This window comes from Pseudoliparis swirei, chromosome 22, assembly GCF_029220125.1.
Source record: "Pseudoliparis swirei isolate HS2019 ecotype Mariana Trench chromosome 22, NWPU_hadal_v1, whole genome shotgun sequence".
Lineage (NCBI taxonomy): Eukaryota > Metazoa > Chordata > Actinopteri > Perciformes > Liparidae > Pseudoliparis > Pseudoliparis swirei.
In genome coordinates this window covers 5,012,165-5,084,253 of record NC_079409.1, presented here as the reverse complement: position 1 = coordinate 5,084,253, position 72,089 = coordinate 5,012,165, and the positions used below count along the sequence as shown (strand labels likewise).

General features: G+C 43.0%; 3 protein-coding genes across 4 annotated transcripts in view; 2 read left to right on the top strand and 1 right to left on the bottom strand.

Moving 5' to 3' along the window:
* Positions 1–9,443, bottom strand: part of LOC130213217 (raftlin-like) — an 86,892-nt gene extending 77,449 nt beyond the window's left edge. Inside the window, exon 1 of the mRNA XM_056444694.1 lies at positions 9,145–9,443. The gene's annotated coding sequence lies outside the window, so the exon portion shown is untranslated. The remainder of the gene's footprint in view (positions 1–9,144) is intronic.
* Positions 9,444–17,081: 7,638 nt separating this feature from the next.
* On the top strand, positions 17,082–22,617 carry LOC130213216 (cysteine-rich venom protein latisemin). The gene is made up of 8 exons (XM_056444692.1): positions 17,082–17,141; positions 17,994–18,000; positions 18,886–18,986; positions 20,179–20,269; positions 20,592–20,734; positions 21,501–21,589; positions 22,020–22,102; positions 22,204–22,617. Exons 1-8 carry the CDS (start codon positions 17,082–17,084, stop codon positions 22,338–22,340), a joined length of 711 nt encoding a protein of 236 aa, XP_056300667.1. The 3' UTR covers positions 22,341–22,617.
* A 3,323-nt stretch (positions 22,618–25,940) lies between these two features.
* LOC130212905 (inactive phospholipase C-like protein 2) lies at positions 25,941–63,598 on the top strand. Of its 2 annotated transcripts, XM_056444195.1 has the most exons (7): positions 26,196–26,245; positions 45,466–45,667; positions 46,336–48,819; positions 49,944–50,147; positions 54,654–54,729; positions 59,408–59,517; positions 61,019–63,598. In XM_056444195.1, the coding sequence occupies exons 2-7, from the start codon at positions 45,659–45,661 to the stop codon at positions 61,229–61,231; spliced, it is 3,096 nt and encodes a 1,031-aa protein (XP_056300170.1). In that variant the 5' UTR covers positions 26,196–26,245; positions 45,466–45,658; the 3' UTR covers positions 61,232–63,598. The 2 variants fall into 2 exon arrangements, with proteins under 2 accessions (XP_056300169.1, XP_056300170.1); XM_056444194.1 differs by lacking the exon at positions 45,466–45,667 and having other exon boundaries at positions 25,941–26,245.
* Positions 63,599–72,089: the final 8,491 nt, after the last annotated feature.

Sequence of the window (72,089 nt, the reverse complement as noted above, 5' to 3'; positions counted from 1 at the left end):
ATTGTTTTGTGTTGGCGGCGCAGGGGAACATCAGGGGGCGGGTCCGCCTCTCACTGCTTTACGTCCGTCGGTCAGGTAACGATTTGTACGCTTTTCACGGTTTCGCTTCGGCTTCCGCGCCACGGCGTCGATCATCCGGGTCGCCTGGTGCTCTCTGGCACGTTATTAAAAGCGGAAGTCAAATATTGTTTTGACCATTTTAGGGCAGAAATGGTACACGACCGTTCAAAAAGTTTGGGGTCACCCAGAAAATGTGGTGTTCTACATGAAAACTCACTTTTATTCATCAAATTAATTGCTTCTTGTGGCTCAAAGGAAGGCCAGTTTTATAGCTTCTCTCACCAGCATGACTGTTTTCAGCTGCGCTCACATAAAAAGGGTTTAAAGTGTTCTCTACCCCTCTGCTAGTCTTCTAAGGCGATAACACAATGTACCATTAGAACACTGGAGATGGGCCTCTACACACCTCTGTAGAGACTTCATTAAACACCAGAGAATAGTCATCTACACATTAACTATGTAGAGAGAGGATTTATGATTAATTTAATGTTATCTTCAATGAAAACAGTGTTTTACTTCGATGAATAAGGACATTTCTATGTGACCCTAAACTTTTGAACGGTAGTGTATCCATGGAGCGACGTTAGCAATCAATCAGACGTGTTGTCTGGGTTATCTAACTAAAGTAAGTCCAACATCAACATCAGCCAATCAACCTCCGTCTGAATTCACGAGGTTCGACATCGGAGGAGAGTCTTATCATTGAGGTTTTTAAAAAAGAAACAAAAATCAAGAAGAAAAACATTTGGGAAGCAATCCGGCTGATTTGTGAATAGCTAACGCTAGTTTCTAGGCTAACTAGCGTTAGCTCATATAGCCCTATGACAACTGTCCCGTCACCCATTTATGATCAATTATCAATGAATAATTGATTGCCAACGTTAGTCTTCATCAGTGTGGATGCTCTCAGCATCATGAAGTTATTGTTCTGGTTTACAACACAAATAATGAGCTTTAAAAAGATGCTAAAAAGACGCTAAAAAGATGCTAAAAAGACGCTAAAAAGACGCTAAAAAGCCCTGCAGAGCTGCAGGTTTGGGCCTTAATTCCATGTTGCTACAAACAATCTAGGAGTTCACATTATGCATGAGTTTGATCTGAACTCCTTGGAAATGCAGTTTCAAATTATTACATAGAGGAACCGGGAACTGTAGTTTTGATTTTGACCGATCGCACGCGACGCAGCAGCAGCTGAGATCCCCCGCAGAGCGAGGCCCGCGGCGCTTTGATGGCAGCGTGGCTGAGATCAAACCCGGCAGCATGGGAAGCTTCAGGGTGGATTATTATGAGGAGGACATGAATAAGGACGCCGTGTTCTTGTGTTCTCCTCCATGTCGTCTCTCTTCCTCTCTCTCTCTCTCTCGCCACCTCGTTGCCTTTTTTCTGACTTTTGATCTTTTTGAAGCTAATAAAGGAAGCGTGTGGCGTCTGTTTTTAGGATCATTTGTAGTTTGGACGCCAGGAGGAGAGTCCGAGGCGGCGGAGAGACCGTCACGTATAAAACTGACCAAGTAGTAGAAATGCTTCTCAGTGCAGTTTGTTTTCCTTCCTTTTTAAAAAAATTGGCATTCGTCAAAAAAAAATTTCTTCCAAGAAAATATAGATTTTTTTTTTTCTTGGAAGAAATTTATATATATATAGTATATATGTATATATATAAATTTCTTCCAAGAAAAAAATAATTATATATATATATATGAATATATATGTACTGTATGTATATACTATATATATATATATATATATAGTATATACATACAGTACATTTTTAGTTTTTTCTTGGAAGAAATTTATATTACAAAGTGATGGCTATATATGTATATATATATATATATATATATATATACTGTATATATGTCTTTTAGAAATAAATAAAGAACTTCTAGGTAACTATTTCACTGGAGATTGTTGGTGACTGCTCTTCGGCTTCATCTTCATACTCTTATGGATTCAGACTCAGAACCTCATCTCATGAAGTAATTGATCATAATTCTTTATTAGTCAAGATTGTAACCGAACCTCAAATATCAAAGTGTTTATAAATAGTGACAAAGGCAGCTTTTCATTCATTCCACCAGACACACCACACACATCTTCACGTATTTCTACTTTTTGGCATCGCGGGGAAAACCCCTGCACTGATGTGAGCCGGGGTTACCGTGGTTACCAAATGACCTTGCATAAACACGGGCTCTACCAGATGGATTCAACTGTTTAGGGAATTGGTGGTAAGATCACACATTAAAAAAAACCTCTTATATTTCGGGATTCTGCTTTTGATGGATTGACAGCTGAAGATAAAACGAGAAGCACAAGATTTTGATTTCACTGAACCAGCGACGTTTGAAAGCGCCAGTCGCCTGAATTTAATTGGTTCCCAAACTAAGGGAGGGTGGAGTGAAAAGTATAAATGATGCATGATTCTGTGAGAGGGGGAGGGGGGGGTGACAATATTTTATCTGCTGGAGGCGGGCCCTGCAGAACATGAAACCACTTCTGGCGAAGCAGGAAATGCCTCGTGTGGGTTTGTTTTTCCGGAACAAGCACTTAGAGCAACCTGTCCGACCAAAGGTCACAGGACCCTCAGCCGACAGGCGACGTCCGGTCCGACTGTCCTTCAGAAAACCCTCCGAGCTTCACTCTCCGTCTCTCTCGGCTTCGGGTGACGCCGTCCGTTTGGAAATGTGAACGCACGCTCCCTTTGGAAATCCCCCACCCACTCTTCCCTCTTCCTTCCTTCCTTTAGTCCGTACCACCTTGAATCCTCACCCAAGTGGGAGAGAGAGGACGGAGAAGAGAATAAAAGGGACTCAAATGAAACAATAGGCCAGGTTAAAGGGACAGTACACACTGTAGGCCCCTCTCTTAAAGGGACAGTACAGGTTAAAGCATTAACATACGGACAATTGTACTGTCCCTCTTCCTTCCTTTAGTCCTTACCACCTAGAATCCTCACCCAAGTGGGAGAGAGGGGACGGAGAAGAGAAAAAAAGGGACTCAAATGAAACAATAGGCCAGGTTAAAGGGACAGTACACATTGTAGGCCTCTCTCTTAAAGGGACAGTACAGGTTAAAGCATTAACATACGGACAATTGTACTGTCCCTCTTCCTTCCTTTAGTCCTTACCACCTAGAATCCTCACCCAAGTGGAAGAGAGAGGACGGAGAAGAGAAAAAAAGGGACTCAAATGAAACAATAAGCCAGGTTAAAGGGACAGTACACACTGTAGGCCCCTCTCTTAAAGGGACAGTACAGGTTGTTAATGCTTTAACCTGTACTGTCCCTTTAAGAGAGGGACCTACTGTGTGTGGCTAAATATACTGAACATGAACTTTTTATCTAAACTGTTTAAATACTGTTTAAATACAATAGAGCCTGCCAGTATGTGTGAGAGGTGGCTCAACACACGGCTACTTTACACACGCTTATATAGCAGACATAAAGCGCTAAGCTAGCCGCAAACAATATATATATTTAGAGAACATTTTGGCATGTTTTAGTGTAAATATGACTTTTCAGACCATGAGCACACAAACAGGAAGTGGCTTTTGCCTCACGAGAGGCTTAAAAAGCTTAAATAAGCGCTTCTACCATCATCCTCACCATGAAACCGCGACGCCGTCAGAATCTACGCGTCATATTGAAATCTTTGAGATTACGTCGCTCCGGTTTGTCAGTTTTAACGCTTCGTTGGCCGAAAAATAACTATTTTTTACTTTTAGAAAACTCTTTTTTTTGCACCTCATGGGGTTCCCTCAAAAAACTACAAATTGTTCTCGTTTCCTATGACGATTAACGAGTCAGCGTAACGTCCTGTGACGTCCAGTTTGAACCAGAAGAGGAGAGGAAGTGTTTTTTTCGGGAGGAAAGGTGTGGAACACGCTTTAGGATTTGCAAACTGGTCACAAATGCAAACATCTTCCGAAAGCTTCGGGTATTGTGAGCGAATGCCTCGAATGTATTAAACATTTATACTTTGAAGATCGCACCAACACGGAGGCCAGAGGTGGAATTGCTTCTTGAATTTATTTTATTTGCTTTGAATGGCCAAGGACGATGCCGAACTGTAATGCAGGAAAATAAAAGAAGAAGATGAGGTTGTGATGAGAGAGACGGAGAGAGAGAGAGTAAACAATCGTGTCTGTCTGAGATGCTCCGCCCCCTTTTTTCGAGGCTCCGGGTGGCTCCGCGTTTTGTTGGCTATGGCCTCGACCCACCTTGTCTCCGTACAGTCTCAAGGCCCCGGTTACAGTCCACACACACACACACACACACACACACACACACACACACACACACACACACACACACACACACACACACACGCATGCATCGAGAGAGCTATTGCCATGGGAACCAACCCCTCTATGACTATTCCCTCCTCAGGAGAATAATAGGCACCACCCTTCATCAACCTCTCTCTCTCTCTCTCTCTCTTTCATTGTCAGTTTCTCTCTTTCATTTTTTTCTCTCTCCTTTTTCTGGTTTGCCGTAAGCCCCTCACACCCAGGGTTGGCTCCCCCCCCCCCCACCACCTCCTCCACCTCCTCCTCCTCCTTTCCACTCCTCCTCCCCTCCTCTCCGCATGTCTCTGACAGTCATGAGTTTGATTTGTTCTAAATAATCTTTCCACGCCAGGACTTGTACAATAACAAAATAAAAATAAAAATGTTTTCGAAAGGAGACGCTGTGAAAGAGGGATTGTTCGTCAATTGGAGAGAGAGAGAGAGAGAGAGAGTAAGAGAGAGAGAGAGAAACTTGGTTAAAAATAGAAAACTCTTCGTTTGCCCTCTTTGTATTTTCTGAGTTTGAGGAGATTCTCTGGGAGTGACTCACTGCTTTCGGTGAATTCGCTCCCGGCAGGTCATTTTTTATTAAGGCCAGCCGAAAGCCAAGTTCCCCGGTCTTCAGACACCTCATCGATATACGTCCGCGGCGGACATTAGCCGATCAATACCGCTGCAGCGTTTCTTGACCGCCCATTACAACAGGAGTCAATTTGCCTTATAGGAATATCAAGGGGGATGTTTTTTTTGTTGTTGATATTTTTTAGTTTCTTTGTCTTCTCCTTTGAGGAAACACGACCGGCTGGATGTCGTGTCTTTTGTCTCGCGTCTCGTCCCGGCTATACTATAAGTCAAACCTTAGGGCGCCACTCGGCATGTTTACTGCCTGGAGTTCACATCACTGCCAACAAAGAGACTCATTTAAACTAATTACACCAACATCCTGGATTCAAAGGTTAGGGAACATCTCTAAGAAATACAGATAACTCCGAGAACTAAATATGTACACCAGCGTTCAAAAAGTTTGGGGTCACCCAGACAATTTGGTGTTTTCCATGTAAACTCACACTTTTATTCATCAAATTAATTGCAACATGAATATAAAATCTAGTCAAGACATTGAGGAGGTTATAAATAATGATTTTTATTGTAAATATTAATGTAGTTCTTCTTGTGGCTCAAAGGAAGGCCAGCTTATAGCTTCTCTCAGCAGCATAACTGTTTTCAGCTGCGCTCACATTAAAAGGGTTTTCAAGGGTTTTCTACCCCTCCGCTAGTCTTCTAAGGCGATAACACAATGTACCACTAGAACACTGGAGATGGGCCTCTACACACCTCTGTAGAGACTTCATTAACACCAGAGAATAGTCATCTACACATTAACTATGTAGAGAGTATTTATGATTAAATTAACGTTATCTTTATTGATAAAAACAGAGCTTTACTTTGAAAAATAAGGACATTTCTATGTGACCCCAAACTTAGATAACATGTTTTGTCATGATTATCCAATTTTTTTACTCGTTTTTTTTATTTCGCAGGAGTAAAAAAAGTCGACCTCGGGAATGAAATCGTCCGTGTGTTTATGTATTTCGTCACGTCTCTGATGTGAGTCCCTGGCATCAAACAGGCGCAGGGTGAAATGAGATTAGAATGAAATTAAAATGGTTTAAAAATAACCTTTCAATTCGACGTGCGTTAAAATGTCCTGGTGTTTGTGTTTGTGCGTCCGTGGGTGTTTGTCTATACTTACGAGGGCACGTTTTTTTGGGGTTCTCACCAGCCAAACGCTTGCCAATTAACCTTAATCAAATTTAACACCTCGCTGGGGGGATTCACTGGGATCAGATAGCAAACATAAATTGATTAAAATACATGTTTACTAAAAGACTGCGACTGAGAAGGAAAATCAACATCGGCTCAAAAACAAACACGCTGCCGGTGGAAGGAAGCGAGTCAGAAAATAAATGTGTAAAACTCTTAAAGAACGACTGTTACTGTACGTTGTTGAATATGCTTCAAAGAGTCGCTCCACCTTAATTACAAAAGTCAATTTTTCATGTTTTTTCGCCGTTAGTTTTGGCTCCAAATTCTAAGAATCCTCCTAAATTCAGTTTAGCCGTCACACGGAGATACGACTCATGCTCTGAGAACAACTGTATACAAACCAAGAGCACAATTAATAGAAACATACGTATCCTCATCTCGATTCTGGCTTCCCACAATTTAATGAAAATAACCGACTGCGATATTGCCGTTTTTTAAAATGCGTGCTCAAGCCGTCGCAGAACAGCCGGCCACCAGGGGGCGATGGAGACGTGTGGGCTTTACTTTTGGGAAGCACGTTGAAATTTTTTTTTCCAGAGTAGAAGATTAATATGCTGTTGACGGGCAGAATAAAAATGCGGGTGAAGAATAACTTTATTTTACAGGTTTAATATAATGAGATGAATTCAGTGTGAAAGTATATTGACTCTTTCAGAGTTATTACAACAATAACATAGAGTAAATATCCCCCAGTGTTGGTGTAAATATTTAGAGTTAAACATGTTCAGTATATTTAGTGTTAAAGTGAATTGACTGTCAGAGTTATTACAACTTGAGTACAACGCCCATGTTGATGACAACGTTCATTGTTACTCTGGAAAGCTCCGCCCCCTGTCAGATTATCACAAACTTCTCGGGATGTGGTAATTTCGAAATAAATTGTTATTTAATAGTCGAGAAAGAACATCGTGATGCATCCTGGGAAGTGTAGGATGCAGTGATTTCGGGGCTTGAACCATACAAGTATAAATATGTTGGCCTCCAACTTAACCCCAAAACATTAGTGAGTCATTTTCAGTTTTATATGGTAATAACTTACGAGCAAAAAAAAGAAGCTTTTACCATAATGCATTAAGTCTACAGCTGTAAAGGTTAATTTAATTTGGTAATAAATGGATTTTTATTCCTGATGCCATGAACGATCCACGAAGAGGGTCCATACGGATGAAATGATGAAGAAAGTAGATGTTATGGCCTTTCGCGATGTATAAAAGCCGTAACGCGAGGGAGTCGGGTGGAGTCCGTCTTAACGAGGCGCGAGTGAGATTCCATCCACGGCCGTCGTGTTGGTCGACCTCAAATGAAATCACATAACTAGGGAGATTGGAGAGAATAAAACGTACGTTTTTTTTTCTTCGTACGATAATGTTCTTTTCACCTTCGGCCCGTTGCTATGACTCCCCACGCGACAACGCAGCGCAGCCCGAACCTCGATAATCACTTCCACATCTCCACCAGCCGAGCTGAGGAGCGGCCAATCGGGTGAAGCGGCCATGCGTGTTTTCCATCGTGTTTTCCTTTTTCTGTGTGTGTTAGTGTGTGTGTGTGTGTGTGTGTGTGTGTGTGTCATGTGTGCTTGTGTTCATTGCATGTCAAACCTATACGCCACACTCACCCTCTGATACACACTTGACAGAGTTCAGCGCAGAGCTTTATTCCCCTCGCGCACAAGTGAGTCCTTGTGTGACGTGTGTGACGTTTGTGATGTGTGTGATGTGTGTGATGTGTGTGATGTGTGCATTTACACTGAACATGTGTTTTCTTTTTTAGTTTGTGGATGTTGTATGCATCATACGTTTATCATCTGATGGTGTCTTTTTTGTTTGGGATGTTTTTGAGGCTACACGTGCGCACGAACATGCGCTCGCGTGTTTGTGTGTGTGTGTGTGTGTGTGTGTGTGTGTGTGTGTGTGTGTGCAGCCTGTATCATGTTTCAGTGTATTTGCGGGGCTGCCCATATGCTGTTTTCCTTTTAAGTGATTTTTTTGTGTCTCTCGATGTGCGTATGTTACCCACGTGTGTGTGTGTGTGTGTGTGAGTGTGTGTGTGTGTGTGTGTGTGTGTGTAGCAGACTGAGACAGAGGCAACTCCTGACCCACCAACACTGTAGAGTGAACACAGCTCCACAGTCACCAGCTGGAACTAATTAACAGCAGTTCAGTCAGACTGAGCTCTCTCTCTCCCTCTCTCCCTCTCTCTCTCTCTCTCTCTCTCTATCACACACGTTGCCCCTCTTCCCCCCGGCTTTTCCTCTCTCTCTCTCGTGCCCTCGTCTTCCTCCTGCCTGATATCACCCCCCCCCCCCCCCGCCCTTCCTTCCTTCACCTCCTGCCATCGCTCAACTTGTTTTCCCCTTTAAACCCCCTCCTCCTCCTCCTCCTCCTCTTCCTCCCAGTACGCACGCGCGCGCGCGCTCGGGGGAACTCGTGTACCGGAGCACACAGTCGAAGCATGTAAACATCCACTTGTACAGACGAGACACGGACAGATAGGCGCATGCTGCACGCACGCACGCACGCACACACACACACACACACACACACACACACACACACACACACACACACACACACACACTAACCTTCATCCGTACAGTACAGTATAGCACCCCCCCCCCGTACCCCCCCTCACTGTGGTCTTGAAACCCGGTACGGGTCTGTGATTGGATCCAGCATGTGACTTCAAAACAACCAGACCTGCTGATGTGCATGACGAGTGGTCAGAGTGTGCGTGTGTGTGTGTGTCTGTGTGTGTGTGGTCGCAGTGGCTGTAGAGCCCGCTGCTGAACGACGCGCCGCTCCCGGAGCCAAACTTGTGGCTTGCGGCATCGCCTCCTAATGATCCTCTGTGGTGAGACCGCTGCCGCCATCCAAGTTCACGGAGGCTGCTGTCCACACACGAACACACACACACACACAGACACGCACACACACACACGTGTTGAGGAAGCTCTCACGCGCACGTACGTACCTGTTTCGCGAATCTCGTTGAAAAGTTCACCGCTCCGACGCGCACGCGGCAGCGGCAGCAGCTGGGGCAGAGCGGCGCATCGTACTGGGGAGGGATGGAGGACTGGGGGGGGGGGGGGTTCAGGTTCAGGTTCAGGTTCAGGTTCAGGTCCTGTCCAGGCGGGCTGCTCTCCGGGCTTCGAGGGGAACACACGTACTCCTCACGCGCGCGCCGAGGAGGAACCGGAGCAGCTCGCGTCTCTCCACCTCGCGGAGCTTCACGCGCACTGGGAGCTCAGCGCGTCTCGGTCATGCTCCAAGTATGTCCGAGGAGCGATGTTCTGCAAGCTCAGGGAAACCACATCCTGTCACATATTTACCTCCCTCCCCTGTCTCTCTCTCTCTCTCTCTCTCTCTCTCTCTCTCTCTCTCTCTCTCTCTCTCTCTCTCTCTCTCTCCCAGTGTCTCTCTCTCCTCCCCCGTGATTGTCTGAAGCAACTGAGCGCTCTGACCCAGCGTATGTTCTCCTCTCTACCTCCTCTCTGCCTCTTTGTCTCTCTGTCTCTTTTTCTCTCTGCCTCTCTCTCTCTCCAGCAGACGCACCAGTTCCACTCGGCTGACTGAAGAAGCCGTCTGAGGAGAGGAGGGGAGGAAGAGGGAGGTGAGGAGGGGGCTTCACTGGGAAATACCAGAGTTGGAGAGAGAGAGAGTTGGGGGGGGGCGGAGGGTGTTGTTTAGGGAGTGAAGGACTGAAGAGAGATGGGAGGGCAGCGTAGAAATCAAGTTTGTTTGATAGAGAGAGAGAGAGAGAGAGAGAGTAGAAAAGAAAGAAGTACTGACGCAGTCTATACACGTGCACACACAGTCACACGTGCACACGCAGTCACACACACAGGCACACGTGCACACGCAGTCACACACACAGTCACACGTGCACACGCAGTCACACACACAGTCACACGTGCACGCCGTGGGAAGTGGTCCTGGGAGCAGGTGATATAAGTTTGACGATACGTGATAAAGGGGTTGTGTGTGTGTGTGTGCGTGTGTGTGTGTGTGTGTGTGTGTGTGTTTGTGTGTGTGACTCCGTATCCATTATTCAAGCCGGTTTGTTAAACTCCAGATGTCGCGTAAGTTCATGAACTCCTGTTGGAGGAGACAGGAAGTAATAATATTCATGATATGCATGACTAATACTAAACTAATATTCATGTTTACATGACTAATACTACACTAATATTCATGTTTACATGACTAACACTACACTAATATTCATGTTTACATGACTAACACTACACTAATATTCATGTTTACATGACTAATACTACACTAATATTCATGTTTACATGACTAATACTAAACTAATATTCATGTTTACATGACTAATACTCCACTAATATTCATGTTTACATGACTAATACTACACTAATATTCATGTTTACATGACTAATACTACATTAATATTCATGTTTACATGACATACTCCACTAATATTCATGATATTTATGTTTACATGACTAATACTACTCTAATAATCATGTTTATGTGACTAATACCACACTAATAATACTAGGTGAATAATACTACAGTCTACAGGGATGTTCGGGCCCTCACAGCTTATGCAGGTCGGAGTGCTAACTGAACGCCACTTCCTGTTTGGGGAGCGTTTTATTGGCTGGGGGCGCTATTGAGCCAAATTATGACAATAAAGGCCAAAAGCCGGATATAAAATATGTATTTCCAAATCCCCTTTGCCATGTGTCAACAAGCCTCAGAGAAACCTTCCTCTCTCTCCATGCGCTCATCCTCACGATAAGGTGCTCGTGACATTGGGCTCTTCTCAAGGTCATTATTTGGCCTGGCGGGGTTTCCCTCGCTCATTTGACAGTTTTTCAAGAATTCAGCCTCATTGTGTCGCTCTGTTGCCATGGCGATCTCCAGGCCGCGTACGAATCACACGTCTCTTTCGAGAGAGTTCCAGTCGGACGGCCGTCGCGTCGGGAGTCACGCGAGACTCCGATCAGAACTCCCCGAGCGGGAAACGGCCCGCACGGCTCCAACCTGGGCGCCGGGCTTCAGCATCAGGACCACCTTCGCCTGGAGAGAGCTCCGGCGACGAGAGGGAAGTCGCTCACGTGGTGGAGAGACGCTCCATAGGTTTTCGTGCCCTTTTAAGAGCAACAAAATCTAAACAGATGCAGACAAAAATGCTGCCGCAGACAAAATTGCTGCCGCAGCCGTCCCGGGGCTGAGGCCAGAATGACGCTAACGATCCCCGACGGTGTGATTGGTGGAGAAGAAAAAAACAAAAACATGCACGTTAGGAAGCTGACATTCACACGATGACGTCGTCACATCCCCCACGTCAATGGTTTTATTGTTATTGTTTAGGTCTGAGACGGACGCAAAGTGTTTTATTATTTATTTTTATAATAATTATTTAGTTTTGCTTTTGTTATTATTTATATTTCTTTCTTTTATTTCTTTCTTTACTTTTGTTTTTTCTGTTTTACTTTTCTGTTTTCTTCTTTTCTATTGTAAACTGACTAATACATACACAAAACATGTAGATACTTGTTCTTTGGTCGCTGTTTGTCATAATGTGCATCATCAAACTAGTATACATATATATATATAATATATATATATATGGAGAGAGAGAGAACGAGAGAGAGAAATACATTTATTTATTTATATATATATATGGAGAGATAGAGAGAAAGAGAGAGAGAAATACATATTTATTTATTATTTATATATACATATATATATATATATGGAGAGAGAGAGAGAGAAAGAAAGAGAAATAAATATGTATTTGTTATATATATATAATATATATATAAATATATTATATATATATATATATACTATATACACACACATACAGGACTGTCTCAGAAAATTAGAATATTGTGATAAAGTTCTTTATTTTCTGTAATGCAATTAAAAAAACAAATGTCATGCATTCTGGATTCATTACAAATCAACTGAAATATTGCAAGCCTTTTATTCTGATTTATTGCTGATTATGGCTTACAGCTTAAGAAAACTCAAATATCCTATCTCTAAATATTAGAATATCATGAAAAAGTATACTAGTAGGGTATTAAACAAATCACTTGAATTGTCTAATTAACTCGAAACACCTGCAAGGGTTTCCTGAGCCTTGACAAACACTCAGCTGTTATAAATCTTTTTTTTTACTTGGTCTGAGGAAATATTAAAATTTTATGAGATAGGATTTTAGAGTTTTCTTAAGCTGTAAGCCATAATCAGCAATATTAAAAGAATAAAAGGCTTGCAATATTTCAGTTGATTTGTAATGAATCCAGAATGCATGACATTTTTGTTTTTTAAATTGCATTACAGAAAACAAAGAACTTTATCACAATATTCTAATTTTCTGAGACAGTCCTGTATATAAATAAAAAGATGGACGGCCCAGCAAAGGGTTTGTGGAACGCAGACAGCTGATTGGCCCATCCCTAATTGATTTCTATATGGGAGGTTTCAGGCCTCACCAGAGATGTGCCAGTGCCCCCTAGTGGCGGCGGTGGGAAGTGAGTGGAGTGGTGGGAACATGTCTGATGCGACGGTGTCTCGTGATTGTGTCTCCTTTGAGTTTGTGTGACACGATTCTATGAGTATCTGAATATGAAAGCATAACGATATGTTGGGCGACTATGGGTGAGTGGGTAGCAGGTCCGTCTTTCAATCAGGGGGTTGGAGGTTCAAACCCCGCCCTAGTCGATGTGTCCTTGAGCAAGACACTTAACCCTGAGTTGCTCCCTGTAGCTGCGTCTACAGTGAATGAATGTAACAGTACTGTAAGTCGCTTTGGATAAAAGCGTCAGCCAAATGACATGTAATGTAATGTAATATGTTCTATTTCAATTAATAAATAAAAATATCATATCTCCTGTAATATCAGGTATAAAAACATGTTACGTTGACTTGCATGTATATTTATTTAAATATTCCATAGCTGTCTTTGTTGAATAATCCAACAATTAAATATTCATTATACATTCTTGATTCTGTTTCTCGAGTGAGATATATATGTGTACAAAATAAGCACAAAATGTGTATCGATATATGTAAATCAGCTGTGTTTGCAATGCTGTAATAGTGATGTGACAGACGGTACAATACGCTTTATTGTGGCCGTAAGGAATTACCTCATCGGATGTGACACTGACAGTAATTTTGTATAAATGCCCGAAAGATGGGGAAAGTGATTTTGGAAAACAGATTTCCAACAAAAGACTTCAACCTTTCTCGTATAATGTGCAGTGTGTCTGCATTATGCCGTCAGCGTTCTTCTATGTCGTCGAATCACGCTCAACAAATGAAAACGAACACAGAGACATCCCATACTGATCCCATATATTACTGGGTGTCCGCCATTCAGGGCCCTCAGGCCCATAATCGCTACTCTTACTTTTTATTCTTACCTCATGAAAGACTTCTTTGTTTCAAGTGAACAACAACTCACACAACGCCGTTGGTACACAACGCCGTTGGTACACAAAGCGCCCATGGAATGAATCATCATGCTGTTGACCGTGGAGCGCAAACAGACTGTGGTTTACATTCAGCCAGTTTACAGTGTAAACTCATGTTCACCGAGGGCCACATCAGCATCATGGCCGCCCTCTTAAAGGGCCGGAAACACTTTATATAAACTCCTCGAACATATTGTTAAATAACTCTCTTTGCATTTGATTATTGTTTATTTGAGCGTAGCAATATTTTACATAAGAAAATGTCTATTACAACATAAATCCATTTAATTTGAAACATTTCAAAATAAAATCACGGGAAATGTTAATTAAATTTCTTGAAGAAAAGGGGATCACGTGTCTTTCAAGCCGTCAGGGGCCACGTAAAATGATGCGGCGGGCCGGATTTGGCCCGCCGGCCTTGTGTTTGACACCTGTGGTTTATATGGAGCTGGGTCAGATATCAGATATCTTATTGTTGTGGTGTCATCTTATATTTTTACTGGATTGCCATACATTTATGTACAGATATATTCATGGCCCCCCATGTCCAACACCAAGTCACTGTTTTTAGCAAAAGAACATTTTGAATGACATTTTTATTGTTTCCCAGAAGATGAATCCTAAATACTTTGGTGATCCCCCTTGACTTTTTATCTTTGGCGCCATGAGGTTCAAGGTGTTTGCTCGTCTAACGGAAGATGAATTCAGACTGTTTTGACAAATCGGCGTCGTTATGTCGTTATTTTCTGCATCTTTTTCATCCTTCTATTGCAAATAAATGGCAGCAACATCTGTTTATTTCGGGGTCGTTCTGTAACAGTTTAGCACCTTCCTTTTATTATTAGTTGTTTTCATCCTGTCTCACTAACTATCACGTCGTTCCAGATCCTGCTTCCCATCTCGTCAGTCCAGCTCCCTTCACCTGCCTCTGATCACTCCCTCGTTAGTCCCTCATTCACTTCACCTGGTCTTAAAGCCCGTCTCACCTGTTGCCCATTCCCTCGTTAGTCCCTCTCTACTCAGGTTCCCTCACTTGTCCTCTGCCAGATTGTCTTGTGTTTTCATGTCAAGTTCTCCAGCGTTATTAGTGTAAATTCCTGACCCGGCCTGCTTGCCCTGACCTCTGATTCTCTGCCCCTTTTTGGACTTGTTTGCTTCTTGCACTGATCTCCCTATATATATATATAGGTATATATATATGTATATATATATATATTTTTGTATATATATATATATAAATATATATATATTTATAGTGAGATTTTTTCAATAGGTTTCTTTGCGGATTGTTTAGTTGCGACATTTTAGGATGTTCTTTCTCATGTGGCTAATTTGTCCGGCGGTCTGGCTTTTATTTGTCATTTTGATTTGTACATTTTCTTTTTCTTTCCTTTTCTTTTTTTACACTGCCAAAACTTGACCCAGCCTGTTTCCAACCAAAGACATTCCTCTTTGTTACTCCTGTCTGACTCGTGCTTTTGGGTCCACTCTAATAGCTCCGTGACACGTTCTGCTGAAGTAAGCTCGATACGGTGAATATGTTTAGTTTCTCCGGAATATGAGGCTTGAGTGTTGTTAGTCTCGTACATTCTTCAGTAGTTTGGCCTTTGACCTCACAAAACTAAAGGCCTTCTCATGCAGTTTGAACTGTAATGTCTGTTCACCACAAGCAAACATCAGCTTGAAAACACGGCAAATCAAAGATGCTCTAAATCTATTCGGGTCATTCATTAATCATCTTTCTGACGTGGCAGCAATGAGACTGTAATTTACAACGGGGAGCATTACAGCAGGTGTGATCATAGTGTCCCCCCCCCACACACACACACACACACACTTTGATTTGGATCATATGTGAGATTCTCCCTCGAACATCGGCGCTCTGCTCTCCCGTATAATCCTGTGATGTCATGTGGTTGTGTATCAGCCGTAGAGGCCACATCCATCACTCAGTGTGTCAACTGACTCGTTTGATTTATTTCAAATATGTCTTTAAAGCGGTGTTGTATGAGCGAAACAAGCCGACATTTGCGAACACGAGCCACAACAACCTTGGATGACGTTGTAGATAAGTATTTACACAGAGACAGCTTCTGGAGCTCAGGCTGATTATAAGAAGTGTACACAGAGACAGTGAAGTCATTGTGGATTACCGCAGAGTTTTTTTTGGGGGGGGGCAAGAGGGTGGAGCTAACTACAACCGACCAGCTAGCCCCACCCTAAAGCTTTCACTCCGTTGTTTGCTCTTGTCTAGACGGGACAACAATGCACAGAGTGAACATGCAGCCGCAGTGAAGGAGAGTTTGTCTCTGTACAAGCAAACAGGAGACAGGCACACGCCCCCAGACTCCTGCACTGGTTCATCAGAACAATACTGTTTTTTTTTTTTTTTTTTTTTTTTAAAGGCTCTTCGGAAAAAGTTTTCAAGTATCCAAAGGTTAGCCACGTGTATCTTTCTTCTTGTTTTTTTAAATTCCTGGTGGTTTTATATTTTGCTGATCGAAATAAATGAACTCATTCATTATAAAAATCAAATTAAAAATTAAAAAAATATATTAAACATGACCTCCATCTGCCTGATGGATCGTGGAGGTCTGCATCGTGGTCCACGCCGACTACCAACTATTCATACACTCTGTTATACTCATTGAATGTGTTTAAACTCTAATGATTCCTTCTGGTCACATGACATCTATTGATCTCTCCATCCTGGAGAGGGATCCTCCTCTGTTGCTCTCCTGAAGGGTTCTTCCCTTTTCCCCCCATAAAACGGTTGTTTGGGAGTTGTTCCTGACCCGATGTGAAAGGTCAAAGGTCAAAGGTCAGGGATGTCTCTATGTACAGATTGTAAAGCCCTCTGAGGCACATTTGTAATTTGTGAGAATGGGGTATACAAAATAAACTGAATTGAATTGAACGTGTTGTGATCCGCTGCACTGGCTAAGTCTTCAGCCAACACGAGCCGCCAGACCGTAATCCATATAATGCAGAACAACACGGATCTCTCTTATACCTTCGACCTTTGTGTTATTGACTTTGGCTTTAGGTCCTTTTCCATTCACCTACATCGGAAAGCCACGTAAACCCTCCCATGTGTGCTCTCCGTCAGCAGCGCTCCATTAAGAGTGCATTAAGTAGGGAAGACGCTACACCCATCTATATAAGGAGGGCGAGCCGAGTGCCGACTCACCTCCACCCAGACGGATCGGGAGCAGGCACGCTTATTTACCGGCTTTCCTCAACGATGTTATTTATTTTTTTGCATTTTCTTGATTATCTGATGATACCATTCGATTGATTATAATACATCATATCTCATTAAATCTTGTTTATCACTAAAATGTCATGAAAATAAGGATGAAATTACTTCGAATAACGTGCGTCGTGTCTTTCTTTAGTGTGTTTTTGTGGTTGTTTTTGTAATCTTCCTCTTTTTTTGGGGTCCAGGAACATGTTTGAAGTGCTGATTTGCATCCTGGCCGTGCAGGGGGCGCACTCCGTCTGCGTGGTGGTGAGTACACGAGTATTTACAGGTATTGACATACGCTTTGATACAATAGACTGTGCATTCAAGTGTCCTTGAGTACAGTTTGGGTTTTAAAGGACTTTAAATTTAGACAACACTACTATTCACAATATTATAAAATAGAAAAAGCCACTGTTTTAAAGAAAGATATCACATACGGCCCCCAGTGTGTGCAACAGGAATAACTTATCTCTTACATTTCGTATTTTATCTTTCTTTTTCTCCAGCGAATGCTTGAACTGTAACGTAAATATAAAATACATTGTGCTGCAAAATCAGAAATAGTAAATAACTCCTCACTCCTGTGACGTCCTGATAAGAACCGCCATGTCCTCCTCTTCTTCCCCGTTCCAAAGGACACGAGGACGACTCAAACTTCCGACTCAATCGCTTTTATTTTCCTTTTGGCTTTGTTAGTCGATCGGTTTGTCGGTGAATTAGGTTGTAAACCTTTAAAGACAGAACATAAATGACCTTTTAAATTAAACATGTTAATTAAACATTTCCACTGAATTTTAAATGGGTTTTAACATTTAATTAATAAACATCTTATACTTTTAATTTTTTCCAAACTCCAAATGAAATATTTTAGCACAAATCCTACAAAATCAATGCATTTAACGCTGCAATGTGTTTCTTCACCAGCCGACACAGCAGCTAAACATATCAAGCAGCATTTTACGATGACAGTAAATAAAGCAGCTGGTTTGCTGCTGCTGGTGCACTCTGGGAAATGTAGTTGTATGAGACTAAGTCCTCAGATTCAGCTCAACAAGAACTCTAACGTACATTTATTCTGCTTCCCACATGTGTCCGTGTGCCATTGTGTGCCCGCAGCCTGCAGGTAAGCTCGATGTGAACGGCATCAGGCCGAGAGAGAGCGTTGTGTTGAGCACCACACACGTCTCCAGATAAGACGATGGGATCTGGTGTCACCCTCTGTGTACATTCTTCTGTTGTGTGGAGCCATTTCAGAGGAGTTAAACACGGATAGGTTTGGGAGTCCCGGCTGAGATCTTAACCCTCCTGTTACCTTTAGGGTCAATTTGACCCCATTCAATGTTTAACGTCGGTGTTCTTTGGAGTCAATTTGACCCCAGGCTGTTTTTCACTGTGTCAAACATATAAGAACTAGAACGGGCACTCGGTAGAGCGCATACCTTCGCATATCACAAGATTGGGCATTGGATTATGAACATGTTGGCATTAGTTGCATGCCAATTGGATAGAAATTGACCGCGCTATGGTAAAAAGAAGATTTTGACCTTGACCATGACCTTTGACCCGATCGATCCCAAAATCTAATCAAATAGTCCCCGGATAATAACCAATCATCCCACCAAATTTCATGCGATTCGGTTTAATACTTTTTTACTTATGCGAATAACACGCATACAAATAAATAAATAAATACACGGCGATCAAAATATAACCTTCCGCATTTTCAATGCGAAGGTAAATAGCAACTTTTAAATATATTTAATGGGCTATTTAGGTAGTCAACAAACAAACATAAAGTACCTCACACTTAAACTTGGGAAACAATATTAATTCTAATAATTTTCTGGAGGTTTTAATTGCTGGGGTCAAATTGACCCCGAGGGTAAAATATGTTAGTAAATGTGAAGGTAACAGGAGGGTTAAATCAGGATTATTAGGCCGTATTATATCTTTAATATGTCTTGTTTACCTGGTGGTTTTAAGTGTGTGTGTGTGTGTGCGTGTGCAGCTATTTGCCCAGAAGACACAGCGGTGCAGGCCCAGATCGTCGGGCGCCACAATGCCTTCCGGAGAGCGGTGCAGCCGACGGCCTCCAACATGCTGCTCATGGTCAGTGCTGCACCGCGAGGCTCCAGGAAAAAGAACAATCGCATTAGAGTGTGTGTCGTGCTTCTGCACGGCGCCTGAAAAACCACAAAGAAGGCTCACAAAGGCTTTTCAAAATAAGGGTTGTGTAGTTTGATGATTAAGAGCCGACTCCACCTTAAAGGGCCAGCGCGTAGCATCTCGAGTTATCCGTTGGCAAGATGAAATATTAGAAACAATAACTTGCAGTCACTATTTTAACTGACAGATCAGGGATTTACGACATGACTTTATGTCCTAATATTACTTTTGAAATGACTTTCTTCAACACACTACTGACTTTTTTTGAGAATTTATTACGACACATAATTTTTTAATGATATTTTTTTATATTTACCAAGATTTTTTTTTTACATGCACTAGTAGGACTTTCAGAACTTTGTTCAACATACAGTACAATGCTAGGGCTTTTCTAAATCCCCTTTTCTAAATACAATACCGACTTTAGGATACAAACTTTTAAAAATATATTCTATATTATCACTTACTTTTAAAAAACATAACTTTTAAGGACTTTTCTACGCACTGTATGTGACCTTTTTGGACACACTGACTATGGCTCTAGAGTCCTCTGTGTTGGACGTACATGTTTCTAGTTCTACGATAAAGTTTCCTGTTTGTCTCAATCTAGATGCCCCAACTCCTAGACGCTGGCCCTTTAAGTGTTCGGTTGCAGGTATCTTCCCCCGGTAGTTATAAAGCAGGTCGCAAAACCAGCATTACACGTGGCATATAACTGCCACGTGTAATGCTTCTGTTAATTACAGGCGAGGAATGTCAACACGGTGCAATCTGTTCAGCGGGGAGCCGGGCCGGCGTCCCTGAAGGCATCGTACACAGATGGAAATCTCTCAGTCCACAGGAGAATAAAAGACTTCTCTTTTCCTTTTTTATAAGATGTTGGGTGTTTTCTGGAAGCTGCACAAAAGAAAGAAGAAGAAAAAAAGATCTTGTGTTTATATTGCAACTTGTGGCTTTGGGCTGTGTGTAAAGCACACCAGCTGATCTCAGAGGGGCCTTTTTCTATTAAAATATATAACAATTTGTATCATAAATGATCTCCCATTTAAAAAAAAAAACCAATATCTTGCGGAGAATATGGGTTTGTTTCTGGTTGTTTAAAAAAAATGAGATGCTTGATGTTATTTTCTTGCAGAGCTACAGTGAGGAGATAGCAGCCAGCGCTCAGGCCTGGGTGGACAAGTGCATCGTGGCCCACGGAGCACCCAGCACCCGCTTGCTCGATGGTACATCTTCTTCATCCTCTTCCTCTTCCCTTTGAACCTCGCTCCACAAATGCCAGCGTCTTCGGATGATACCCCTCAGTGTAAAGGTTTCCCCTGTGAACCGATCGACCTCGTGACTGATCCAGAGTCACGGCGCACATCGTCTTATCTCGCGGTCTTAATGCCTTCTTTTGATCACTAATTACACGGAGTGGGGGGTGTTATCTTAAAAGGAGGTTTGATCATCAACGGGCTTATAAATTAGTTGTTTTATCCATCGATAATAAATGTAATACAAACGTAATCCACTGGAAATAAAAGTGTGTGTCTCTCCAACGAGCAGGGTATGACATGGGGGAGAACATGTTCTATTCATTTGGACCCGACTCGTGGACGAAGGCCGTCGACACGTGGCACAGAGAGGGGTCGCACTTCCTGTACCCCAACGGCTCCAGCAACAGTCAAACCATCGGCCACTACACGCAGGTGACCTTAGCGTGGTGGTGACAGCAAACGGTCATACTGCTGCTGTCCCCATTGGATGGTTGCTTTGAATTCATTCATTATGTATTTTTTTATTTCATTTCTATTTTTTAAAATTATTTTTACAAATTATTATTTGTTTTATTATTATTCATTTCTATATATATATATATATATATTCTAAAATATTTAATTAATTATTATTATTTATTTTTTTCATTTCAAATTGTTTTTATATAACGGATCAAATGTGATCAAATGTGATGTCTGAGTTTTGGGGTCTTTCAGGTTATTGTTTATTTATTTGTTTTTCTCTCACTGATTTCATTGAGCTGTTTTCAGTGAAGAAGCTCAAGGATGATGAAGAGCATTAAACTGCTACAGATCCAGGAGTTAGTGAAGTTAAAATATGGAAACTATTTGCTTCCAAGCAGTTAGACTAATAAATATAGGATTAATAATCCTGAGGTGAGAGACGGTTTCTGTGGATTCTAGCTTTCAAAATGTTCCTAAATATGAATTGTTAAGTATAATTATCTGTACAACACAAGCGTGACAAATACTTATTTCACCTCAAGATTCATATCCTTTAATAAAATAGGGAGATTTTAAAAAGCATTATTGAAAAGATATGTCTTTTCATCTGTTTTCACACTTTTTACTACAAGTAAATCAACAAAATAAAACAAACATGAATTAGTCATGCAATATGCATAACTCTCAAAGTAGAGTAAAGTTTAAAGTTTTGTTTTATTATCTTTGTTGTCAGGTGGTGTGGAACAGCTCCTACAAAATTGGCTGTGGGGTGGCGATGTGCCCCAACAACATCTATTTATACAGTTGCCAATATTTCCGCGCGTAAGTAAAATAAATAACATTAAAAGTGTCTAAATATGTATATATATATATACATATACCTGTATATAAATATATAAATATACATGTATATATATATATATATATATATATATACAGTGGGTACGTAAAGTATTTATCATTGATTTTATTTCTCAATGTTCACTCAGCACCACATCTGGACAGAAAAAAAGGAATGTAGAAATGTTTGCAAATTTATTAAAAAATAAAAACTGAAATATCACATTCTGTACCCACTGTATGTATATAATAATAATTCAAACTTATATAGCGCTTTTCTAAATACACAAATATATCTATAAATATATAGCTATATATATATCATAATAACGATATATATATACAGTATATATATATATATAGCTATATATAGGTAGATTTAGAGGTTATTGTTTTTTAATTTGTTGAACAGAGGAAACTTCAGGGGGTGGATCCCTTACAAGGCCGGGCCCTCGTGCGCTTCCTGTCCCAATCACTGTGAAGACAAACTCTGCAGTAAGTGACAGATGTTGGGTTTCTCTTTTTAATGATGGGAATACATGGATGGTCTCTACCGGGGGGTCACGCCATCTGACCTCTGCGTGGTGTCATTTCAGCCAACCCCTGTCCTTACATCAACAAATACATCAACTGTCCCACCCTGAAAGCCATGACTGGATGCAGCAATGCTCTGGTGTACGCATGGTGTCCTGCTTCCTGCAGATGCACCGATGAAATCATCCCGATCGCCTGAAGAGGAGCCGCCGAGTCTGCAGACTCCTCACATGTGTGTGTGGCGCAAGCGACTGAGCTCATAATCACAGACTCACTAGCAACGAGCACGCGTCTGGGAAGAAATAGGGCTTATATTCTGATTACCTCATGTTTTAGTGGCTGTTATGGGAGTGTTTTTAAATATATACATAATAATATGTATCTCGAATCAAAACGCCCATGGGGCGCTTCATCAGTTGTGTGACCTTGTCCTATCCCACATGATGTTATTAATGGAATAAAGTAAGTAAGGGTTATTATATTGTTTGTATCACAGACAAAGTGTCACAAAGTGCAGTACAGAAGTCAATTAAAACAATTTGGCAAAAACAGGGGTCAAAACATTTCAGAGGTTTAAAGAGGAAAAGTACAATTCACTGTAAAAAGATGGTGCGATCAAATATATTCAAATAAACCAAATGCCAGTGTGAAAATGTATTTTTTGAGAGCGAGAAATATGTTTTTACGACATAATATGAATCAAGAATATAAATTCTACACATCGATTGCTGTCATTTTGTTAAGGTTGATGAGAATTAAACATTTAAAGGCTTTTAGTTTCGTGTCAAATTGATGTTATTCTCCATATAACATGAGTGTGACAACGTCAAGTGGACATTTTTGTATTGTTAGTACATTAACAGACCAATACAAGTGTTTATAAGTTTCTCTTTCATTGTAATAGAAAAGAAAAAATCACGTCACACAATATGGGAGTCTCTTAATTATCTTCAAGTATATTATTTAATAATAATGTAGAATCTACATCATTATTACATACATCTGTGTGGTGGAGCTTGGAGGAAAACTAAAAACAGAATGTTTACTGTGGTTGGAGAGACAACGCTGAACAAATTATCATGTTTTTGTCAGATCGCACCTGACTGTGGCTCGCAGTGCCACCGCCTTCTCACGTCAACACCTAAGAAAATAAACATATTTGCATGCATTTCCATAAAGAAGCAACAAGCTGAATCCACTGTCAACACCATGAGGAGGCAGCATCTTCGTGAAGTTTTAATTATTAAAAAATGTCATATAAATATCAACTTTAATACATCAAAAGAAGATGATATGTATTTGCATTTCATTTATATTTAGACGTACAAGTTTTCTTCTTCTAGAGAATCTTTTCAAACTATTTAAAGCTTATTTTCAAACTATTTTCAGCCTATTTTAAGAGATTTTTTAAAAACTATTTAAAGCCTATTTTAAGCCTTTAAGAACATTTTTTAAATGAAATTTTCAAATACCAGGAGTGATATGCATAGGGAAATGAGGCAGAAAAATGAACTTCCAATTGGCAATGTACGTATCAAATATCCTCTAATAACCCAACACATGTATTAACTCATCTCGACCAGCAGGTGGCGGTGTTGGACAATTTACCAAACCTCCTGCTTCTCAGAGGAGTTTATCTGAATCAGTGGCCTATGAATAAAATGCATTGAACAATGTCGTCTTCCTCTTCACCTATTCTCTCATGTGTGTCTCCATACAAGAGGCTATAAGATAAAGTCTCCATGGTTTGTTGTAATCAACCTCTGGATCATCTCCACAGAAGTTATTATGCAGGTTTCATTCTTTTTCTCTCTCTTCTTCCAGTGGAGGCTGTTACATCACCGGTAAGATTAGTTCATGGTCTCCATACGCTTGTCCGCGGAAAGAGGAAGACCTCAAACACAATGTGACACATCGAAACAGGAAAACAACAAAAAAAGGATGTCATGTGAGCTTTTCTCGTCTGTCCTTGGGCGATGTCAGATGTAGCTTCTGAATAAAGCTGACATCAACAGTGATACTATTCATACAGAAAGGCAGATGTACTACAGCCACACTCATGCTGAACATGGAGAACTATTATAAAGCCTATATTACGATATTACAACGCTGATTTATGTTGCCATTTCAAATATAATAAATGTATATATTATAACAGGATTATTATTAATATTAATTTATATATATTATTATTATTAATAATGAAAATTATATATTTAAAAATTATAGATTTAATATATAGATATATTTATACAAATAATATATTCATAATAATGTAATAATAGGATGTAAGAATGATATATACTATTAATATTAGATATATATTAATATGTATATATAATCAATATTAATATCTAAATTATTATTATTAATTCTTATTTTATATTGCCATTTCAAATGTATTATATATATATAAATAGTATATATATACATATATATTTAAATATACATATATACTTTATAGAAATATACATACATACTTTATATATATATATATAAAAGTTGTTAGGTCCTTTAAAGTCGAACCCAAGGAAAGGCATTAAATACTATATTAAACTGTAAATGATGTAGTATTGCTCCACCCACCCGACGAGTCCCTAGAAACATTCAAAACAATGTTAAACAAATGAAAAAAATTAAATAATAAAAAGTCCTGATCAAAGTCCTTTTTTACGAGTGTACAGGTGTATTGGTTGCGCGTGAATGTAAAAAAGGGGGCGTTTCTAGCCTGTAGGTGAACAAAATATATAATTAGGTTTGATTGACAGCTCGAAGTTACTTTGTTGCTTAGAAACGACTTCCCTGACCGTTGGTCAAGATGTACTTCTGCGCGAGACACTTTCAGGGCATGGTCTTTCTTTTCCTATTATTTTAGTGACTTTAATCCCGCCTTCTTTACGATATTAACTGACGTTGAAAGAAATGCGTTAGCTCTGTTTGCCAACCGGGTTTGTGTTGACACAAAAGAAGAAAAAGAAAAAACTTCACCAAGCGAGCGAGTGGAGGGGGGGGGTTAGCTAGCCCGCTAGCTCGGCTCAGGGCACAGCAGCGCGCGCGGGTTGCCCGTTGCTGCAACAACGAACGACAGCCGGAAGACAGTCCCGGAGACGAGCCCCGTCACAGCGGCGAGCGCGCGACGAGTCTGTCCGTTACCGTGAGCTCGTGAACCGTCGGGTTTTGGGGGCGAGTTGATTGAACTGATAACTAACTAAACACGCTTATAGTAATTCAACTAAACGTCGCCAGACTGCCGTTAAACAGACGCGGGTTCGGGTTAACTACGGTGAAAACAAAAGAGCAAAACACGGTGGAAATGTGTTTTTAAAAAAACGGTCAACTTAAGACATTACACGTTATAGTGACTATATAACGCGAGTAACGTCGCTCACCGCGTCCTTAGTGTTCCCCTACCCCTCTCTCTCTCTCTCTCTCTCACACACACACACACACACACACACACACAGTCGCTACTATCAACGTAAAACGCTGTTACTATTGTCCCGGTGCCTGATTATGCTGATCTCTGTGGTTCTCCTCACACAGAGCACGGTGCACGGAGCGAGCCCCCTCCTCTTCCCTCTCTCTCCCTCCCTCTCTCTCTCTCTTTCTCTCTCCCCCCCCCCTCTCTCTCTCTGACTGTGGGAAGCAGCCCGACATGTGCACGGAGAGATGATATGGCAGAACTGCGTGCACGTTTGACAACGAGGCGATAGGCCGTGGAGGAGAAAAAGGCTTCAAAACACAAGGCTCTCCCTGCCCCCCCCCCCCCCCCTCCAGCACCGTGCGCGTGCGTGTGCGCGTGCTCGGAAGTTGCCCATGGCGGAGTTCGGGGAGGACGGCGGCCGCCTGCCTCCATTGAATCTCGGGGAGGATACGGCCGTGGCCGGCGACGGAGAAGAAGAAGAAGAAGAAGGAGACGCTGGCAAGACGCATCGCGAAGTGTCGGTGTCGGTGTCGAATGGAAGCTGCGGGGTACCGGACAACATGGTCGGCGGCTCGGGAGCCCGCGTCGCACCTGGCGGCCACGCCGGGCCGGATGCCGCCAACACCTCCGCGGGATCGGACGCCACGTCGGAAATACCGCGCAGGAGCAGCATTATCAAGGTAAACACTGGGAGTTATTGTGGTGCCATTCACTCGGGGTTGGGCTGGATCGCCTTGCACACGTCCAACCCGCGCGCAGGGGCTTGGAAGTTGCAAATGAACCCCCCCCCTTTGCTTTTAATTGGATTGCTTTGCATACCTCTTTTCACTTGACTCGCTCATGCATCCTAACATTGTCAGGGAACTCGGTGGTGGTCACACTCCGGGCCGGCGATGGGATCCCCAGAAGCACATCCTGTACTTTTGTCTTCATATCTTTTGCAAGGAATTTGTAAAACAGTGCTTCTTCCTTTTCATGATCTTGATTGTCAGCAATCTAACGACATGTGGGCTGTAGGTAGTAAGCACAGAGCGTGAGATTGGAGGGTATTTACTGCTCAAAAAAAGGGTAACATATATATATTATATGTATCCTTGCAATAGCAGGGAAGTTGACTATAGCCGATAAAGAGGTTTGTCAGAAAACTAGCGTATCCACAAACTCTTGTATGCAATAAAAAAAGCATGAGGTTGAAGGTTGCAACTGTTATGTTTAACACGTGTGAAAATGGATCAATTAAAGCCTCATCACCCCGTTAAACATCGGTCCACTCTCATCCACGTGGGTGAAAGCAGACCGATGTTTAACGGGGTGATGTTTTTTTGCAGAGAGACGGCAAATAACATGCAATTCCATATTGCACTTGAGAGAGCCCGAGAGGGAGTGTCCATGAAGTGAGAAGCAGCAGATGCAGCGGCGAATAATGCAGAATGACAGTAATGGGGATGCAGGGCTCTTGGATATCTCGCATGTTGACCTCACACGCGCACGCCGAGTAATCACGGGGTCCGAGTGCGTCTTCCTGTTGGCGTACAAAGTATGGCATAGAGCAGTGAGCGACGCAGATGATCGGAGGACATCCCCGAGCGAAGACACTCGAGTCTCGACCTGCGCCGGGTGCCGATCCTGGACGCTCTTCCGACTGATGAGATGCATACGTGTACATATGGGGGTTGTGCAAATAACAAACATTCCTTTCAACCTATTCGTATTTGCTCAAGTGCTCGTCTGTAGAGTATAGGGCGTTGGGACTATTGCTTAAGGGTGACCAAAGATGATGACACTTCCTCACATTGCTCGCTGATATTCCACTATAATTACCTTCGCATGGAAAATGCGGAAGGTGATGTTTTGATCGCCGTGTATTTATTTATTTATTTGTATGCGTGTTCCTCGCATAACTCAAAAAGTATTAAACCGAATCGCATGCAATTTGGTGGGATGATTGGTTATTATCCGGGGACCATTTGATTAGATTTTGGGATCGATCGGGTCAAAGGTCAAACGTCAAGGTCATGAAAAGATCAAAATCTTCTTTTTACCATAGCACGGTCAATTTCAAGATTCAAGATTCAAGATTCAAGATGTTTTATTTGTCACATACACACACAGGGTGTGCAGTGAAATGAAAGTGGCAATGCTCAGCAGGAATGTGCAAGGGCAACAAGTACACACTATTTACAAATAAAAAACAACACAATATTTACAGTAAGTGTGTGTGTGTGTGTGTGTGTGTGTGTGTGCCTAAGAGGGGCAGTTGTGTGGGTCTATGTGGGGGTCCTGGTGAGGTCGGAGTTCACAATCCTGATGGCCTGAGGAAAGAAACTCCGTCTCAGTCTCTCTGTTCTTAGCGTGACTCACGGAGGCGCCTGCCTGACCGCAGCAGCTGAAACAGTCTGTTGTTGGGGTGGTGAGGATCCTTCATGATCCTGCCGGCTCTGGTTCTGCACCTCCTGTACAAAGTCCTGCAGGGGTGGAGTGTAGGTTTCATAGTGCGCGCAGCCAACGCACTACTCTCTGCAGAGCCTTCCTGTCCTGAGCGGAGCAGTTGCCAAACCAGGCTGTGATGCTTCCTGTCAGGACGCTCTCTACAGCTCCAGAGTAGAAGGACTGAAGGATCCTCTGGGAAACTTTAAATTTCCTCAGCTGCCTGAGGTGGTAGAGGCGCTGCCTTGCCTTTCTCACCAGAGTGTCTGTGTTTGTTGACCATGTCAGATCCTCGGTGATGTGGACTCCCAGGTATTTATACCCGCTCACCCTCTCCACAGTAGTCCCGTTAATCCCCAGTGGTGAGTACGTCCTCTGTTGTTGTACCTTCCTAAAGTCCACAATCAGCTCCTTAGTTTTTGTGACATTCATGATGAGGCTGTTTCTATCCAATTGGCATGCAACTAATGCCAACATGTTCATAATTCAATGCCCAATCTTGTGAGATGCGAAGGTATGCGCTCTACCGAGGGCCCGTTCTAGTTCCCAAATGTGACACTATTCGGAATTTCTTATGGGTAAAGGGCATTTTCTGTTTTGGGATATTCCGAATTAGGTGTCACTCTGAATGAAGCATTTTCCCAATATGTCAACCCCTCCTTTTTAGGCATTGTGAAAGACTTGGATACCTACATGTTTCTTTGGATGAGCACACTCATGGTGGTTGAAGTAAAGAAAGAAGGAGGCTGTGACCCCACAGGAAGGAGTACGTTCGAGACAGGTGAAGTGTAGTAGTGACACGCTTATTAGTTTAGTTTAGTTTGATCAGCAAAATATACAAAAATCAAAATTCAGCAAAAGAAGGGCTTCTAGAGGTCAGTGAATTCGTAGTCAGACTCGGGTTGTGTTCCCTCGAGCTCCCGCGACATTTAAAATGCGTGACCCGCGTGAGGAATTCGTCGAGCCGCACTTTTCACACGTCAATTCGGTTTGGTCGCTCACCACCGCGGTCGTGATCGATACCATTATTAGGTCTGCGATTTGATGCCGTCGTGATGTTCCTCTGCTTTTGGAACGTCCTCCGGCGGCGGGCGGAGTTCCGCTCTGCGTCCTTTCGCAGGGAACTTTCTTTCTTTTTTACAACACATTCCTGACACGTTGTGGATGTGGAGCTCTGACTCCTCCGCCTGCCGAGTGACGGAGGGTAATATTGACATTTCTGCCCCATCAAGTCCTCGTCGTGGGCCGGTGGAAAGCGATTTGTCTCCGCCTCCATTACCGGCTCTGTCGAAACTCGAGGAAGCGTTTTTGAATAAGAGACACGGCAATTGAGGGTTGACTTTTTTTTTTTTTAGGGGATTCACCTCATAACCTTTTTAAACATATTTTTATTAAAGAAGAGAGTTTAGATGGAACATTTTATACATTTTAAAAGTCAAATACACTTCAAGAGCAGATTTAACCCTCCTGTTACCTTCACATTTACGAACATATTTTACCCTCGGGGTCAATTTGACCCCAGCAATTAAAACCTCCAGAAAATTATTAGAATTAATATTGTTTCCCAAGTTTAAGTGTGAGGTACTTTATGTTTGTTTGTTTGTTGACTACCTAAATAGCCCTTTAAATATATAAAAAAGTTGATATTTCTGATATGTTTGACACAGTGAAAAACAGCCTGGGGTCAAATTGACCCCAAAGAACACCGACATTAAACATTGAATGGGGTCAAATTGACCTGAAAGGTAACAGGAGGCTTAAGGAGGTTAGATCTATGCAGAACTCTGCTCTTGGGCACACATTTGTTTACAAGTGCAGAGATGTTCAAAGTGTTTGAGGTCCAGGGCAGGCTTAGTGAATGGAAATGAAAAGAATGATATAAGTATAGTTTAGCCAACACATCATATTTAGATGAGTTAATTTAGGGCTAGTTTTGGGGAGTTCTAATGTTTTTCGTCAGAAACCGATAAATTCCATAGGAAAAGTGTTTTTAATATATCTGAAGTTATATCAGACAGGAGTATCGGGCATGATCGGGTGTCTCTGGGATCAAATGACATAAATATGATGCAGGAATTGAGCCAGGCACCTTTTTTCCAAGCTTCTTCCGAGGGGAGGCCCAGTCTCCAAGCTTCACAACCCCACAGGGAGAGACACAAGACAAGACGCGTGGCGTCTATCACACAAGACAAAAACACAATGAGACGGAATCATTGTTTAATCGTTTTTCACAATTGCCCGAATCGTAAATAGAAATCGATTCATCGTCCAGCCCGTCCAGAGCAACCCATGCAGACAAGACATTATTCTGAAAGGGTCAAGGACCTTGAAGTCAGTAAGTGGTATATCAAAGTACACAATGAAAGCCTTGATTACACAGGCTTGATAAATATGTAAAATGCACAGCGAGTTAATTTGAAATGGTGTTGGTGTTTTTGCTTAGCAACAATGCACACAGACGGGTCCACATGCAGGGACTCAGCAGGGATGGGAAATGGACTTGACACACACACCTACACACACACACAGACACACATACATACATATACACACACACGTACACAGACGCATATATACACACACTCACAGACACGCATACATACAGATACACATACATATACAAACACACATGCATATATACACACATACATATACACACACACATGCATATATACACACATACATATACACACACAAACACGCATACATACATCCACACACACACATATATGTATATATACCACACACGTACACACACATACATACACACACGTATATATATATATATAGACCACACACACATACATGCATATATACACACATACACACACACACAAATAAACACACACATACATACACACACACACACACAAAACACATACATACACACACATTCTCACACACACACACACCTACACACAGACACACATATATACATTTACACACACGTACACATACATACACACACATATGTATATATACTATACACACATACACACACATACATACACACACATATATGTATATATACCACACACATGCATATACACACACACGTACACACACATACATACACACACATATATATATATATATATACGCCACACATACATATACACACACATACACACACACACACAAATAAACACGCATACATACACACACACACAAAAACACATACATACATACACACACATTCTCATGCGTACACATACATACAGTCACACACACAGACACACACACACACACCGATGGGACAGCATTAGTATTGAGTATTTTGCACATGGACACTTCAACATGTCGAGCAAGAGGAATGGAACCACCGATCTTTGACGAGTAGATGACCCGCTCTGCCTCTTTAAGCTGCCCAAATGGTGATGACGACGACGACGATGATGACGATGATGACGACGATCGCACAGCAGAGCCAACAAACGTTTGAAGACTAAAATAGATGTCCTGTTAAGAGACCGTGGACTGTTTCCACGGTCTGGGTTGAGGCAGGAAGTGCAGTTCTTAATCAAGGTAGAACAAATATCATACGTAATAAAAGTGACGTCATACCAACCGACAGCAAGAGTTACAGCAACACTTCATTCAGATTCTGAGACACAAAAAATCATCAGCATCCTGCGAGCAAACTTTGGATTTTGAGAGAGAAAGTCAGAATATACACGCGTGTGTGTCACACGTCTACATTTTAAACCCGCGTGAATGCGGAAAGCTTCCAATCCGACGGCTGCCAGGGGAATCCAGGATGCAGGAAGCCGAGACCGTGTCTGCATGCTAGTATCTTCTTCAAGGTAGTTGTCTTTGACAGCTGTGTCTGGAGGACTGCTGGTTGTGGAGGGTTACTACAGCGTTGACGACGCAGAGCCTTCTCCTTAAACTGCGTCTGAAGAAAGACGGGAGGACGTGGTCGGGACAACACCGACCGTGTTCTCGTCCTCGGTTGACAAAATGCCACCTTTGCAGATCTTTTAATTCGATCCTTGCTCAACTCCGGATTTAAAAGTGATGCTCCACCCCAAATAATCCACACTCACAGATTGAGAAGCTTCTCGAAACCCTCACACGGCCTCCGTATTTCACCAGATACAGATTATTCTGTCGCAGGAGTGGTTAGTCAATTATTTATAGATGTTTTGATTCTCCCCGACTGATATGTTTTAAAGTCGACCTCGACTCGTGACCACTTCCTCTCTGTGAAATATGAAACTACCCACTTTAAACAGCCGTGTTTAAAAACCACCATCGGGTGAATGCTTAGTCATAAAAAGATGGCAATTAAGTCGTGTAGTAATACCTCCGTTTGGGGAGTTTGCTCGTTTGTTAGTCGGAGGAATATCTGGAAAAATAATCCACTCCTTCACTGTACATGACCATTACTATTCCCATATTTCCGAGATGGATCCAGCCTCACCAGAGGTATGCAGAGACTGTGTGTGCTTTGTCTTGAATTACAACTGTTCATGCACTCCAAATATCAAACTAGGACGGGCACTCGGTAGAGCGCATACCTTCGCATATCACAAGACTGGGCATTGAATTATGAGCATGTTGGCATTAGTTGCATGCCAATTGGATAGAAATTGACAGCGCTATGGTAAAAAGAAGATTTTGACCTTTTCATGACCTTGACCTTTGACCCGATCGATCCCAAAATCTAATCAAATGGTCCCCGGAGAATAACCAATCATCCCACCAAATGTCATGCGATTCAAGAAGATGTTGACCTTTTCATGACCTTGACCTTTGACCCGATCGATCCCAAAATCGAATCAAATGGTCCCCGGATAAAAACCAATCATCCCACCAAATTTCATGCGATTCGGTTTAATACTTTTTGAGTTATGCGAATAACACGCATACAAATAAATAAATAAACTAGAATGGGCACTCGGTAGAGCACATACCTTCGCATATCACAAGATTGGGCATTGAATTATGAACATTTTGGCATTAGTTGCATGCCAATTGGACAAAAATGTATCGTGCTATGGTAAAAAAAGAGTTTGACCTTTCCATGACCTTGACCTTTGACCCGATTGATCCCAAAATCTAATCAAATGGTCCCCGGATAATAACCAATCATCCCACCAAATTTCATGCGATTCAAGAACATTTTGACCTGTTCATGACCTTTGACCTTGACCTTTGACCCGATCGATCCCAAAATCTAATCAACTGGTTCCCGGATAATAAACAATCATCCCACCAAATTTCATGCGATTCGGTTCAATACTTTTTGAGATTTGCGAATAACACGCATACAAATAAATAAATAAATAAATAAATAAATAAATACACGGCGATCAAAACATAACCTTCCGGCATTTTCAATGCGAAGGTAATAAATACACGGCGATCAAAACATAACCTTCCGCATTTTCAATGCGAAGGCCGTGGTCTCACCGCCGCACGAGAGCACGGAGCGCGTCGAGGCGCCGCGGCGACGGAGGCTCTCGCGTCGCGGCGTTGCGTACGGTCGGCCCCCGCGGCGGCAGAAATAATGGGTTCTTCCCAGCTCACACCTCCTCTCAGATCCTCTCGCACAAAGACAGCCTCGCCGCCGCTCGGTAAACAACACTTACTTCACAGCTCGGACGAGAGGGCGAAAACAGATTCTGTTTGTGATATCGCGAAAAAATGGAAAACCATACGGTATTAATTCCGGCGGAGCGGCAGACGAGTTCATCCGTGGGAATCATCGTGTTGTATTTTTCGCATCCAGTTGGCTCCGAGCACCACAGACAAAATGTTGAGTTTAGTTTCATGATCGATGTAGAATTATTATTTATTTTTTGGCATCTGTAAAAAAGATAACAGAATATTTTCTCTTGATAAGGCGACAGAAACGAGAAAAAAGATTGACAGTTCACACAATCGGTTGTTCCTCATTTGAAATGTGACGGTTGGGAGGGTGAGATTAGTTTTCTCTTTTCTTTTCTCTTTTTTATTGGACTTGGAGCGGAGGCACGTTGAAGCTCAACATTGTGTATTTGTGTTTAATATATAACGCGCTTCTCATGTGGGTCGCTTTTAGCGATGAACTCTTAAAGACTCCTCCATCTCCTCTTCCCTTCTGTCCTCCCCCCTTCTCAACCCTCTGTGCCAGAGAGAGAGATGTGTAACCGCTCTGTAATTTACACGTCACATTTCCTGAACGTTTCCATCGTAGAAATAGAAAAGGCAGCAGAACTGACATTTCACGGTTTTCCGTGATCGCACACACGACGAGTACAAAAGCAAACGTACGAATGTCGTCCGTAGCTACGGCGACGGCGCGCATCGGCGGGGCCGTAAAGTGTTGTCGCGGCAGCTCGGCATTTCACACCCATTTTCCATTTTTTCCGCAGTGCATCTTCACACGCGGCGTCGCGCATACCGACGTTTACGTGTGACAGTAATGATCTGTTGGGACCGGCTCTAATGACACGGCAGTCAGCGAGAGGTGGTGCAGTCACTTTGAATACTTGTTACCTTCGCATTGAAAATGCGGAAGGTTATGTTTTGATCGCCGTGCATTTATTTATGTATTTGTATGCGTGTTACTCGCATAACTCAAAAAGTATTAAACCGAATCGCATGAAATTTGGTGGGATGATTGGTTATTATCCGGGGACCATTTGTTTAGATTTTGGGATCGATCGGGTCAAAGGTCAAGGTCAAGGTCACGAAAAGGTCAACATCTTCTTTTTACCATAGCACGGTACATTTTTATCCAATTGACATGCAACTAATGCCAAAATGTTCATAATTCAATGCCCAATCTTGTGATATGCGAAGGTATGCGCTCTACCGAGTGCCCGTTCTAGTTTATTTTATGTTTTTGCCTGAGTACCATTGTGTACGTACAATGTCTACATGTTTTCCTTCATGTGCATATCTCGAAAACCAATACAAGATTTGACCAAAAAAAAAAGCCAGTAGACTAAAGTTCCCATTGAGGAACGCCGTGATGTAAACGTTGCCTCGCACCTGTCTCAATCCATTGTTCACAATGTCGCTCTAGAAACCGGCGTTGGCGTCTTCGGCGCCATCATTTAGCCAAAATCGTCCAGCCGCGAATTGTCGTTTCAAACATCGCCGTCTTCGAGCGACGAAGCGTGCGCGTGCCGGCGCGTCACCTCCCCGCCGGCCGGCCCCCACGCCACCGCCGGTCAACGGGGTCGTTTAGCCAACATCCTTTGACAAACGCCCTCGGGTCGGGGTCCCTCCCTTTTCATGACCTTGACCCAAAATCGAATCAAATGCTCCCCGGATAATAACCAATCATCCCACCAAATTTCATGCGATTCAAGAAGATTCTGACCTTTTCATGACCTTGACCTTTGACCCGATCGATCCCAAAATCTAATCAAATGGTCCCCGGATAATAACCAATCATCCCACCAAATTTCATGCGATTCAAGAAGATTCTGACCTTTTCATGACCTTGACCTTTGACCCGATCGATCCCAAAATCTAATCAAATGCTCCCCGGGTAATAACCAAGCATCCCACCAAATGTCATGCGATTCGGTTTAATACTTTTTGAGTTATGCGAGTAACACGCATACAAATAAATAAATAAATAAATACACGGCGATCAAAAGATAACCTTCCGCATTTTCAATGCGAAGGTAACAACAACGCTGTGATGGTCCTAGCTTCCTAAACGGGATAAACTGCCGCTGTTCCTCGTCCTGACACTAACAGAATATCTTTGGGGTTGAGATGTGGCTCCAGCTCCTACAGCTTCTGTGATTGGTCCTTTTTTCACAGATAATTGTCAGCTGCAGCCCAACTGTACCGCAGCTCTCTGAACAGATGGATGTTTTCTTTCGCTAATAATTTCCTGCACAAACCAGACATGTGATACGTCCGTCTTAAGAAAAGGTTTGCGTTTACATTATCCCAAACACTGTTTACTCGAGCCTTCTCTCATTCTTGTTGACTTTACAAACTGGAAAGCTTTCTTTTTTTTAATGTTAAAATCACAAACCGATATCCTGCCAGAGTCTCGTTCTGTTGGCAAGATGAGATGAGAACGTGTGACGTGTGGGAACTCTGCGCCAACGTTATTATTGGAACAAGTTACATCCCATTAACCACAAAGCTAGCGCTATATTAACATAGCTATGATTTAGCTGAGTTGAAATACTCTTGTAATTAACTGCATTTAAATCCAAGAACAAATGACCTGTCGTTTGTTTCCCGGCGCCTCGGCTCCTCGATGAGTTCAGCTCGGCTGTTTAGTGGCGGCGACGACGTCGGCTGGGAAAAGTCGCGTGGAACCCGGCAGCTCGTCTGCTAATTCAACTTGTGCGTTAAATTCAACTTCGACGTGACATTTTTCGCTTGATCGTTTCCCGCTTGAGATCTGATCGAAATCATTTTCAGCGTCGCGGCGTCGACCCGAATAACGTGCGAGTCCAGTTCGCTGTCGCACGCCGACTTTTGCAAAGATCCTCGTCGCGTCGGCTAACGCTCGGTCTGATGGAGATTGTTGTTACCTTCGCATTGAAAATGCGGAAGGTTATGTTTTGATCGCCGTATATTTACCTTCGCATTGAAAATGCCGGAAGGTTATGTTTTGATCGCCGTGTATTTATTTATTTATTTATTTGTATGCGTGTTATTCGCAAATCTCAAAAAGTATTGAACCGAATCGCATGAAATTTGGTGGGATGATTGTTTATTATCCGGGGACCAGTTGATTAGATTTTGGGATCGATCGGGTCAAAGGTCAAAGGTCATGAACAGGTCAAAATCTTTCGCAGAACTCAAAAAGTATTGAACCGAATCGCATGAAATTTGGTGGGATGATTGTTTATTATCCGGGGACCAGTTGACTAGATTTTGGGATCGATCGGGTCAAAGGTCAAGGTCAAAGGTCATGAACAGGTCAAAATGTTCTTGAATCGCATGAAATTTGGTGGGATGATTGGTTATTATCCGGGACCATTTGATTAGATTTTGGGATCAATCGGGTCAAAGGTCAAGGTCATGGAAAGGTCAAACTCTTTTTTTACCAAAGCACGATACATTTTTGTCCAATTGGCATGCAACTAATGCCAAAATGTTCATAATTCAATGCCCAATCTTGTGATATGCGAAGGTATGCGCTCTACCGAGTGCCCATTCTAGTTATTTATTTATTTGTATGCGTGTTACTCGCATAACTCAAAAAGTATTAAACCGAATCGCTTGAAATTTGGTGGGATGATTTGTTATTGTCCGGGGATCATTTGATTAGATTTTGGGATCGATCGGGTCAAAGTCATGAAAAGGTCAAAATCTTCTTTTTACCATAGCGCAGTCAATTTCTATCCAATTGGCATGCAACTAATGCCAACATGTTCATAATTCAATGCCCAATCTTGTGATATGCGAAGGTATGCGCTCTACCGAGTGCCCGTTCTAGTTTTGATTGTTTAGGTGTGCTCACCCTGTTTCAAAGTGCTCTGCACGCTGCAGGCCGGCCTAACTGTGGGATGTGGCGGCGTGCGCGGCTCTCCCGTGTGCTACAACTCTATAGACGTGACCACAATCTCTGCTTTAAATTGCAATCACACAGTACATCAATTTTTATTTTCATCTCGTCGGTACGACAAATAATTCATTCTTTCAATTTCCATATGCAACGCCATTTTCATAAAGGTGTTGTTTGTATTACAGGAAAACACAGATCAGTAAGAGATGAATTACACGGCGAACTTATTTCCTAGCCCTCATGCAGTCTGCACCTGAGGAAATTGGTCACTTTGAGTGGGTACCGCTGGAACCCGGCAGAACCTCAATCGACTCGGAGCACCGTGGTCCCACTGGGACATGAAGCAGGGCCTCAAGAGCTTCCCGCCTTTCTCCTGGTTCTCCAGAGGAGGAGGAGGAGGAGGCGCTGTCGGGGCGAGTGTAGCGCCCCGACCGTTGATTCAGAGTCACAAGAGTGTCTATTACGATCAGAGGTTTCACTTCCTCCACAGTTATTGCTCTTCAGCTGTCGTTGAGTCATCATACGCAACAACCAAAACTCATTCAGATGGATTCCCTGGAATCAAATCGTATGATTCGGAGGTCCTGAGCAGGGAGAGCGGTTGACAGGGTTCGTACGGTCACGGAAAACCCGGAAAAGTCATGGAATTTTTAAATGGTCATTTCCAGGCCTGGAAAAGTCATGGAAAAAACTTAAATCATAAAAGCTTTGGAAAAGTCATGGAAATGTGTTATAATCACGTGTTCATTTACGCCGAGTTTGAAATAATTAATGTGATTTTTAAAGAAAGACGCTCAAAATATTAGCCGGCGTACGCAATCAATACGCAACATTTTCAAAAGTGTTCATGTTTATACCGAGATTTCAGTTTGGTCATGGAAATTTGGTGAAAAGTCCTGGAAATCCATTGGTCAAAATGTGTAAGAACCCTGGGTTGAGAACCGCTGCAGCAGACCCAGTAGAGCCAATCATACAGGTGATGGTGAGGTGCAAAAGGTGTTTCTTTCTCCTGAGATGGTCCAAAGAGACTCCACATGTCTCCAGTTCGTCTTGCTCTTTCATCTCGTCTCGTTCCATCAGAAGTCGGCTCATCACACGGACCGGGAAGCGGCGCGCTCGCCGTTATTATTCAACACATTCATGTCTCTCAAGGTCCCATTACATTGTTTTCCCTCCGCACCGGCCATAGACGTGTTAGTCACGGCTTTTCTTCAGGGTTAAATAATCAGCAGCGATGGATTCATAACTATGTGTTGTGTTTTGTGCTCTTACCATCCGGTATTTAAGAGAAACATAACACATGTCGTCAGAATGGAGTCTCAGCGTCCGTGTGTCACGAGCTTCTCTCCGATAACGTGAAACACTCGGCTGTGCACTCCTCTACGCTGTTGAGAGGTACCTCTTAATAATACTGAATTCACTAATTAGCTGTGTTTAATGGCGTGATTCATATTTGAGAAGACGAAAGCCGAGAGCCCACAAAGTTAAGAGCTGAGGATGTAAATCCTGGAAACGCTCCATTGAGCATATTGTGAAGGAAGAAAATAGAACAAAATTGTGAACTTAGAACACCTAGGGTGATTATCTATATATTTTTTGTATGTTAATGATGTTTTTTTTTCTTCAAAAAGTTGACATACTGACAGAAAAAACTCATTGTGAATACGAGGAGACTGATATCTACTTGGTAATGACGTACTCTTGGTCGATTTAGACGCAATAATTTCATATTTGTGTGTTTTTAATAGAAGTTCATAACCTGTTCTTTGTGATGCATGTGATATAAAGTCCTGAGGCGAGTGGGTCCTAAATTGAGAGTTTTTTGTCGTTAGCCTTTGTTAAACTTAATGATGACATATTGTCACAACCACATTGTTCCAAACATCGGCATTTTACTTCACTTTATATTTGTTCAGGAGACGGTTTCAGACTTGAGTCCCAGGGTAGTCACCTCCTTCACACTCGAGTGGACCAACAACCGATACCATCTGTTCCAGAACAGAAGCAGCTGGGCCTGGACCGGGTTTAAACTCCTGTGGGGAGAGGGGAACGTCTCTGCATGCTCAACAACCAACAATAGGGATGCACCGATCCGATCGGCGCCGATCCATATCGGCCGATATTCCCATTATCGGTTTTGATCGGTGTTCTCAAAACGTCCGATCAAAATGTCCGATCAGATGACGTAACATCTGCGAGAACTATCAGACGTTTCAATCGCGGCGCATCGCAACGGAGACGATGCGCCCGGCGAGGGCCGCAGAGTGAGAGGTCAGAGGGGATCCTCACCACCGAGCGGCGTCCCCGTCCCCCGAGTTGAATCACTGGGTCGACTCAGCCGACTCTCACATGTCTGAGGCTCTGAGCCCCTATAGACTGATGTTCACGGTAAACGCATTAGATCGGGAGCAAAGAGGGTTTTGATAAAGTTAGCGGAAGGATTTATGTGACAACATCCAGTTTTGCAAACTTAGCGGAAAGAACCACGTGAAACAACATCCGTTTTTCAAAATAAGATGTCGACAAATCATACACTAGCATATAAAAGTAAACAATGAACTGATTTTGTATCTTTATAGATCGTTTCTGAGATTTAGCTTAAATTATGCTAACATTAAAACATTTTTACTGTCCCAAGGAAGAGTTTATAAAAATAAGTCAGACTTTTGTATGTGAAGAAAAGTCCTGTATATAGATTTCCCCAAGAGTTCCAGGAAATGAATAATGCAGATGTGTTCCATGCATATCTGAAATCCCCTACAATAGCAATCAAACTATTTTAATGTATCAATTAGGACATTTTTCAAAGTAAAAGTCCTAAATGTTTAAAGAAATCGTTAATTTCTTAAATGTTTGAGTTGCTTTATATATGTATTTCCTCATAGTCCTAGGCAATAATGCTACACAATAAATAGAATGCTTCAATCGACACCGTGATCGGTGATCGGTATTATCGGATCGGCAGATACTGATTTCAGTGATCAGTGATCGGCACCAAAAACCTGATCGGTGCATCTCTAACCAACAATACCTGGTTCTCTTGAACCTTGAATCCATACCGGGTGTATTATGCACAGTTTGCTGTCTTCTCTTTCCACATGGGCCTGTTGTTCTTCAGATATGGTTGAAATAACCATGATTACCTTCACATTGAAAATGTGGAATGTTATGTTTTGATCGCTGTGTATTTTTTTTATTTTTTTTATTTTTTTATTTGTATGCGTGTTTCTCGCATAACACAACAAGTATTAAACCAAATCGCATGACATTTGGTGGGATGATTGGTTATTATCCGGGGACCATTTGATTAGATTTTGGGATCGATCGGGTCAAAGGTCAAGGTCATGAAAAGGTCAACATCTTCTTGGATCGCATGAAATTTGGTGGGATGATTGGTTATTATCCGGGGACCATTTCATTAGATTTTGGGATCAATCGGGTCAAAGGTCAATGTCAAGGTCATGGATAGATCAACATATTCTTTTTACCATAGCACGGTCAATTTCTATCCAATTGGCATGCAACTAATGCCAAAATGTTCATAAATCAATGCCCAATCTTGTGATATGTGAAGGTATGCGCTCTACCGAGTGCCCATTCTAGTTTATTTATTTATTTGCATGTGTGTTACTCGCATAACACAAAAAGTATTAAACCGAATCGCATGACATTTGGTGGGATGATTGGTTATTATCCAGGGACCATTTGATTAGATTTTGGGATCGATCGGGTCAAAGGTCAAGGTCATGAAAAGGTCAAAATCTTCTTTTTACCATAGCACGGTACATTTTTATCCAATTGGCATGCAACTAATGCCAACATGTTCATAATTCAATGCCCAATCTTGTGATATGCGAAGGTATGCGCTCTACTGAGTGCCCATTCTAGTTTAAAGTATTTTCACATATACACACATTCAAAAAACAGAATCCAACCCAACAAATGGGTGTAAAAAGAACATTTTGTTGTGGTATAACCACTTTGTGCACACAATAAGATCAAGTTTACACGAGCGACGGTGCCCGTTGTTTTGCACAACATATTCAAAACATGTGTTTCCTCGTCTTTGCCGTCACCCGTCGGGTCTCCACGTGACTCATTGTGTTCTCTCTCTTGTTGTTCCTCCAAAGCTCTTCCTGCCAGCGGTTCCCTCTCTTTTGAAGCACAGATTAGTTTTCGCCTCACGCCTCCTCGGCCCGTCCAACAAAGCGGGTGTCAGGTTCGCCCTTCTTATCTCACTCGTAGGTCTGCGACAGATCTCGCTGCCAATTCATACGTGGCAGAGTCGTTATCTCACGATGATATGTCTCGACTCTGTTTATGCACGAGTATGAGTGGACTGTGACCAACTGCAGGAGAACATTGCACACTGAAAGTCGAATTGTAACTCACAGAAAGAGTGAATAGACGTCCTGTGGCCTAATGCTGCGTTCACACCAACACGATTAGTGCCAGTAGAACCGAAAGGGATGTTGGGTTTATTTTTAAAGCTCAAAATAGGGCCACGCTGGTCCCAGCCTGGTTTACGAACCACATTTGCATTCTTGCTGGGATTTGTCTCGTTGAATAGATTCAGATTGTTGTGAATTGAAGCCAACGCTGCGTCTGAAAGTTGACTCATGGCTGCAACGGGATTCCCACCGGTTCCACGGAACCGGGGAACAGAGGGCGACGGCTCCTCGGCCGCGTGCTCTGCCGCGCAGACGGTTCACGGCGGCTCGCTGAGCCGGAGGAAGTGCAGGATTCAGTCCTTTAGGGGATTCAGATGATTCCTGTGGGATCTGCGAGCGGTTGGATTTGCTCCGTTGCTGTTTCCTGGTCTCTCTCTTCCTGGGTTTGCCTCTCTCTGACTCACCCTGTGTCTCCTTCACTCAAACATGAACTTACACGATATGTAAAGCCATAACAATAATGTCCCCCCATAGGATAAGCTTTGTTATTATCTCCTTATTATGAAATACCTTGAAAACATCCAATATCGTTGTGTGTGTGTGCGTGTGTGTGTGTGTGTGTGTGTGTGTGCGCTCTACTGACTTGTACCACAGGGGTTTTCTTCTCTGAACACACAATAACTAAAATGAAAACTAAATTCTGCAATGGATAATGAGCACCGTTGCGCCACAGTTATGCAAGAATTTACAGCGACAATTAAAGAAAGACTTTAACCTTGATTTCCCCCCGACATCATAAAGAAATTAATAAAATGTAGCTGCGCAGGATTCAAAGATGTTCTGAGTAACAGAATAAAGTAACAGTTTATTATATATTATAATATATAATAAATGTTATTGTGTTCATAATATTATAATATATAATAAATGTTATTGCGTTCATAACATTATAATATATAATATATGTTATTGTGTTCATAACATTATAATATATAATAAATGTTATTGTGTTCATAACATTATAATATATAATATATGTTATTGTGTTCATAACATTATTATATATAATATATGTTATTGTGTTCATAACATTATAATATATAATATATGTTATTGTGTTCATAACATTATAATATAGAATAAATGTTATTGTGTTCATAACATTATAATATATAATATATGTTTTTGTGTTCATAACATTGTAATATATAATACATGTTATTGTGTTCATAATATTATAATATATGTTATTGTGTTCATAACATTATAATATATAATAAATGTTATTGTGTTCATAACATTATAATATATAATATATGTTATTGTGTTAATAACATTATAATATATAATAAATGTTATTGTGTTCATAACATTATAATATATAATATATGTTTTTGTGTTCATAACATTATAATATATAATAAATGTTATTGTGTTCATAACATTATAATATATAATAAATGTTAGTGTGTTCATAATATTATTATATATAATATATGTTATTGTGTTCATAACATTATAATATATAATATATGTTATTGTGTTCATAACATTATAATATATAATAAATGTTAGTGTGTTCATAATATTATAATATATAATATATGTTATTGTGTTCATAACATTATAATATATAATAAATGTTATTGTATTCATAATATTATAATATATAATATATGTTATTGTGTTCATAACATTATAATATATAATATATGTTATTGTGTTCATAATATTATAAAATATAATATATGTTATTGTGTTCATAACATTATAGTATATAATATATGTTATTGTGTTCATAACATTATAATATATAATACATGTTATTGTGTTCATAACATTATAATATATAATATATGTTTTTGTGTTCATAATATTATAATATATAATAAATGTTATTGTGTTCATAACATTATAATATATAATAAATGTTATTGTGTTCATAACATTATAATATATGTTATTGTGTTCATAACATTATAATATATAATAAATGTTATTGTGTTCATAACATTATAATATATAATATATGTTATTGTGTTCATAACATTATAATATATAATGAATGTTATTGTGTTCATAATATTATTATATATAATATATGTGATTGTGTTCATAACATTATAATATATAATATATGTTATTGTGTTCATAACATTATAATATATAATAAATGTTATTGTGTTCATAATATTATAATATATAATATATGTTATTGTGTTCATAACATTATAATATATAATAAATGTTATTGTGTTCATAATATTATAATATATGTTATTGTGTTCATAACATTATAATACATAATAAATGTTACTGTGTTCATAACATTATAATATATAATATATATATATTATTGTGGATTTGTTTTTTGGGGGGGGGGGGACACCATCGTAACTTTTTTTGAGCAATGAAATATATCACTTGTTCTGCCTGTTTTGTGATATACATGCCTAAAAGGTGCCTAATATTTCTATACTGAACTAATATCGGCATTATAATTATTATAACTATGATGCTATTTAACGGGATGCTGCCAGTGATGTGAGCACGTGATGGAAGAGCGTGCGGCTGAATGCACGGTAACTATTCAGTTCAACGGGCATACCGTAAACATCAGAATCATTTATTGCCAAGTGCGGTGCACATACAAGGAATGTGACTCGGTCGACGGCGAATACCAATAAACACGAAGAACAGTCGAGACGAGATATAAAAATAAACATGTGACGGTGTGTTATTGTGCCCGGAGACCTCTCGTGTTGCGTCGCCGCCCTTGTAACATCTCTGGGGATGTGCTGACCCTTTATCGGTCGCGTACAAACACCGTAACCGCAAAGGGAAGATAAAGGTCTTGTGCGAGGCGACGCTGCTGACTATACTTGGCCTCGTCAGATATTCCCTTTTTTTAAAAGCTGGCTCCGGTGCCGTGCTTTCGGCCCGGAGAACAAGAACACATCTTGATCACCGCTCCCTTTGAAGACGGTGCTGCAAGGCTCAGAGATAAGTGGTATTTACGTCCAGCAGAATATGTACCCTATAAAGCTATATCCGTTTGATCTGTGAATAGACAATCTGATGTTGCAGATGCCGTCTTTTGAAGAACCATTTAAGGACATATATTAAACTATGTATATACTTAATTGGAAAAAGAAGAAAAAAACACTCTGGGCCATCTGACTTCCAGCGGAGACAGGAAAAAGGGGACTGTTGTTGCGTAAGAAACAAGTGTCCTCGGGGCATAATAACAAATGCTAAGACAGATGGTTGTGGGCTGCATTGTTTTCTAGTTTAGGTACAGGAAGCCGAGGGGAAATCCTGAGTAGAATGCCTGGCATGGCGGAGCGACACAGCAGGAAGCAGACATAATCTATCAGTAAGCTGTGTCTGTAAATTCACATTCTTGACGAGATCATAAGGATTATTTATTTGCAGTCATGCATTTCGGTTTCTAAGCTCCCGTTTTGTGTCATGAACTCCCTTTGACACGGTGACGTGAAAAAGATTCTACCCATCACAGTACGTGTGCCGTACAGATGGGATTTTTGAAATGATTAATTCATTCTTTGGAAATCATGACGTAATATTATTTGGCCTTCTCTAGATGACGTAACATCTGCGAGAACTATCAGAGACGTTTCAATCGCCGCGCACCGCAACGGAGACGATGCGCCCGGCGAGGGCCGCAGAGTGAGAGGTCAGAGGGGATCCTCACCACCGAGCGGCGTCCCCGTCCCCCGAGTTGAATCTCTGGGTCGACTCAGCCGACTCTCACATGTCTGAGCCCCTAGAGACTGATGCTCACGGTAAACGCATTCCATCGGGAGCGGGCGAGGGTTTTGATAACGTTAGCGGAAGGATTTAAGTGACAACATCCGGTTTTGCAAAGTTAGCGGAAAGAACCACGTGAAACAACATCCGTTTATCAAAATAAGATGTCGACAAATCATACACGAACATATAAAAGTAAACAATGAACTGATTTAGTATCTTTATAGATCGTTTCTGAGATTTAGCTTAAATTATGCTAACATTAAAACATTTTTACTGTACCAAGGAAGAGTTTATAAAAATAAGTCAGACTTTTGTATGTTAAAAAAAGTCCTGTAAATAGATTTCCCCAAGAGTTCCAGGAAATGAATGATGCAGATGTGTTCCATACATATCTGATAGCAATCAAACAATTTTAATGTATCAATTAGGACATTTTTCAAAGTAAAAGTCCTAAATGTTTAAAGAAATCTGTAATTTCTTTAATGTTTGAGGTGCTTGATATATGTATTTCCTCATAGTCCTAGGTAATAATGCTACACAATAAATAGAATGCTTCAATCGACACCGTGATCGGTGATCGGTATTATCGGTGATCGGCAGATACTGATTTCAGTGATCGGTGATCGGCACCAAAAACCTGATCGGTGCATCTCTAACAGAAAGGTTTTTGTTCACGCGCTGCTTTTCTGTTTCTCTGCAGGACGTCTCGAGACAGCGCAAAGAAAGAAAGAAGACGGTATCGTTCAGCAGCATGCCCACAGAGAAGAAAATTAGCACCGCAAGCGACTGCATCAACGCAATGGTGGATGGCTCCGAGCTGAAGAAAGTGCGATCAAATTCCCGCATCTACCACCGCTACTTTCTCCTGGACGCCGACATGCAGTCTTTGAGATGGGAGCCCACGAAGAAGGAGTCAGAAAAGGCCAAAATTTATGTGAAATCCATCAAAGAAGTGCGGACAGGCAAAAACACAGACACCTTTAGAACTAATGGGACCTATGATCAGATTTCGGAGGACTGTGCCTTCTCGATCATCTTTGGGGAGAACTATGAGTCCCTGGACTTGGTGGCACACACTGCAGATGTGGCCAACATCTGGGTTACCGGGCTGAGGTACCTGATCTCCTACGGGAAACACGCCTTGAATATGATCGAAAGCACTCAGAACAACATGCGCTCCTCTTGGCTCGGCGAACTTTTTGACGAGGCGGACGTTAACGACAGCAGAAAGGTATCGATATGTGCTGCTGTGCAGCTGGTCAAGAAGTTGAACCCCGGACTTAAAAATGTGAAAATAGAACTGAAGTTCAAAGAGATTCACAAAGCCAAGGACAAAGTGGGTTCGGATGTGACGAGAGACGAGTTCATCGAGGTCTTTCACGATCTTTGCACCAGACCGGAAATCTATTTTCTCTTTGTTCAGTTCTCCAGTAATAAAGAATTTCTGGATAGCAAGGACTTGATGATATTCCTGGAGGCAGAGCAGGGTATGGCACAAGTCAGTGAAGACACCAGCTTAGAGGTCATTCTCAAATATGAACCATCCAAAGAGGGCCGGCTTAAGGGTTGGCTTTCTCTAGATGGGTTCACCAACTATCTCTTGTCTCCAGAGTGCCATATATTTGACCCTGAACAAAAAACAGTTTGCCAAGACATGAACCAGCCCGTGTCCCACTATTACATCAACGCATCCCACAACACGTATCTGATAGAGGATCAGTTCAGAGGTCCCTCTGACGTGACGGGGTACATCCGTGCCCTCAAGATGGGCTGCCGCAGTGTAGAGCTGGATGTTTGGGACGGGCCTGACAACGAACCTGTTATTTACACCGGTCACACGATGACATCGCAGATAGTTTTTCGCAGCGTCATCGACGTCCTCAACAAGTACGCCTTTGTTGCATCCGAGTTTCCACTGCTGCTGTGTCTAGAAAACCACTGCTCCTTAAAGCAGCAGAGAGTCATGTTTCAGCACATAAAGAAGATCCTCGGAGACAAGATCCACACGGATCCTCCGAAACCCGAGGACTGCTACCTGCCCTCCCCCTTGGAACTGAAGGGAAAGATCCTGCTGAAGGGTAAGAAACTGAGCACGAGCTGCACCGCGTCAGAAGGCGAGGTGACGGACGAGGACGAGGGCGCCGAAATGTCTCAAAGGATGAGCATCGACTCTGCGGAACAACAGACGGTGGCGCCCAAGAAATTCCAGCTGTCGAAGGACCTCTCCGATCTGGTGACCTTGTGCAAGTCTGTGGAGTTCAAAGATTTCCCGACGTCCTTCCAGAGCCAGAAGCAATGGGAGCTGTGCTCTTTCAACGAGGTCTTTGCCAGTCGCTGCGCCAGCGACTTCCCGGGTGACTTTGTGAACTACAACAAGAAGTACCTTGCGCGAGTTTACCCCAGCCCCATGCGGATCGACTCCAGCAACATGAATCCGCAAGACTTCTGGAAGTGCGGTTGCCAGATCGTGGCGATGAACTACCAGACTCCGGGCCTGATGATGGATTTAAACATCGGGTGGTTTCGCCAGAACGGGAACTGCGGCTACGTGCTGCGTCCGGCCATCATGAGGGAGCACGTGTCATATTTCAGTGCCAACACGAAAGATTCAGTGCCCGGTGTTTCTCCACAGCTCTTGCACATCAAGATCATCAGCGGACAAAACTTCCCCAAACCCAAAGGCTCCGGTGCCAAAGGAGACGTAGTAGACCCCTACGTGTACGTGGAAATACACGGCATTCCGGCCGACTGCGCCGAGCAGAGGACTAAAACGGTCAACCAGAACGGGGACAACCCTCTGTTTGACGAGAGCTTTGAGTTTCAGGTCAACCTCCCCGAGCTCGCGATGGTGCGCTTCGTGGTGCTGGACGACGACTACATCGGCGACGAATTCATCGGCCAGTACACCATCCCCTTCGAGTGCCTCCAGCCAGGCTTTCGACACGTGCCGCTACAATCACTGACGGGGGAGGTGCTGCCACACACCTTGCTGTTTGTTCACGTGGCCATAACCAACCGCAGAGGAGGCGGCAAACCGCACAAACGGGGCCTGTCTGTACGAAAGGGCAAGCGGAGCCGGGAGTACGCCAGCATGAGAGTGCTGTTGATCAAGGCCGTGGATGACGTCTTCAAAACCGCCGTGCTGCCACTGAGGGAGGCAACAGATCTCAGAGAAAACATGCAGGTAAGCAATTTAAAATCCATCTCCAATAAATGCTTATTTCGGCTCACTCGTATCCTCGGATGTGTGCAGCGACCGAGCCAACAATACCATCGTGACTTTGTCTGCCGTCTTCCAGCATGGGAATGTTTTTCTGTGAAAGTGTAGAGCGAAGACATTGTAACCCCAAGTCAAGATTAAAACCAGATCTACTATAAAGGATCTTGAGCGTTTAAAAAAAAAAGAAGCTCCCTGGAAATAGAAACACAAAACCACTGTGCTCAACTGAATCCGATTTGATTAGATGTGTTGTGCGATAGTCGAAACAAGTGCTGGGAAAAAGTTGGAAAACATTGTAATGAGATCCCTGTTTTAATGGTAGATTCTTGTATGTTTAAATCAGATGCTGAGCATGGCCTTCAGCTGCCCGTTAACATATTTTAACCACATCACTCAGTCGGGACAAATCCGGAGTCATCCCAAACCTTTTTTTGGTCTCCTCTGATATGGACCAAAGCCACCATAAGGACCGTGATCACACTATGTTGTGGTCCTCAATCCATTCGTTTGAAGTCTGACCGAAGACATTTCTTGAGAAACGCCGTACTGGAGTATCACGCCACTCCGGCGGGTCACATGTTGTGTTTCTTCAGCCATTGTATGAGGATTTATTTTGGTAGGCCTGTTTATATTGCAGTCATTGTGTGATAACAAGCCACTGGCCTTGAGACTATAACACGTCTTGGCCGCCCTGTCTCAGTTTGTCCCCCCGGTTGTTTATGTAGAGTTTAAATCTGGGCTTTCACAGGAAGGTTAGGATCTGTGTGCGTGTGCGAGTGTTCCATCATTTGTGTGTATGATGTCAGTCAGTCAAATTGAGTGTTTGTGAGAAGTTAGCAAGTGCCAAAAGGAAAGTTCTCACAGGTAATGAGAGAGTCCTCAGCTACTTCCTCCGACTACTCTGTGGGGTTGTGTGGTTATACATTGAAATCACATCATGACCAGATTTTAGCATTATTAATCACAATTCCCTTTTCATTCCTTTAAGTCTGTTACATGTGATGTATGGTGTGTTTTACTTGGATTGCCAGTATAAACCAGTGTGACTGGTAACAAGCCCAGCTGTAATTCCTCTCTTGTCTCCGCAGAATGCCATCGTGTCCTTTAAAGAGCTGTGCGGCCTTTCAGCGGTTGCTAACCTGAAGCAGTGCATCTTGGCCCTGGCCCCTCGACTGACTGGACCCGACAACAGCCCTCTTCTGGTGTTCAACCTCGCGGACCAGTACCCCAACTTGGAGCCCCAGGGTCTGCTACCAGAGGTCCTCAAGAAAGTCGTCACCACCTATGACATGGTGAGTCGTGGTGCGTTCGTTGGGTTTCTCATAGGAACTGCAGCCTGACACCCATTAACTGATAAATAAAGGAAAAAAATGGCAAAATGATGTGAAATACGACATTTAATATGCCTGCTCTCTATGCATCCATCCAATAATACATAGAGAGAAGAGCGTAACAAGCAAACAAGCTCGGCTTGAGAAAATCAATACATGGGCTTTGCTAGACTTAATGAGGGCACACAGAGATGGTTAGGTAACGTGGCGGGAGCGCTGTTGATGTAATAAAATCAATGTTCACAAGTTATGCAACATGCCATTGTGGCTATTCCCGGACAACGTCATTACCCTGAACACATCCTGCTCTCTTCCATTGATTATCAACGCACTATGAGCAAGTCAACTTTCCATCATCATTACAGGCCCAAGGCAGAAATCCTCTGCAGGGGAAAAAAATATATAAGCCCGACTGAGTAAATAATAATAATAATAACTATATTTATATAGCACCTTTAAAAACAATGTTTACAAAGTGCTCCACAGAGAGTCAAAGCAAAACAAGTGGAATAGCAAGAAACCAATATTACATTTAGAAGTATATATTAAAATGAAAAACCAAATAAATTACAAATAAATTAAAAGCAGACAAACTACATTAGGGGAACCAACGTAAAAAGACTAGATCACTTAAAAGCTGTTCTATAAAAATGGGTTTTAAGAAGTGATTTAAAAGAAGTTACTGATTCTCCGGGAGGTCGTTCCAGAGTCATCAAACAAAATTCCGACTACAATTTTCTTATGTGGTTCGTGACCACGGAGCCACGCCACTCAATAGTCAACGGGGATATCGCGGACGATCTTCAACATTATGTATGGAGTCACGAAACCGTAGCAGAGCGCTACAGAGGGAACGTTAACTGTACATCAACGTTAGGGAGACTTAAAATACAGCAACGTCAGGTAAAGCAAACACACTCAAAGAGACGGGCGTCATCTGCATCCAGCTGCGTTATTTTATTCATGCCACACTTCATCCCTCGGGACTCGAGAGATGAACATCTGAAAAAGGGGGACGATGCTGAAACAGATTACGGTGACCCCCCCCTCCTCCCCCCCCCCACCCTTTACTGGATTCAGACTCCGTACTAGAGGGCTAGTTAATTGGACCTGATGGAAAGATGGCCGGGACAATTGAATTTGAAAGGTAGAAAGTGGGAAATGGCAGGTGTTTGGGGACCAAAATGGAATAAATTAAGAACAAGGGCTTAAGTGGTGGCGGTGCCGGAGGAGACGGGGAGCAGGAAGGTGCACAAAGGGCATGAATGAAAAGGAAAGAACTGTTAATAATGTACGGATCAGTACAATCACAAAGCTCCACCTCCTCGCTCGCTAATTGGAATAAATCTGGGTCACATTTGTGTGGAGTGACTCTGGGTCTCTCATAATTACCTAGGTCATGTTTTCATCGCCGTGTATTTATTTATTTATTCATTTTTATTTTTATTTATTTATTTGTATGCGTGTTACTCGCATAACTCAAAAAGCATTACACCGAATCGCATGAAATTTGGTGGGATGATTGGTGATTATCCGGGGACCATTTGCTTAGATTTTGGGATCGATCGGGTCAAAGGTCAAGGTCATGAAAAGGTCAACATCTTCTTTTTACCATAGCGCGGTCAATTTTTATCCAATTGGAATGCAACTAATGCCAACATGTTCATAATCCAATGCCCAATCTTGTGGTATGCGAAGGTATGCGCTCTACCGAGTGCCCGTTCTAGTTTGCTCTGATTTCAGTTTGTGTTCACAACAAATGAACTCAGGGCAGCGTCTGTAAATAGAGACGGTTCAGGAACGCACACATCTCTGAAACACTGAACCCAAGCCCATATGTTCGTCATCGTTTTGTCTATCAGAAAGCTAATATTGTTTCTACGCATGAATATTCGGTCTTGCTATGTGCATGCCGTCAATAATTTTTTTATTTGTATTCACGGTCTTCTTTTATCTCCGTTACCTGTTACGTTGCTAAGCTAACGCCCTCGTACAAATGAGGGAGCATTTGTGTCTTTTGTTAAATGCAGGTAATAATAATCACGATAATAACAGAACTAAATGCGGCCCTTCCAAGAGGTGGTCTTTTGAGTCCACCCACTGGCCTCATAATGCGCCTTTAAATACATTTGAGATGGCGTCTCTGCCACCAAGACGGTAATTTATCCTCCCATCGGGGAGGTAATCGCAGCGCGTGCGACGGCTCTAAGTGCCGCAGCTGCAGAGTGACACACACACACACACACACAACAGCCACAATCACTCGGTCACGACGGTGATTCGCTTCAAGCCGTGTGTGTCTGTTCCCGGCGCCGGACACAATATCAAGGGATGGACTGCATGGAGTCAAAGAGCAGGGTGTTTGTCAGGGTTCGTACGGTCATGGAATACCTGGAAAAGTCATGGAATTTTAAAATGGTCATTTCCAGGCCTGGAAAAGTCATGGGAAAAACTTAAATCGCAAACGTTTAGGAAAAGTCGTGAAAATTTGTTAAAATCACATGTAGATTTACGCCGAGTTTGAAATAATTGAAAAAAAAATTAAAGAAAGACGCTCAAAATAGTAGCCGGCGTACGCAACATTTTCTAAATTGTTCATGTTTATTCCGGGCGCTCACAGTCATGAAGGAGCGGCGCGACACTGAGGCTCATTTATACGCTTTTAGTAGCAATCATGGAGCTCCAGGGCTGTGAGGAAGAAGGTCTACGAGGCTCTGGATGCACAGGAGACGCTCAGTTTACTGTTTGCTTTAGTCTTTTCATTGGATTTATAGAACTAAACTACACTGCCTTCAGGAACCATCTGGGGGGGGGTTACCTCCAAACCCCACCACCTCTCTCTCTCTCCCTCCCTTCCTCCCTCCCTCCCTCTCTCTCCCTCCCTCTCCCTCTCTCCCTCCTTCCTCCCCTCCATCTCTCTCTCTCTCTCTCCCTCCCCCCCTCTCCCTCCCTCTCTCCTCTCTCTCCCTCCCCCCCTCTCTCTCCTCTCTCTCTCCCTCCCTCTCTCCTCCCTCCTCCTCCCTCCCCTCTCTCTCCCTCCCCTCTCTCCCTCCTCTCTCCCTCCTCCCCTCCTCCCTCTCTCTCTCTCTCTCCCTCCCTTCCTCCCTCCCTCCCTCTCTCTCCCTCCCTCCCCCTCTCTCTCCCCCTCTCTCTCTCTCTCCCTCTCTCTCCCTCCCTCCCTCTCTCTCCCTCCCTCCCTCTCTCTCTCTCTCTCTCACTCCCTTCCTCCCTCCCTCCCCCCTCTCTCTCCCTCCATATCTCTCTCTCTCTCCCTTCCTCCCTCCCTCTCTCTCTCTCTCTCTCTCGCCCTCCCTCCTCTCTCTCCCTCCTCTCCTCTCTCCCTCTCTCTCTCTCCCTCCCTCTCTCCCTCCCTCTCTCTCTCTCTCTCCTCTCTCTCTCCTCCCTCCCTCTCTCTCTCTCTCTCTCCTCCCTCCCACTCTCTCTCTCCCCTCCCTCCCTCTCTCTCTCCCTCCCTCTCTCTCTCTCTCCCTCCCTCCCTCCCTCCCCCTCTCTCTCTCCCTCCCTCCCTTTCTCTCTCTCTCTCCATCTCCTCTCGCCGGCCGGCCACAGAGCTGGCGTGCTCCCGAGATCGATTCCCGGGGCTCTGATGTTTACGACTTGATCGAGCCGGTGTTGTTTCCTCCCTCTCTCCACGTGTTGGCGAGCGGAGCGGGGCATCTCCCCGGCTCTGTGACACCGCGATGCACTTAGAGTCTCTCAGGGGGGAGCGGACGAGCAAATACACAAAGTCAATCACAGCAATCCTGCAGGCGCCGAGGCCCCCGGCGTCCAACGCGTGTCTCATCGACGTGGGATGAAGCCGCGAAGCTGTGACTCTCGTCATCGAAGGAGAAAGCTCCAGATGGCGTGACCCAGTTCCCTCCGTGTTGTTTACCTCCGCCGTTAACCTCGGTAAACACCGCAGTGCGCGCCGTCCTCGCGTAAGGATGCGAGCGTTTGTATTATTGCGGCGTGCGAGCCCGGCCACGGCGAGGCGTTCACCGGGCTGCAGGTCGCCCGAGTTCCTGCCGCTCGATCAACGCCACAGGAGCCGCTCTCGGCCTCCTTCGCAGCCGCACTCGCTCCGCTTCCCCCGATGACTCGCCGTCCTCTCGTCGGAATCACGAGACCTCCGTTCTCTTCTTTTTATGACTTTTCAAGACACTGTTCCTCTCTTGAGAAGGAAAGGAGAGACAAAAACCACATCGCTTTTTAATAAACACCCGAATTGCTCGTGTCTCCTTCCTTCTAATTCTGGCTTTCCACACACACAAAAAAATGCAATTCAGCGCCCACGCCCAGCGACGTGCCTCTAATGACAGCTGGTTGTGAGGAGCCCTCCCGAGATAGAAATACCCGGCCGACCAGACGCAGACTGCCTCCTCCCGCTTTATTGTGGGATGCCAGTTTGTTTCCCCCCCCCCCCGAAAACCAAACATAAACAAGATGTGTTGTCTCCCCTTTCAGGTGATCCAGACCAGCAAGACTCTGCTGGAGAACTACGAGGCGGTGTACGAGAGATTTCTACAAACCCAAAAAGCCGGTAAGAGCCGGTCAGATCCCTCTGAAGCCACACACATCAATCAGAAGGGAACCCGATTGTGCTTTTCCTCATTTGCATAAGTGGAATTACCGTTTGAATGATATTCGTGTCTGTGATCCGGTCACCGCTTCCCCTTTTTGTTTGAAAAGCTGTTGTTCAGACGGAGGCGTTTAATTCACCCCGGGAAGCAGCCTCCGTCCTGTATTCTAATGACACCGCCTGGTTTCGGGTTCAGAGAGAGACGGACGTGACCGCATCAAAGCCCGGCAGCTCTCCCCCCCCGCCAGATGCCGAACACCGGGAGCCCTCTCCTCCGGGCCCGGTTCTCTGGCCTAACGGAGCGACTCCGCGCGGTCGAGTCGCTCCGCTCGGCTTCTCGGAGTCGGATCGGCAGCTCGACGAGAGGGGAAACGTTTGTCACGCGACGCCGAGACTACGAACAGCTCGCGTTCCCTTATCCCGTTGTTTGTCGAGGTCGGTGTTTAAAAAAAATTCCGTGACACTTCTTCTCCGTCGCGTAGCCAGCGGAGCAGCCGGCGCAGACATATGCCAGAACCTGTTAACGAGGAGGAATAACGTTTTGACATTAATGCGCTCCGTGTAAATGCAGCACGGTCTGGCCAAGAATTCCATCTATGTAGCATTGAAGGCTAATTAATCATGGAGTAAGTAAGCCTGCTGGAAGAGCTACGGGAGGGGGGGGGGGGGGGGACGATCATTACCCCGGCTCAGCTTTATTGGTTTCCATATGGATGGACTTATAAAATATTCAATTTCTATTGTCGTGGCACATCAGAGCGGAGGAGGACTGTCTTTTTTTAGCCAATGGGATGATCAAAGGCTTCGTGCTGTTGTTTGTTTCTTTGGTGTTTTCAGTTTTGGGGGCGGGGCTTCAGCCGACATCTGTTTAATTCTGACCGCTTTCTGTTCGGTTCAGACGCATTAACGACGGCGTTCATCCGGACAGGCTTAGCCAGCGTCTTCCTTCTCCTGTGGTAAAGCCCACCAGCTGCTTTCAGATCCGCTGCCATGACATCATATTATATATATAAATATATTGTATATATACACTACCATTCAAAAGTTTGGGGTCACTTAGAAATGTCTTTATTTTTCAAAGAAAAGCACAGTTTTTTCAATAAAGATAACATTAATCAAAAATAACCTCTCTACATTGTTAATGTGGTAAATGACTATTCTAGGTGGAAACGTCTGGTTTCTAATGAAATATCTCCAGAGGTGTATAGAGGCCCATTTCCATCAACTATCACTCCAGTGTTCTAATGGTACATTGTGTTTGCTAATCGCCTTAGAGGACTAATGTCTGATTAGAAAACCCTTGTGCGATTATGTTAGCACAGCTGAAAACAGTTATGCTGGTGATATAAGCTATACAACTGGCCTTCCTTTGAGCTTGAAGTTTGAAGAACAAAATTAATACTTCAAATATTAATCATTATTTCTAACCTTGTCAATGTCTTGACTATATTTTCTATTCAATTTTCAATTCATTTGATAAATAAAAGTGAGTTTTCATGGAAGACACAAAATTGTCTGGATGACCCCAACCTTTTGAACGGTAGTGTATATATGATATATATATATATATATATATATGATTATCTCAAATCAGCTGGAGATGATTCAACAATTGCAAACTAGGACACAGCGGATGGCAAACTGATGAACTTTCGTTCATATTCCATCCCAAATTGACATCATCATTTCCCAGTGGCGTCCGTGCACGTGGGTCCGTTCTATAGAAACTGGGTCAGTGCGAACCCAATTCCCTCTTCTTCGTCTTTTTTCAGCGAGCGGAACGTGTCAGCAGCAACAGTTATTTAAGTTGTGAATTATCCCCCCCCCTTGGAGAACACAGTTGGGTGTTTGGTGGATGTCGCCTCCTCCACCCGACACTTTCCAATTAGCGCTGCAGACTAACGGGGTCGGAGCAGAACAAGTTTTAAATGCCAAGCGCGACATCACGGCGAGCACAAAGCAAAGGGCCCGTGTGTTTGGGTTGCATGTGTGAAGAACACCCTGTAATGGGGTCACACTTTCCCTTCTTCTTCTTCTTCTTCTTCTTCTTCTTCTTCTTCTTCTTCTTCTTCTTCTTCTTCGGTGCCGTGTTGTGAAACTCGCTGTGCTCCTTCCACCATCTTGTTATCGCCACGCAGAGACGACCCGGTCGGGGATAAAATGCACGACTTTCATCCGACATTTTCCACATTTGCGTGATTATCAGTTCCGCGTCGCCGCACAGATGGCGCCGTCAGACAGGAACACATCGACGACGACAACGAAGCAAAGAGAGACACCCGGGACGGGCCGAGGAGAATGCAGGCGGTGCAAGTTGCTATTATCAGAGCATTAAAGTCTTTCATTGTCAATTCTCAAGACGCCGAACGTTCCCCGGGTCCCGGCTCCTCTCTCGCGAAGCTTTCGTGTTTTTCCCGTCGCCGTAAACCTGACTTTGAAGGAGCCGGCGTCTTCGCCCGTGCACACGCTGAGGGATGAGGAAGAGCGTGACGATGAGAGAAGACAGAGGCGTCGGGGGTAATGACGGCAGGCAAATAAATAAGAAGCGGGGGGGGGGGGGGGAGCCTCCGAGTGGGCGACAGGAAGTGAGCCGCGGCCACAGAGAGAGTGTCTCCGTGGAATCGGAGCAGCGACCTCCATTCAGGCAGCTGCTCATGGGCAATATGAACTCTCAGTGCATATCGCTGTCGTGCTCTAGATCAGTGACTTGAGTATCTTTGGGTTTTGGACCCTCGGCGAGACGAAACCAGGGACCTGATCGTCCTGTTGGGCTCTGAGAGATTCATCGAAAACAATGACCTGCAGACTTGTCACCTTTCGGCGAAATTCGCCGTTTTGAAATCAAAGTAGGTCATCCACGTGGATAGTGTAGATCCGAAGAGTTTTTGTTTTGGGGGGGGGGTACATTGGACGGCCGGCGTTTATGAGATTAGAGTGAGACACGGAGAACATGCGACGTGGTGATCTTCACAATAAAACATCTTTGATGGGACATGTCGAAGGAACAGACTCATGGAACAGAATCATGGAACAGAATCATGAACAGAATCATGGAACAGAATCATGGAACAGAATCATGAACAGAATCATGGAACAGAATCATGAACAGAATCATGAACAGAATCATGGAACAGACTCAAAGCTCAGCAGAGCACACAAGTAAAAAAAAAAAAGGAAGTTGGTTCATGAATAATTTTAACCATATTATATATAATGATAATGTAAAGTTGTTATTACTATTATTAGGGCCCGATCACTGAATTATTCAGAGGACCTTTTTTTTCTTAAAATGTTTGTTATTATTATTTAGATTTGCGGTCAGAACAATCAAAAGACCGTAGTTAGAGAAGCTTTGAGGTGTCATCAAACAATGTGGATGTGGTGTGGAGACCCCCCCCCCCAGGTATGAATGACGATGCGGCCATATTTGTAAATTTTTGTATGAATGTTTCATAGCTTTTCCCTCCATGTTCTGTGTCTGATGAAGTGGGATACGGTCCTCCAACTCAAGCCTCTCTTTTATTGTATTGTGTATTATCAATCATTGGGTGATGCGGGTCGTCCGCGCTGCACTGATGCATGCTGGGGGACGCGCGAGCGTCGGCCTTTATTGTGCCGTTCCCTCCGAGGGATCGGCATCCGAAACGCCTCGCCGACAATGAGCTTCCCCCTTTCTGCCAGCTGCCAGACTCCATAGAATGTTGCTAGGCAACCTCCAGTGTGAGTTAACTCCTCGTGTGTGTGTGTGTGTGTGTGTGAGAGAGAAAGAGAGAGAGAGAGGAAGTGATGCACCTTCTTAAGCACAGCAGCAGCATTAACTCTGTAGTTACAGACTCTCCAGCTGAATAAGAGATAAATAATGTGACTTGTCGCCTAGGAAACAGGAAGTAGAAACTCAAGAGGTCGCGTGAGGTCACAGATGTTAAAATGTGCCGGTCAATGTTGTTGTATTCACGCCTGAGCTGCGGTGGCGGACTTCATGCTCAGCTGAGAGGCTCCGGAGCGGCCCGACCCGACACCCAGTGTGGCAATTTCGCACGAAGGTGGGGGGGGGGGAGGGGGGGTTTCCATGGCAACAGCAGCATCAACAGTGGCCGGAGCAGACTCGCCGATATCGGCACTTCGAGCGGCAACGTGTGCGTTTCTCCACCAGGAGTCCTCTACGCAGCCGGTTTGTTCGTCGTGGGAGCTCCGCCCCCTTTTGGTTCATTTACCTCCCAGGCTGCACGTTGCCAGCTGCTGTAAACACTTGTACACGACCGCAAAGAAGAGAGGAAGAGAGGAGGGGGGAAGAGGAAGAGGAAGAGGAAGAGGGGGGGGGCTCCTCGGGAGACAAATCCTTCCTCTGTTCGATGCCTTGATGCTAATCCGCCGTGAAGGAAACGTCACGTCTGTCGGCCTGCGCTGCCTCTCCGCTCGCTCTCTCTCTCTCTCTCTCTGTTTCTGAGGCTCACTCTCTCTCTCTCTCTCTAACAACGAGAAGAATCAAGAACAAACCGACCCATCTTCCTTTCTTGCTGAATATAAATATTTATTTTCACACTTTGACGGCACCGACATCTTCACATCGAACCTCCAGGTGATCGACCTTAAAATCTCTCTCTCTCTCTCTCTCTCTCTCTTTCTCTCTCTCTCTCAGCGATGGAGTTCCACGAGAACCTCCACGACTCGGCGGTGAAGGAGGGGCTGAAGGGCCGGAAGCTGCACAAGGCGGTGGAGAGCTTCACGTGGAACATCACCATCCTGAAGGTGGGGTTCTCTACAGGTGGAGGGAGGGATTGTGCTTTTTGATTTTTATGCAATTATTCAACATCTTACTTACTTTGCAAATTACTCTGGAGTTTTGTTTTAAAATACTCACCAACAGTTTGGACAACAACAGCTGTGAGATGTTTGTTGACATAATTAATTAGTCCAGTGGCATCTGTCTCGACACAAATAATATTTCACATTTTTTTATTTATTAATATCTATAATTTGGGTTTAATAAACAATCATTGTGAATGTCACTTTGGGTAATTGCGACGGCATTTTTTTGTTAATAAAAAGAAATAAATGTTGATTTGATAGAGAAAGTAATCAGAAGATTAATCCTTAATGAAAATAATCATAAGCTGCATTCCAAAATAGACACAAAGGTAACATCCTTGTTGAGAGGGGGAGGAGCCTCCTCAACCAATCAGGAGTGAGTGATGTATTGATTGGACCCTCCCACATAAATCTAGCACCAATCGACTATATTATGTAAAGATAGTTTAGTAACGTCTACCTCCCTCTTTTTGGTTTTATGACTTTTTCAGACATTGATTTTGATAAACTGACATTTAATGACTTTTTACATTTAAATGGATTTTTTTAATGACATTTCTTCAGATAATATTTTGACTTATTTATTACTTTTTAAACTGCCCGTGTGAAGAATGATCATTTAAGACTCTTTACTGGGTCTTTTTATTATCTTGCCCTTTTCTTCGTGCTATATATATATATATACTGTGACTTTAAAATTTATTTATTTTAATTTAATTTTTTGCATTTACATGGATTTTTTTAAAGACTTTTTTTCAACAGAATATTTTGACTTATTTATTACTTTTTTAAATTTTTGTATGACTTTAAATGTATGTATGACTCCTTCTCTCACATCCTGTACCATATGCCTTTTATTCCAAGTATATTCCGGTAAGCTGCTGTTGAGCCTGCTGGTCCTGGGTCAGTTCTGGAGGAGGCGCTTACCTCCTCATCGTCATGACAACCAGCGACCCTCCAGACCGCTTTACAACTTCACATGGAGTTAAACAAGCCTGAAGAAAGTCTGAGTTTAGCCTTTCAGAATAAAGTTTAAGATGGAAGTCATAAAGCAGGTCATAAAAAGTCTATTATGAAATGTTTGCGCCACGGTTTAATGTGTAAAACTAAATATATATATATTGTGTCCGTAAAAAAGAAGAATAAAGGAATTTTATTGAGAACTTCCCCTAAAGAAGTTATGTAACAACAAATTAGAACATTTTCATTGTATAGTGGGACCAGAAACAGAATCGTGGGCCATAAGAATGTCGTTAAAATAAATCCTCATTATAGAACGCCATTAAAGTTATTAGAAAAAGGGGCATTATACTCCACAATAAAACGTTCTCTATATATTGATTCTCGATATCACAAGAGCTCAGACGAGTCTCATTTGAATGGTTCTACTCCGACTCCTCTGACATGTTATGCTCTTCGCTCCTCGCCGCTGCTCCCTCAGGGCCAGGCGGACCTCCTGAAGCACGCCGGGGGTGAAGTCCAGGAGAACCTCCGGCAGATCCACTACGCCGCCCTCACCAGCAACCTCAGCAAAGGCGGAGCGGCGGGCGGCGGCGGCTCGGCCGGCTCCGAGTCCAAGAGCAGACGCGGCCTGGAGGCCATCCCCGAGAAGGCCCCGGTGGAGGGGGAGGAGCTACCCGACGAGGTCCACTGAAGAACCACACAGACCCAAAAGCTCTCTCTCTCTCTCTCTCTTTACCACTCTGCTCTGGCATCACTGCACACACAAACACACACACACACACACCAGTGTTTTTCCACATTCCATTGTGTACATTCCTGTATCCCCAAGCACAGCTGTAACCTCTCAGACTTCTGCCTCGTAACCATCAGTAAAAATAAAAAAATAAATGCCACAACGACTCCAACACACACACACACACACACACACAGACATCCTGCCCCCGAGTTCAGCTCACAGGAAGTGGACGGCATCGCTCCCCCGAGCCTCGAACCGATCACGTGCACACACACACACATACCAGACCTTCATCAAAGTGCCAGACATGAACCCCCCCCCCTCTTCATCACATTAGTCCTCTCCATTCATTCCTCTCGTCTTGTCTCCGGGGCGAGGTGGGAGGAGCCAGCAGTCACATGACCTCACTGTTCAGAGACGGTTCAAAGGAAGGAGCCCGTTGGATTATTGTTATTACTGTTGTAAGAGATTTACTAAAGCACAATGTTATTTTTTATTTTTTTTAGAGTTATGAATGTTACGAGACAGGCGGAGCGAAAGAAGTTTTTTAAAAAAAGAAGAAAAAAAAGTCGTGAATGAGAGTAAAAGAGAGTTTACAATCCTGGACCGGTCCGTGTTCTTGTCTGCCAGCGTCCTGTGTGAGTACACCTGTGACCCGGTTAACATCCTGTTACACGATTTGTTTCCTCCTGCAGAGTGCATCGTTTTGTTATTGTATACTTGGAAATATAAGATTTATTTTATTAAAAAAAAAGATATATGGACACGTCTGTGGCAAAAAACCCACAAAAAACAGAAGGTGTATTAGTGTGTAGACGAGGAGGAGCGACAACAGAATGTATTCACACGTCTCGACCACCAGCAGCTGCGTGGCGGACAACCACGCGTCACCCGGGGGAGACGGCTTCGCTTTGGGGGGGCCTCGCGTTTCAGAGAAGGTGTTTTTAAATGAGCTGCAGCTCCTTGCAGGCGAGCGCTCGACCGCCACGACGACACCAACTGTGGCGGCTTTAGAGAGAAAAAAGAGACTAATTCCCGGACTAATCACCCGGTTGAGTTCTCTTCCGGGAGGTCACGTTCAAAGACCGCCGTCGCAGTTTGAGCCGTCGGTGTTTTAACGACTTTGAAGGAATGCCCCCCCCAAAAAAAATGCTTTCATCATAACCCCTTTGTACGAATTTAAACTCAGGTCTGTTGAGAAGGACGTGAAGTTCAGAGTGATTACCACCGCGTCAGCGTTTATTTAAATGTGTGAACCCGAACATCGGTGGACTAGTTTACGCCTTTTTTAAAATGCCCTTTTCCCCTCGAGCTCTTCGTTTAACAGTCCACGTCTCTCATCCGACAAGAAGTGAGGAGAGTCATAAACTCTGTGATCGACACGACCTTCAGAAGGTCGTCTAACCAACATTTTAATGCTCACTCGCGTCACACTTTTCTCAATTCACCGAGTCCCTATTGTTATGCAAGAGGGAAGGTTGAAGGTGACAATTTTTATCATCACCCGGAACATGCAGCCTCCAAATTGACCGTTAATATCCATTCAATTAATCAATTACATATAGCGAGGTGTACCTAATAAACTGGCCATTGAGGAGACGCGGGCATGCAAAAAAGAGAAGGGCTAAAAAAAAAATGCTTAACTCTAATTGTATTATTACTGATACATACATGTGTTAGAGCTTCACATATTATTTCTGAACTGACAGCCGATCATGTGACTTCACCAAATCCAGTTCAAGGAATTTAAGTATGACGTTTACAAATTTAAAATAAATAGATTTTTTTCTTCAACTGCAAAAAATGTTGTCGTTGTGAATCTTGATTAAAAACACGCCTGCAAAAAAAGAAAAATTAAAAACTAAATCTGCTGCAGAGTTTCTATAACGTGGAATCTTATGTATTTATTAAAAAGTCACGTTTGGTGAAAGATAATAATTCCCTTTTTCTTCTTTTAAAATCGTAAATTGGATGTGAAAAATAATTCTATTTCATGGATTATCGGGGATAATTACCTCAAAAATATTGATCACCAGAGAGAAATCAATCACTTTGAATCCACCGACACGTTTCCACCCGGAGAACTTCTCCTCTTCATGTTTCATCTGCAGCTCGTTTATGTCGCCATGTTGGATTTCATTTAAAAACACAGGAAAAAATAAACTATTGTTGTCTCAGTGCCAGTCGGCGTATTTCTAATTGTTGTTGAGGACGGGGAAAAAACACAACCCTCCCACAATGCATTGCACATTGAACTCCGGTCTCACGTCTTCTTCTTCTGACAAGTCCACAAAAAAACGGAATAAACTGTTGGATAGATTTGATTGAGTAATGTGTGTTTGTAATCCCCCTCCTCCTCCTCCTCCTCCTCCTCCTCCAATTCCTCCCATCTTCCCTGCTGCAACCTGGTCGTTGGTGGATGCCTCACCCGGTCTCAACTCTTCACCTCCCCCCCCCCCCCCGCCCACACACACACACACCCCTCCCTCATGATAGTAAGTCTTTCCCATGTCGCCGTCTCACTGATTCACTTTGTTTCCTGACAAAATAAATCAGCCCACGGCCTCCGCTGCTCATCTAGGAGATTAAAGTTGCTCTGAATTAAAGCATTACACACACACACACACACGTGTTTTTTAATATATTTTTCCAAAGCCAGAGGTGCATGAATCAGTATTGATTAGCTCCCTGCGTGTGGAGCCCAGAGAGCCTGGGGAAATAAAGCTTCAGATGGACCCCCCACCTGACCCCCCAGCACACACACACACACACACACAGATACACTTTATTTGTGTTTAGACACAAAAAGCTTCGCGAGCAGTAAATTAGGTTTAAGGCCGGTGGTTCGATCTCCATTAGATTTAAATCCAGACCTGAGAAGTATAATTAATAACATATAAAAATATAATTAATGCATAAATAATACAGTTTCACTGAGCCTGTTATTTTTCTTCTTTTTTTCTCTATAAGTAATCACTTCATCTGTTAAAGACTTTTTTTCCCCGTCTTTAAAAGAAAAAAAGCCTGCTAGCCATAAATTATAAGAGTTTTACCTTTATGATGTCACCTTTATGGAAAGGTGAAAGCCGACCCGGCGCCTCATCTACAGACAGAACAGACGTAACAGACGTAACAGACGGGACTCGACCGTCTAGCTGCAGGTGAGGAGCACCTGGGCCGACCAGGAGTTTGATGATACACAACAAAGGAGTCCCTCTGGGCCCAGGTCGTCCGAGTAGATGCCCGACAGGGCGGGGTGTTGCCACCCAGCGGGGGGGGCAACTCGCCATGACAACCTCCAGCTGCCTCTCTACAGATGAGGCCCCGACCGGAGCACAAAGGTCAACAAATGCATCACACTCCACCCCCCTCTCTCTCTCTCTCTCTTTAGTGCCTCATTCCTTCTCTTCCTCCTTCACCCGTTCCCTCAGCTTATTGATCCCCCCTCCCCCCCCCGCCCTGACATTTAAGCCCAGCAGCGAGTGAGAGTGAGAGCGTGTTCAGGGGCTTCTGGGTAAAACTATAATAACGTAGGCGGGTGGAAGAGGCCTTCAAGTCCCCTCGGCCAAAAGGTTCAGGGACTCATGGAAGTTATCTCTAGGTTTTTGTTTTTTCCAGCAGGAGATGACGTTGATTGTGACCTGAAGGTCACGAATGGGGTCAAAAATCTGAGTGACGTGAAGGATGCTATAACTCCCAAGAGGCCACGGTGGCATCTAATTATCTTGTTTTATGCAAGTCTTTTTTTTAGATGTACAATAAATATATATATATATATATCCATATATATATATATGGATATATATATGTATCTATATATATATATATGTGTATATATATTTATATTCATATATAATATTTTAATATATATATTTAAATGTATTTATATATATCTATATGTATTTCTACATATATTTGTTTAATACAGATATTATATATCATATATATATTATATATATATTATATATATAATATACTGCATTTACGCTTTACTGAAATATATTATATATATAATATATATATAATACATATATATTATATACTGTATATATAATATATATATATTATATATACATATATATGTATTATATATATATTATATATATATTATATATTTCAGTAAAGCGTAAATGCAGTGAATAAATGTATCAAAGCGAGGGGTTTTGTTGACACTAGTTCCCAAACAGTGTTATAATAATATATAATAATATATAATTATTCAGTTACATTAAAAAGGTCTGCAGGATCGTCTTCATGCAAAGATGCGTTTTTTATTTATTGATTTATTTTAGCCGAGAATAAAAAGGTGCCGATAAATAGATATATTAACAGCTTCTTTTCTTTTTTTTAAAAGAAAAAATGCCAAATATTTGTTGGTTTCAGTGTCTTAAATATATGTATTTGCTGGTTTGTCTCGTTTAATATCACTATAAACTAATCATATTTGGAGAGTTGTTCCGTACTGTTGATTTAATGATGTCACCTTGTGGAAAATATGTTTATTTATTATGGAAATAATTCTTAGGTTCATTGAAGCATTAATGCCACGGCTGTCAAACATTACAGTGGATCAATATATTCCGGGTTACATACAGTATATGCACACATGCAACCTGAAAGCACGAGCCCCGCTTTCAGTACATTATATATACAATATGTACATTAGTTTAAGTAATACATAATTCCCATTTGGCTGCAGTGAAAAGACGTGACACAACTTTGTAAAACACGTGCCTCTGTTGCACTCAACATTCAAGATAAACTTAAGTCCAGGAGCACGAACAAATGCCGATATATTGAAATTTGATTGTCCTTAATTGAGCTGCTCAAAGTGAGTCTACTTGTGGAGGGGCACTTAAAACGATCAATAACCTTCGTCAACCAGAAACACGCCATCAGAGAAGCTTCTTACACCATCGAGAAGACGGGAACCAGTCGAATGTCTAGTCCTGATGAATATTACACTATTAATAAAACAGATCCGTGACACTGACCACGAAGAGTCAAACCTTTTAAAGTTAAAGATGGAAGGAGGTCGTGACCCCTCTGAGCCGGTGGCCAGCAGAAGAACTGCGTCCGATAGAAAGACCCGGAAACAACACGGAGCTCTGTGGACTGAACGTCTCCGGTGATCTCTCATGATCCTCAAAGGACACGCTTTTATTTACAGGTTTCTCATCTTTATGTTTTAAGCAGCGTCCTGAACAACAGAAACGGAACTTTGTCGGAATTTATCATCAATTTATCAGAAATGTATCATCAATTTATTTTCAATTTATCATCAATTTGATACGTTTGTTTTGTGGTCGTCAGCATCTCGATGTCTCCGGTCTGCAGTACCACTCTCGGCCTTAACTGATACGCATGCGTTGGTGGGGACGCTGTTTTACGACGATGTTTAACGACGATGTTTAACGACGATGTTTCACTACAATGTTTGACTACGATGTTTGACAACGACGTTTGACTACGATGTTTAACGACGATGTTTAACGACGATGTTTCACGACAATGTTTGACTACGATGTTTAATGACGATGTTTAACGACGATGTTTCACTACGTTTGACTACGATGTTTAACGACGATGTTTCACTACGTTTGACTACGATGTTTAACGACGATGTTTGACTACGATGTTTGACTACGATGTTTGACAACAACGTTTGACTACGACGTTTGACTACGATGTTTGACTACGATGTTTGACTACGATGTTTGACAACAACGTTTGACTACGACGTTTGACAACGACGTTTCACTACGATGTTTGACTACGATGTTTGACTACGATGTTTGACAACGACGTTTGACTACGATGTTTGACTACGATGTTTGACTACAATGTTTGACTACGATGTTTGATTATGATGTTTGACAACGACGTTTGACTACGACGTTTGACTACGATGTTTGACTACGATGTTTGACTACGATGTTTGACAACGACGTTCGACGACGATATTTGTTTGACGATGTTTTTTTGTTTTTGAAATATTAAATTAACTATAAAATAAGTTACATGAACTCAAAACATAAAATGACGGCATGTCATATATTTACCTCATATATTATCTATCTGTTGTCTTCTATTACTCAATTTTTTGTTCTGCTGTAGTTGTTAGGCATCATATCCGTCACAAGTCATAGTTTTTTTAATTAAATACAGACCCCAGATATCTGAGCGACGACAAGGTCACCAGATAGACTCAAGGTCATAAGGTCATACTGACCTACAAACAGTGACCTTGAGACTCAGCGCATAATCCCACCCTCAACGCAGAGTTACTTTCTCCCCCTCCATCTCTTTTCTTCGTGAATTCTTCATGCTCCGCTAGTCACTAAACTGCCTGTCCCAGGGCGCCCCCCCCCTCTCCCCCTCCTCTTTGTGGGAAGCAAGCGGTCGCTCTTCAGAAGCACTTAGAGCCTTTTTTCGCCGCCGCGATCATGACCCGAGTCGCGAGGAGAGACCTGGGAGGCGTAAACAAGGAGCTTGGCTGAGCGTCTCCGGGCCGAGGCCTCTTCTCTCCGGGCAGCTGCTCGTGGGACAACACGCCGCCGCCGCCGCCGGCCGGGTTGAGATGCGGTCTGGCACGCTCACCTCCAGAGACGCTTAATGGAAGGAACGTTTACGCCACCAATACCCATCAGGGGCACTCTGTTTTACAAGTCGGCCTCGTTAAACCATCGAGTGTTTAACAAGCCGACGAGTCCTCAAACAAAAAGGGTTTTATTTAACGCTGCCAGAGGGCCGTCGAGCGGCCTCGGCTCCACCGGCCGCCGACGGTTCGGCTTGTAAACACCGCGAGCCGGCAGATGGCGTTCATATTTTACCAGCCGTCTTGTATTTTCGGGGCTTTCGTTCGGTCTGACGGTCATTCGTTGGCGGTTCGGTTCAACTTTTTAAGATTTGAGATCGGGACTCAATAAGCGTTGTGGATTTTAAAGGATTTTAGAGGCTGAAAAAATGAATGGATCATTGGTTGACCCGGCAACAGAAATGTAATAATCCTAATTAATTAAATGAATGGATGATGTTGTTTTAAAGTCACGTTTGTCAGGTTTCTTTGGATGTTCAGGCCTCAAGACTCGAAAGGACTGGAGCCAATGAGACCACCTGGTCAATCAACCAATCAATCAACGAGGAACACTACGGAATGGTTTGGCCCTGTTTTCCAGCACCACGGACTGATATCCATCTCGCTCCCGTGGAGAAAGAATCGTCTTAATCCACAAAAACATAGACGCATTTACAGATACAACTTTAGTATCTTTAAAAAATATATATATTTACAATTTCCGGTTCCTCGATTGTATGAATTTCTCTGGACTCAGCATCACGATCAGGAAGCTGGCCGAGGTTTCACGACAGGAAGTGGCGCTGAATGACCCGTCGTCCCGGACGGCGTGACACCATAACGACTTCTTGTTCCCGCCGCCCGGAGAATAAAACATTGTGGCTGGTTTTTTTGGCCGGCTGCCAGAACTCCCCAAACAAACGCTCCGCTCACGATGGCGGCTGCTCCCCGCACAATGCTAGCCACTAAAAGCACCAAGTGACAGCAGCTGACGTAGCGCTGCCACGGCCACCGGGGGAGCTGGGGGGGGGGGGGGGGGGGGGGTCCTTTGACTTGCTGAGAGTGGACGGCCAGCCAATAAACTGAGGGACAGGTATTAATGTAATTGCTCGAGCAGCTGGTTCCTGTCCTGAATTATTTTCCATTGTTTGAAGGGAAAACTCTGCTTCTCCTCATGAGGGGGAGAGTAATACGCATGTGTTGAGAGAGAGAGAGAGAGAGAGAGAGAGGAAGTCCACAAAACTGTAAAGATATTGGGTTATATTTTAATAAATGTTACCGTTAGCTGTGTTTGACCTTTCAGAACCGACCTGGCTGAGGCCTCTCCTCCTCCTCCTCCTCCTCTTCTTCCTTAATTTTGCTTCGTCTGTTCCTCTAAAAAAAGAAGCCGAGTACAAAGATTCAGTGTGTTTGTTCGTGTTTATTTCTCTGTTGCTCAACAACCACACGGTTGTTTTATTGCATCTTGTGACTTGTGGCTTTTTTCTTCTTCTTTTTTTCCTTATTTAAAAAGGTGTTATTCCTGGTATGCATGTGCTACCAACACCACACCCATAGGGGCAGCATTTCACCTCTTCTGGGTCCAGAGAAAATGACTCTTCAGTTTTGACTCATTCTGAATATAATGTTGGTTAATTATATATATTTTTTATATGTTTTAAACTAAAACTTTAGCCTTTGCACTTAGTTAGTTAGGTGACGCATGTTAATACAGTCCTGATATGAAGTGTATGTGTTTATGAAGTTATTATAGTTATAATAAATCAAATTTAAAAATGTTAAATAAACGTCTGCTTTCATCACCTCACAGACAAACAACGTGTGAGCCTTTAGTTCTGGCAGTTCTTTACAAATCAACCTCCATAATTGCAGGGGGGAAGTGTACTTTAAGGTGGTCGTCTACCGCCCCCTGGTGGCTGAGGAGGAGTGATGCGGCCACAGAGGGGGAGGAGTCGGATCCTCACGCACAGCTGCACTCTTCATCGGTGCCCTGTCCACACAGCAGGTAGCTCTCTAAATATAATAAAGCCATGACCTGTTTCATGTCTAATGTTTGACGTTGGCGGTGAGAGGACACCGTCGGCACATTTGAGATGCAGCAGAAAGTCTGTTGTGTAAAACAATAAATATATACGCTACCGTTTAAAAGTTAGGGGTCAACCATTGAATTTGGTGTTCCATGAAGTCTCATTTTTTATTCATCAAATCAATTGCAAAATTAATAGAAAATCTAGTCAAGACATTGAGGAGGTTATAAATAATGATTTATATTGTAAATATTAATGTTGTTCTTCTTGTGGCTCAAAGGAAGGCCAGTTTTATAGCTTCTCTCAGCAGCATAACTGTTTTCAGCTGCGCTCACATAAAAAGGGTTTTCAAGGGTTTTCTACCCCTCCGTTAGTCTTCTAAGGCGATAACACAATGTACCATCAGAACACTGGAGATGGGCCTCTACACACCTCTGTAGAGACTTCATTACACACCAGAGAATAGTCATCTACACATTAACTATGGAGAGAGAGTTTATGATTCATTTAATGTGATCTTCATTGTTAAAAACAGAGCTTTGACAAATAAAGACATGTCTAAGTGACCCCAAACTTAAAATAACCTGTACTTTGCCTAAATGTGCACATCACTATGATGTCCACTAGATGGCAGGTCGAGCTCAGAGACTCTCCTTCCCCCTAAAAAGCTGCTCATGAGTTTTCCATCTAATCATATCTTATTCTGCTGGGAGCCTCTTCGCGGAGTACCACACCTGCCCACTCCCCCCCTCCCCTCCCCCTCCCCTCCCCATGCCAGGGATGCAGTAACCTGCTCCCACAATGCACCGCCGTTCCCCTCCGTGAGGAAACACTGCAGTGGTGTCGTGAGCATATGGCACTTCCTTATAAAAGAACCAAATAACTCAAAAAATTAACCTTTACTGTGAAATGCTGCACGTGAACGCCGACGGGTCTCTGAGGCGTCAGGCGACGCCTTTGGACCTTTGAGGATTTTGGTCTTTTCAGAGTTTTCATATTCGCAAACATGTGTAAACTGGGACTTCGAAACATTTTCACTGGGATGAAAGCGAAAAATAAACCCTCCACCCGTCGCCTCCTCGGAGAGACGCTCCGTAGCTACGACCTGAAATTCATTAACGCGTTCATTCATTTGACGAAAAAAAATCTCAACGTGCAATCTTTGCCTTGTTTGAATCTTCACCCACAGGAGAGGCATTCGCTGAAGCTGTTATCTATTACATTATACATTTCCCCCCCCCACCCTGCCCGCCCAGACCAATGCAATTCACCTGGAAGTGTATTTATTGAACGATTGAAGTGTATTTGCTCTCTCTCTCTCTCGCTCGTCTCATCCTCGGGCCTTTTGTTTACCACTAACCGCGCCGCGTTGTTTGTCGGGCTGAGGGGAGCCTTGATGGAATCAGAGTCCATTAGCATGGAAGGCAGCGTCGAGGTGACTTTAGCTCCTAATTAAAAACAGATGTGTCCATTTAATAGTCTTAATACTTTGTGGGAGAGCGAGACAATCACCGCAGAAATATCTATTTGCCTCATTAAATCGGGAGGCTTGATCATGATGAGAAGCGGGGTAATGAATGAAGACAGACATGTTTACCGGGTTGTTTAAACAGTGTTTGCTGCGAGGAGAGAGGCTGGAATCGAGATGGACTGTTGTTTGGTGAAGGGGGAGAGGAGGGAGGGAGGGAGGGAGGGCTCAGCTAGCCGAGGCCTAGCAACGTGGAGTCAGGGATAGAAAAACAGGGAGGAGACGCAAGAAACCGGATCGAACCGTCAAACCATCGGTCCGTGAGCGCCGATACGTCTCAAAACACAGGTGGACTGCCTCTTTAAGAGGTTCCATGAGGTCCGATCGACGGCGCTGCTGCACATGTTAAAGATTGCAAAGCGAGGCACGGCCATGACGGACAAAGACACATAATTTGGGTTTACGTGCAGACGTTAGAAACGCGCTGCAGGTGAGGTTTTAAACGACAACGGTAGTTTACTTTGACTTATAGTCCAGAGCAACGACGGATGCTAACGTCAGCATGCTAACTTCAACACGCTAACTTCAGCATGTGTGCTAACTTCAGCATGCTAACTTCAGCATGCTAACTTCAGCATGCTAACTTCAGCGATCAACAATGTACACGCTAGCAAGCTGAAGTTAGAACGCTGAAGTTGGAACGCTGAAGTTAGAACGCTGAAGTTAGAATGCTGAAGTTAG

What these genes read in the sequence shown, in the direction of transcription:
- LOC130213216 (XM_056444692.1), top strand. Translation starts at nt 17,082, where the DNA reads ATGTTTGAAGTGCTGATTTGCATCCTGGCCGTGCAGGGGGCGCACTCC. An exon ending in CAGCACCCGCTTGCTCGATG is followed by an intron (nt 20,270 to 20,591) that starts GTACATCTTCTT and finishes TCCAACGAGCAG; the next exon opens with GGTATGACATGGGGGAGAAC. An exon ending in AGTTGCCAATATTTCCGCGC is followed by an intron (nt 21,590 to 22,019) that starts GTAAGTAAAATA and finishes TTTGTTGAACAG; the next exon opens with AGGAAACTTCAGGGGGTGGA.
- LOC130212905 (XM_056444194.1), top strand. Translation starts at nt 25,958, where the DNA reads ATGGCGGAGTTCGGGGAGGACGGCGGCCGCCTGCCTCCATTGAATCTC. An exon ending in GCAGGAGCAGCATTATCAAG is followed by an intron (nt 26,246 to 46,335) that starts GTAAACACTGGG and finishes GTTTCTCTGCAG; the next exon opens with GACGTCTCGAGACAGCGCAA. An exon ending in ATCTCAGAGAAAACATGCAG is followed by an intron (nt 48,820 to 49,943) that starts GTAAGCAATTTA and finishes TTGTCTCCGCAG; the next exon opens with AATGCCATCGTGTCCTTTAA.